Genomic DNA, 61,916 nt, shown 5'->3' with positions numbered 1-61,916 from the left:
GGAGAGGAGAGGAGAGGAGAGGAGAGGAGAGGAGAGGAGAGGAGAGGAGAGGAGAGGAGAGGAGAGGAGAGGAGAGGAGAGGAGAGGAGAGGAGAGGAGAGGAGAGGAGAGGAGAGGAGAGGAGAGGAGAGGAGAGGAGAGGAGAGGAGAGGAGAGGAGAGGAGAGGAGAGGAGAGGAGAGGAGAGGAGAGGAGAGGAGAGGAGAGGAGAATAATACTCAACTATAGCAGTCAACTCCAGAAAATGAGTTTATGAACAAGCTGTTCATAGTGAGTATAGACATAAGCTTATGGATGCTCTCAGTGTATATAACAAATAGCAAAGTGTTTACATAACATAGAAAATTCACATGAGACATTAAGGAGAAATAAAAAAGTCATAACACAGTGAAACACAGAAATATCTTGCCAGGGGAGCCTATGCACTTCCATAATTCAAAGTCCATCAGGTATGAAACAGATGTTCATCACACATCTTGAGGAAGAATGGTCTTGATAATTGGAGGTAGTCTGTATCTCTCATGCCTTTTCCTGGCTCCTCCTTCCTTCTACTAAAATGCTAGAAAATGGGACTAGAGAAAGTGTTTTGTATGGGATCAGTTGAGGAGAAAAAGTGGTAATTCTGAGAAAGTAAGGGAAAAGGTCTGCTGAGTTACAGCATCCTTCGTCATGAAAATCTATTGGGAGGCTTGTTGCAAATGTGTATATCCCATCAGAAACAAGAAGGATTGTTACGATTCAGAGAAACCTACCTTCTCAGGGTAAAGGAGAAAAATGAAGTCCAAGCAAGCCCAGAACCACTGAAAGCTGTTGTCTCCACCGTAATGTGAAGTACTAAGAAAACAGGGCCCAACTGCCCAAACAGCCTCCAAGATCCTAGCACCCAGGGACATGGCATAGCTTTCAATACTTGGGATAACTATATACTTTCCTTGATCATTTAGAAGATTAAAATCATAGTGTCCATAATTTCCTTTTTTGCATCCATTATGTACCAAGAGCATACTGACACATTCCCATGTGGGAGGTTACCCTTTGTAGAATACTAAGACCAAAATAGGGAATCAGAGAACTGGTGGAAACACAAGGGTTAAGAAACTCTTTTATGTTTGAAAAAGAAATGTTGAGGTACAAAACTGTAGAGTCTGAATCTAAGTTTTAGATCTCATCTAAAACTTATCCCAATACTAAAACTTGAATCAGGAACAGGTACCAGACACAATCTCTTTGCACTCTTTATTCCTTGTATAGGTGGGTATCTCTGTTACGTGAAATGACAGCTGGCATTCATGTGGAAGGAAGGAGATTCGTTTTTCACTATTACCTCATTGTATACACAAAATCGTTGTTCTGGGATATGATGTGACTTGACATAAAGTGAGGCAACAGTAAAAAGAATTTTTAAAGGTTTCTTTCAGCTTGGGTGATTCTTGTCAATTTATGAAACCACCACAGAGCAAAAGGTTTTATGAATAATTAGCAGGTTAATTACCCATAAGCAGTGAGTAATTTGTATTACCTATGTGGTTAGCTCGCCACACTGAAACCCATGCTGATCACACATCTGTGTTGCCTTACAAATTAAATGATAGGCTCTGCAAGGCACTGTCTGTCCTCAAATCCTACTGTTGCTCCAACAGTGCACAACATCTAATCCAAAAGATATTTCTAAGGGATGACAAATGTTTGATGGATTTCAGATTGGATGAGTTAGGACAATGTACTTTAGAAAATAAAACAGTAAAGTAAGTCAACGAAAAAAAAAAAAAAAAAAAAAAAAAAAAAAAAAGCAATTAAGCCTCACCAGAGCAAAATTAAATATCTGTTGTTATGCATGCCAGGAAGGGAGCGGGTGCTCAGCCTTGTCCCTGCTGCCCTTGACCAGGCAGGGTACAGAGGACAGAGTGCCTCCTGGGATGCTAGTTGTGGTAAACTCAAGGCCCGTTCTTATCATCCAGCTGCCTCCTCTCTCAGCTTGCTGTACAGCCCACCTATCATGCCATACATGAACCACTGCTATGTATATATTTCCTTTTAATTTAATAAAGCACTGAGGTGAGTTACAGGACAACCTTTCTCTGGGTTTTGTCTCAACTGGAAATTAAAATGTGAAAAAGAAAGTCAGTTACAATGACTCAGAAGTGTTTTTCCATTACTAAGTATCAGAATGCTGAGCAACCTAGGCTGCCAAGTCAGTCTGTCCAAATGAGGCAGGAGGAAGAAAAAGTATCCTGAACTACAGTTCAAAGGAAACATGGCTGGATGAATAATCACCTTTTATTATGAAAGAATGCATATTGTTTTAAAATAGGCATCAAATAATGCCAGCTCCTATTTTCTGCAAACTGTGCACAAATCTCTATTACTAGAAAGCTTTCTCACATTTATATATATATCAGTTAAAGGCTCAAAAGTGTTTGCTTTCACAAAGGCCCAGAAAATTGTTGGCAGGCAGAACTATGACTCTAGTGCTATGGAGCCTACATGAAAATTACTACATGCTAGACACATGTAAAATAAAAATTGCAAGCTATAGTATATTTTTAAAATAAACTCAGTCATTAGCTTAGTGGTTGTGTAAGACAGTTCTCCAAACAGTGAGCAAACTAATATACAGCATGCCACAATTATTTGATTCAACATTTACTTAAAGATGTTTTTTCAAGCCCGTTTCTGAAATGATTAGCTTCTGTGGGTTCAAACAAGACCTTTGAATGTTATTTGAACATAGATTTATGGGTGATTCATTTACCAGAAATTGTGTGATTTTTTCTTAGTTGCAAATTATCAATATGTTGAATAAATATGACTCCCTCTACTCAAAAGCTGTGCACAAAATGTTTTCAGGGATATGTGAAGCGTTCCTTGTAACGGCGATTTTGACCACAGGAATAACATTAGCACCACCTAGAGGCATACATTAAAACCACGCTTATCCAGAAAGATTGAATTTGAAAATGGTTTATACCTCTTTATTTCCCTTTAGCCTATGGTTTTGAGAGTTATTTCGAATAGAAAGTTGCACTCCAATGAGATAAAAATTTTTTATTTGCTTATATGCAGCCTCAAAGAAACCTAAGAAGAAAAAAGCAGGGGGGGGGGGGGGGGGGAAAGGGGAAATGAAAAAAAAAAAACCTTGTCCAAATTTGTGTGCAATTAAAATGGACAAAATTTCCTCTTCAGTGAAAGAACAGACCAACAGCACCATTTGCTGATGCTTTACTATTTAAAAGGAATTAATGAATTCCTATTAAAACTGTTATCTTAGTATTCCTGAGTTGGAACACAGCTAATCAGATCTCTCTGTGAAGTGAACTCTTTCCCTTGAGAATATCCTCACAAATAACCAGTATAAGGATCTCTTTGAGGCTTAGAAATACTTAGCTTTATTGTCTCTGCCTTTTTCTTGGCCTAAATCATGCCAGTGACTCCCATTCATCCTGTGTTTGTCTAGTATATTTAGGTCCTTTATTTCCTACAGATGACTTTCAATTTTTCAGACATTTTGCCGTTGATGCCCAATACATAACCTTTTTTTTTCATGCTATTGTATTTTTCCTCATTTCTTTCCTCCATTGTCAAGACTATCTAATCTTTCTAGTACAGTACTTCAACTCTTCGCCCTCTTGAAAAAGTTTTGAAACTTACTTTGTGAAAACTGTCACTAACAGGTTTACATTCTCCTCTCCAAACAGTTTGCTACCTTTCTCAAAACGTACCCATTTGAAGACAAGACACTTGGCTGTTTCTTATTATACTTTATGTTAGCCAAATAAATTCCTAGTTACTATATTCAGCTTTTCTATGGACTATAGTCACATAAGACAGGTATTACTCAAACCCCTCTGTCTCTGCCTACAAGCATCAGCGTTTTTCTGAATTGGCTGAGGCAGGTAGACACACGTGATAATTAAATATTTATTGCAGGTTCTGGGCAATATATATATTATTTAAATAAATATGGGAATGTGATAGCTGGGTTCCTGATCCTGAGAAAATTAATTCATAGCTGGATGGAGGTCATCTACACCTCTAACCTCTTCTTCACCATCACCATCATCATCACCGCATCTGCTGGCTCAGCTCTGTATATAGACAACAGGGTGCATCCCTATTTCTAGATAAGCTTAAGATAAACCTTAAGGATTTTAAGTCCTGATTGCTACATGCAGGTGACTTATTCTGCAATCTGGAAACGTTTAAATTTATGAAAATGGTGTCATTCAGCATATACAGTTTTCTCACTGGCTCGACTGGGTAATCCTTTTCTTAGCTCAGGGGTTATGACACCATCACTCACCAATGTTTAATTCTAAACACAGCCTCAACTAATAGTCACTATTAGCGGCACCACATGGCAGGACGAGGCAAGGTGACGGCACCGAGCCCATCTGTCCAATGCTGGGTGCAGCACAAGATGAAGGAAAGACAATACACTTCCCCACACCTCTCCTAGCATACACAGTGCCCTGAGCACTGGAGGCTGAGGCTCATCAGAAGCACCACTTGCCCCATCAGCAATGTGTGTCCCCGTGGGTGAGTGGTGGAGACCTTCTTCCACTGTGTCCGGCTGGCTGAGGACTCCCTCCATATGTTCACGTGCCTCAGGTCACCCCACGTTTCTGTGTCCATCAGTCAAGGCTGGGGCGCAGCTTCCAGCAGAAAATGCATGGGGAAACACTGTCTACATCTTGCAGTGGATTTCCCTGTGTTATTTACCAGAGCAACTGCAGGGATGTTTATGTTCACTGAGATGCTGGGGTGGCAAGAGCCACGCAGGTTGTGTGTATAGAAGGCAGAAACCAGAGCACAGGCTAAGAGGATAGTAAGGCTGCGAGGCCACAATCACAAAAGACGCACAGAAAAAGCACAGTATCCATTTAGAATAAACGGCAAGTGGGAGCAAAATAGTAGGGACTTCCTTAAAGAAATGGGATACCGAGAATATCTGAGCATGCACCTGGGAACAGGCACCGAAGGGCTAACACCCACGCTGGGAGCCGAGGGCACAGAAGCCCTCTTCCGCCATCTTGGTTAAGGGCAAAACCTTCCCTCCAGCATAGCGAGAGGAGGCCGGTGGCAGGGACTTCCGCCCCAACCCAAGATGTCTGCCACGCCCCGCCTTCCGCCTCCCCCCGTGAGGCGGAGATGGCGGCGCCGTGCTTTTGGCGGCGCCTCGACGGGGGTCGCGCAGTTGGCCGGGCTTCGGAGGGGGTGTGTGTGTCCCCGAGGGGCCGGCCTGCCGGAGGCTGGACCGTGTGTTTCCAAGCCGAGGAGGAGCCGCTTTGGGAGAAGGCTGTACGAGGGTACCGCGGTGCGGTGCTCGTAACGGCTGCCTTCAGGTAATAAAGCACACCTGCTGTGGCCCCGTGTCCCTGGCAAAGGCCTGGGGGTTCTGGGAGAGCCTCCCAGAAACCCTCCTGGCAAAGATGTGTGCTGTCAGTTCTCCGTGAGCTTATTCTGCTCTTAAAAGAAAGAAATGACTACTGTTCTTCCATGTATCATTGTATAAATCCAATACACATCTTTTAAGCTATCGGTTTCTATAGAGGTGTAGAGCTGTTGCTCACCTGTGGGTGAGATGCCAGTTTAACTAAGAATGCCATGTTTGACTAGTAGTATGGAAAACTGTTATGGCTTATCAGTCAGTTCTGCTGGCCTTCGTGGATCACAGCTGATCTGTAGTGGTCCTGCACCTTCATGAAGTCTTCATAATGTGCATTTTTACTTAAAGCTCACCTGGAAAGGGATGAGATCCTTCAAATCTTACAAAATTGGGGGTCCTGATGGAAGAGAGAGGCACAAGTTACTTGTAGCACCCCAGGGAAGAATTCAGCCTCTTAGGCATTGCAAGAGGCAGTACTCAGTTGGGTGGTCATGGCAAGCACCCTGGTCAGGCCTCCAGCATCAGAGCACCTTTGAGTCAGGTGCAGCACACCTTGACTGTAGCCCAGGTGCGTAGATAAGGGGAACTGGAGGTTGGGGGAGGACTTTTGGCAAAATAAAGGGGACAGAGGAAGAGTAGGAAGTGGCAGGGAAGTTCCTTGTAACAAGCTTCATCAAGAAAAGTGGGTTCAAGAGGCAGTGTGTGCTTGTCAGGCACAGTTCCTGCAGCGCACGGGACTCAAGCAGTGTGATAGAACTGGTGGCCTCAGCTGAGGTCCATTTGGGAAGGACAGCATCATTGAGAGAGTCTTATTTGCTTGAAGCCTGTGGCTTACAGCCTTATGTTCAGGCTGTTAAGTGATCAGCTGACAGCTGTGGCTGAGAGCAGCTCATTAATCCACATCTGGTGGGAATGTGACACATATATCAATAAATAGAACTCATGGTGGTTTATCACTGTTTTGTTAATTAAATGCATTACATTGGGTATATGCATTATTATTTCAGGGTAATACTGAATTTAGGGCTCACTGAGCAAGACTTCACACAGAGGACTTGCTGCTTATACTCCAAGGAGCTTGCTGGCTGATCATGAGATTTTTTTTTTTCATGCTTTAGACATTGTGGTTTGAGACTTGATTCTTCTATATAGGGGAAAAAAAAAAAAAAAAAAACCATACTGACAAGTATTATTTGGATGTCTCTGAGACAGAGTGAGGAGATGATCTTGGTTTATATGGTTTGACTATGTGGCTTTTATTTTATTTGCTAACTTTCAGGATTTCTGCTGAACTAGCAAGTCAGGCTGGCTAACTTTAGCCCTTGTTCTTTAGTTACTGACATCCTTTCTTATTTTTCTTTATAGGATTTTGTGTGCTAGCTGGGTGGAAGGAGTTAAGTCCTTCCCTGTTCCTCCTTTTCCCATGATGGCGTCTTCTCTGACCAAAGAACACTTCACTGAATGCTTCTGTAGAGTTAGTCTGATTCCAGAAACCACATCATGTGATGGTAAAAATATTGTGTAGGTTTGAGTAATATCAAGTGTTCATTAAATCAAGTGAAACCAGACATCTCAATTCCAAAAAAAAGTTGTGAAAAACAATTTGTTATTCATTACTAAAATGCTAGGGTTGTGAAATCCTGAAAGTCATTAAAAGATTTTAAGCTTTTAAAATGTTATTTTTGTGGCTTATTCTATAACTGAAATTTATTTGTGTTCCTCAGTGTGTCTTTTAAATAAGATGTCTGTTACGAATTAGTGGTGTTTACAAGCTCTTGTCTGATGTGGTGGTGTGGTAGTTCCAGTGCAGCATGTAAATATGCAGCTAATATGACAAGTATTGAACATTATGATCCGTAACAGATACGCTGGATAAATGTGAATCTGTTCTTTAAAGAGAACATGGTGAAGATGCCTAGAATGTCCTTTTTGTATTTACATCTATTGAGATCTTTGTTCATTCGCTCCCTCTCTTTCATGTGCGGATTGTCGTTTCTTGTTGGTTTTCCTTTCATTTTTTTATTTTCTTGAAGAACAACGTCTCCTCTAAATGACCTTTAGGAACCAGATATAACTTTCCTCTTCTCTGCTTGTGATGAGGATCAGTTTAAGCTTTGTCTCCTAACCTGCTTGGCTCCTCCTAGTGGCAGTATGAAAGCCTGAGAGCACGCTGACCTGCAGCAATTGCTGTTAATGAGCTGAGAAGTAGGCAGGTGAGCTGAATTGATGTATATCTTCCTGCCCCTGCACTGCCTCCCAGGGTGTGCCAGCTGTGCAGGGAAGTGGGGTCAGGGAAGAGATCTGGGTTAACGAGCACTCTTTGGTTGGGTTATCTTTCTTGAATTAAATATTCTGCTGTAAGAATGAGCTTTAAAACACAGAACAGTTTTTGTTTGTTTGTTTGTTTGTTTGTTTGTTTTTAATACTGATTGCAGTAAATGTTTCCATGAAGGTTTGTAACTGAGTTAAAGTCAAGATTTTTGTACTGAAGTTCATACAGAAGAAGCCTTGACTGGTAGGATTTATTGACTTGATTTGTTCTTAAAGTACATTCATCATGACTCTTGGTTTCATTAGTGATTAAGTTTAAAAGATAGGTCTTTCATTTCTTAAGCTCCCTACACTTTTTGTATAAGTTCATAGAACAGCTGAAGACTGACAATGTGCACTAGTATTTATTGACTGAGAGCACCATTTAGTACTGTTACTGTTAAGTTGTTCTGGTTGCAGATGTTATGTCTGCACCTTTTGTATTCCTAAATATTTGCAATGTAGTACAGCTTAATACAATATCATAAGTGTTTTGACATTTTTAACCAAAGAAGCACGCATTGTACTGCCTCAAAAGACACAGTTGCACATGATCCTGAAGTACTGACAATTCTTGCAAATCTAACATCTGTGTCTAAAGAGTTGTATAAATAACATTTTCAATTTGGAATTTAAGACTTTTGTCTCAGTTAATGTTTTGGAAGTGTATGGGATTGTTCTGGTTGTTCAGCCTCATTTTCCTATACATGCTTCTCTCCTTTTCATGAACCTTTTGAGAATGTGAGTAGGATGCTAAATGAAAAGACTTGGTTTTTCCTTCTATTTCTCACCGCTTTTATTCAGCATTCTATTTTGCTTGTTTTAGGTGCCTTTACATTGTATAAAAAATGTAACCTTGATCCATAGAAGGCTGACAAGGTGTTAGCAGTTCTTCATCCAGTGCAAGGAAGACGGGATGTAATGGACTCTGCGCTTGAATCATTAAAAAGGTATGCTGAATCCTTCTAAAGCTGGTATGCATCAAGACACTGAGTATGTCTTTTTTTTTTTTCCTTTTAGTTTGTGGTGGGAGGTTTCTTGTTTTGTTTCCTGTACCACCATCTCTAACAGTCAAAAATCTTTAAGCACAGTTGGTAAATTCAATTTTTTCTTATGATTATGGAAAATTGTTCTGTAATAAACCTGCACATCTGTCCATTGCTTCAGGGGCCTGCTCAATAGGATTAGATTTATCTGATGACAAAATGTGGTAGGAACAGCCTGCTATATACTGTATTCCCTATGTTCCACTGCATCCATGTTACATAAAGCGTTGTCACTTTTTAAAGTGTTGAACCACATTCACAAATGATGTCTTCGGGATCACAGTACTCACCAAATTAGTACCAATTGCCTCTGTGTTCACAGAATCACAAAATGGGTTGGAAGGGACCTCTGAAGATCATGTAGTCCACACCCCCACACCGAGCAGGGTCACCTAGAGCACATTGCACAGGATGGCATCCAGGTGGGTCTTGAATATCTCCAGAGAAGGAGACTCCACAGCCTCTCTGGGCAACCTGCTCTGTCACTCTCATGGTAAAGAAGTGTTCTTTGTACATTACTTATGGTCATGTATCTGCTATATTAGTGTCCAGCTGGGAGAGTTTTGTAGTTTTCCAGGTTCTTCTATTTCGTGGAAACAACTCTGGCAGGGTAGACAACTGAAGAAATAATCTATCTGCTAAACTGAGGAATGCTACTCTGAAAGTTGGATTTATTAAACCTAGTCACTTTCTTGTAGGACAGGATAAATTTCCCCTTTGGATGTGCTTGGCATCATGAATGTGGAGTTAATATCTTAAACTGTGTTTTTAGATGGCTGCAATGTAGCATGCCTAATGCTTGTTGAAAAGTGATGCCTGATACACACTTGTATTAGAACAATGTAACTTAAGCAGAGGCTTAAAACCTTTATTGTAAAAGAAATCTGGGAAACTTAAAATGCCTAACATGTTCTAGTATGACTTGAGGCTTTTCTGAGAGAGATCTTGGTAGTGAAAACCAATGAATCAATGTGTTTATTTAAAAAAAAAAATTACCTCATTGAGACTTTCATAGCATTTGAGTACTTCGCGAAGAGTTGACCTTTAAAGCTAATTTAACTCAGGGTGCTGACAAGATGACTACACTGAACTTGCATAATCTCTGTTTTTCCAAGTGAAGTATCATCTCTTTCCATCTTTTCAGAATGGACTGCTAATTTGTTTATGTTGGCTCTTTGTCTCTAAGCAAAATGTAACTCCTGTAATAGAGGAACCTCTTCTAATGAATACTACTGTGATAATTTTAGTTTTTTTGGTTTGTTTTCCCCGCTCTCATGAGTTGAATTTCTTCCTGCTGCCCTTCTCCTTAGCACTGCATTGCAGACTTTAAACAAGCAGGTAGTGTGCTGTTTCTTCGATCTAGGTAACGTTCTGAAGGTATTCTTGTACTATATGAGAGGACTTCTTGCTTGTTTGGCATAGCTTTGCTGCTGCTCGCAATATTTTGAGAAGCACTGCAACTGTTTTAAGAGATTGGATAGTATGATGAAAAGTGTTCACTGTACGTGACTCTTACTAAACCAGCACCCTGATCTTCACTATCATCTCTTTCCAGAGATTGCACGTGGTATAATAATACATATTAGGCAAGGTCTGTGGAGGGAGGTAATCTTCTTTTATTAGACCGGCTTATAATGGGATAGGGTGCCAGGCAAGCTTTAGGTCACACAGTGATCTCAAGAGCTTATGTGCCTAGATGCACATCAGGTCTTTTTTCCAGCTATATCAGTTAGTCTAATAAAAGGTATTGCATCACCATAGAAACATTGCCTGACGTGCAGTCATTGTGGTACAAGGCTGCAACAACATGGCAACTGTCATCAAAGCTGACCAATGTGTCATTCTGTGTACTGTTTGCAGTTCCCTTCCTCTTGCTTGTCATTTGCACTTTTTTCAGTTCTGGGGTTTTTATATTCAAGATGTGATGAAGTCCGCTTTAATCAATGTGATCTTTTCATTAAGTCAATTTGGAAACCAAATTTAATTTGACTGCATTGAAATGGGGACTCTCACTTCGGAATACCTGTGCTATGTTTCATCATCACTTTGGTGGATGTTTTAATAAATGAGACCCAGGTTAATAACTCTGGGAGCCTAAAGGTCACTCATGCTTTATGTATAAGCATGTATAATTCATCAGTATACTTGTCACACTTGTTTTGCTTTGCTTTAACTTGTGTTCACAAGCAGCAGAATGCTTCATGGGATCACCTTTATTGTTGCCCTTCATTTATGAAGTGAGGGATACTAGAAACTTGTTCATGATGGCTATTCTATGTAGGATGTATTTCCTGCTTGAGATATGTAACTAAGAACAGCTTAGCTGGTACGGTGTTAGGATGTGTCAATAATGATCCCTTAGCTTTCGGTGTTCTCTCTCTCTAGATCTTTTCTGTTTTGAGGAAAATATATTTTTCTTCACAGAAGTAAAGTTTTAAATCATCATTTTGAGGACATCAGTATTATTTACAAAACACTCTTTTCTGTCAACATTGGGCTGTTCTAAGAGCTACTGAAATATTTCCTTTAAGCTGTCAGGGAAAGAAAAAAAAAACCTTTGGAAGGAAGTTCTTGATAGTGAACAGAAGCAAATGAGGCATCAACAGGTCTGAGGCAGTGATTAACTGGAGCTGCTGAGCAATGCTAGAGGAAAACTTTAAAATGGTCTGATTATGTCTAGCTTCTTTGGCACTGAAGAAGTGTGATTATGATCACTGAATGGTGTGATTACGTCCAACATCTTTGAGACTGGTATCAGCTTACATTTGAGAACTGTATAGTCTTATAAGAAATATTCTGGCTTAAATGAATGAGAACATCAATTCTTATATGGAATTCCTTGCTAATACCTTTAATGTCTTTCTTCTTCCCATACATGAGTTTGTGCATCTTGTATCAATACGGCATCTGTCTAGGCAGCTAAAATGATCAAGAAGTTGAAGCCGGCAGAGCTTGTTTGCCGTGATGATTTTTAAACTGTTATTCCCTACAGTACATCTCTTTCATTAGCAATAGAAAGTTTTGTGCTAGCAATGTAATGGCTAATGGCTTTCTGGTACATAACTTGATTTTTATATTGACTGTGATCTAATTAGTGAGAAATTACTGAGAAAAATGCTGATTTTAAGAAAAGAAAACATAGCCATAGTGTCCCAAAATGTGTAAATTCTCCTAAGCTTTTTGCATTTACTGTTTTCTAAGAAAAGATACAACCGTTACCCAAGCCTTCTAATGATTACCTGAAGAAACAGTCAGACTTCTTTACACTTTCAATATTACCAAAGTTACTAAAGTGACTAATAGAAGATTGTGGAAAGTATTTCAAATTCCTTTAGCTGTGGCCTTCAAATTGTTTTTTCTGTATAACCTATGTATCACTTCTTACGATGCATCAAAAATACATTTTGGTCAGATTTGGTAGATTATTCTTACCTTCACTGGACATCGGTACTCTTATTCTTCTTCTACTTAGTAACATTTCCAAGGTAGTTTTGGGTTTTGAAAGCTAGAACATCTTTAATCTTATGACAGAAGGATTTCATACAGTTGGTGCCACATCAGGGTTCAGAGATTTTGTTCTATAATTTCTAAGATTTTTTTTGTTCTATAATTACTGACAATAACTCTGGCACGTTGCTGGCCTTGATTGTGATGAAGGAGATGTAGGAAGGATCATAGAATCATAGAATGGTTTGGGTTGGAAGGGACATCAAAGACCATCCAGTTCCAGCCCCCTGCAATGGGCCGGGACACCTCTCACCAGCCCAGGTTGCCCAAAGCCCCATCCAGCCTGGCCTGGAACACCTCCAGGGCATCCACAGCTTCTCTGGGCAACCTGTGCCAGGGCCTCACCACCCTCATAATGAAGAATTTCTTCCTAATATATTATCTAAATCGCCCCTCTTAAAGCCATTCCCTCGTGTCCTATCCCTACACTCCCTGACAAAGAGTCCCTCCCTAGCTTTCCGGCAGGCCCCCGTTAGGCACTGTAAGGCCCTCTGTAAGGTCCTTCTGGGAGCAGAAACTCCTATTACTCCTGTTTTCACTTTTAATTAAGAGAATGTTGTTCACCAGTACTGGAATATGCTTTTTTTTTTTTTAATCTTTAAACATCTGACGTTTTATTTTTAGTTTGTACCAGTCCCCTGAACTGTTTGGGTTTGGGTATCGGGTATCACAGAGGGAAAGATAAATAAATAAAATGAATGAAATGGGTATGATAGCAGTAAACTTAAAATTCTGCCAATGCAAGCAAATAACATATCCTCTCTAATGAACTCTAGGTATGTGTACCAAGAAAGGGAAGAAGATAGCAAAATTAGGAGTTCTGCTGTGAAAATCCTTGCACTCAAAGGAAAAGGAGTTTAATATTCTTTGTTTTAATATATAGCTTTGGGTAGATGCTGATCTCTTCTTGTGTGCCTGTGCTGTAGTTAAACAGTGTTTTTTTACCATCAGAAGGTAAAGGCAGATGTTAGTAAGCCAAAATATCAGGTGATCAGTAGAAAAATGAAGTTTCTACAAGTAGTTGTGGTTCTTCTAAAGATGATATTTCTTGTATTTTTGAGTATTAAGATTTATGTCACTCCTTGTAATGCTTTGTTACCTGACTTGTGAGAAAAGCTAGCATTGTAGATGCTTTCAATGATCTATTCTGAGCCCCAGATAGCATAGGAGACAGACTGCAGTCAACAGTATGCTCAAGAACTACTTGCAGTGAGTGAGCCAGTGTAAACCATTAACTCTTACTCATAGCTCTTCTCTAGAGTAACTGGTGTAGTTCAGCACATACTTACTGTCTTAGCTGGAGTTGCAATCAGTCTACACTTGAAATGATAGCTTATGTAAGTTGTTATGTGGCATGATAATGAGCACAGTAGTTAATTAGACAGTAGTGCTCAGCACTTCCCAAGGGAACTCTCTCTATGCGCTTAGATCTTTCATTTTCCCTTGAGCTCTCATTCTCGCTAGTTTTTACCTTAGTAATCATCACCACTTGCCATGGTCTTAAAACAATACTGCTGTAGATAATGAAGCTCCTAGTGTGTTTATTTTTCTTATTACCAATGTGAGATGTCAATAATCTTATATACAAACAGCAAGGAATGTATGCAGCTGACAAGTCTGTAATAACTTCTGGGACTTCACCGTAAGAGCGCTCTTGCCCTGTTGTGCATAGTACCAAGTTGCAGTTTTGAGGTATTCTTAACATTTAATAATAATAATAATTGATTACATGTATCGTATCTGTCATGTTCTGTTCTATTTTTCTGGGTCAAATAAACTGAAAATGTGTTCTTCATGGCATTCTCAAATTGTCTTGTTTGACAGTAACCGTTGCTACCTACATATGGTCACTTTAAGTTGATGTTCCTAAGAAATCTGTTTATTTTTAAGCACACAAGTTAATATCACAAGAAACAACTTTTATTTTTTTACAGTGAGAACGATCAATCAGAGGAGTGACTTCCCCAGGGATGTGATAGAATCTCCATCACTGGAGGCTTTCAAGACATGACTGGACAGGGTGCTGGATAATATCATCTAAGCTCCCATTTAGCCTGAAAAGTTGGTCTAAATGATCATTCAAGGTCTGTTTTGATCTGGACTATTTTATGACTCTATAATCATTCAGCATTGAAATGGTATTTCTTGAGACAAAGAACCTCTAAGTACTTGAAAAAATATTTTAGTGGTCACACTACACTATTAGCACAGTAATGTCAACACGTAGAGATTGTGGGGTTAGCTTTTTTTTTCGGAGTTCTGTGGGGAATATTCACTTCCTGAAATATGAAGTTGCATTAAGTTACATTGAGTTTAATCTTTTGTGTAATAGTTGCATGGGGCAGTAATTTAGCAAGCAAGGATAGAATGTACTTAAAGGAAAACTTGATTTTGATATTCTTGGGATTGCTTCCTGGACTCATTCATTTGTTTACTGAATTTTAAAGTGTTAGATCTGTTTTCTGGATTAATTTGTATATTATTTATTGAAAACTCATAGTACAATTAAAAAGTATTGATGGAAATGGTGCTTGGAGCTTTCAGTGAAAGGCTGATGGAGTTTCTGAGGGGCTATAGAAAAATAGTGTGCCTTGATATAGGAGTAGAAAAATAACTTGGTTGCCTTGTAGCTCTAGTCATCAGAGGACCATATTCCTTTCAGTGACAGAAATCAAGCTATTGTCTTCTGCTCAAGTTGTTGATAGTTTCCATACAAACGTTCCCATACAATTGTTAAACAGTTGAGGGCAAAAATTGATTTAATTGTAGTGATTATAATCAAAAAGTCAAAATATATCTTCTGAATTTATTCTCATAAATCCCATGTATTGAATTTCTCAATCCAAAAATACAGTATTTGGAGACCTGTTCTTATTAATGCTAATTGTTTTTGATGTTGACCAACAAGTTCTTTTTATCGGTGACTGAAGTACAAAATCCTCATGTACTGTATAATATTTACATTGAGAGCAAGCAAACTACAGATCCATCTATTACGTTGTCATGTTAACAATGTAGAAGCAAGGGCATGTTAGCACTTATTCTTTATTGCCATTAGGTATTCTCATTTCCCTGATTGTGCCTGTGGCAGTCTCCTCCTCACATTATTTGAATAACCAAAAATAACTTGGATATTTCTTGTATAATAAATCAAATATTGAACAAGTTGCAGAGTTGCTTTGTGTTGTTTTGTTTTCCAGACTTTGGAATAATCACTGTAATGGGACAGGACGCAGAAACATGAAGCTGGAGGCAGGGACCTTGATCATCGAAGACTTTGAGCAGACACATTTCAGACATGGGAGAGGATGGCTGAAGAGTAAGAACAGTGGGCCCAACTTTATGGGGAGAACAGTACCAGAACTCTTAAATCTGTCTAAGCAAGGAAAGACTGATGATCTATGGGAGTTGAGCATTGTTGGTCTCTGTAACAAGACACCTTTGCTACAGGCAAATTAAACTAATATCCTTAATTTTTACCTGTTTGCTTTCTCTCGTGACTGAAGTTGTTCTGGTTCATGGCAGATGGTTCAGCACATTCTAGCTCATGGTCATAACTAGTTTGTAGTAGCTGTTTTTGAACTAAAAAACGTGGGTAGGAGTATGTGCTGGGAAGGGTTAGTAGGTAATCTGTATGTTCAAATGTTGTAAAACAGGGATGAGAAGTCTTGAAAAAGTGTCAAAAAAAGAGAAGGGCATCCGTGTCCTTCCCTGTGTGGCCTACTCTGCTCTTGAGATAAAATAAATAGAGCTTCTAGGAAAAAGGGATATGTGAGAAGGCTGGGAAACAGTGCCCCTTTTTGAGGGGGAATAAGGATGAGAAAAGCATTGCTTTTTTTTCTACAGAGACTTCTTCCTTATGGACCTGTTGCTTCTCAGGGTATTCCTTTCGCTTGGCACATTAGGAGTTGAGAAGTGAGGTGGTAGGTGGCTCAGCACCATTCCTGACGGTCACTTCCCTCTTCAGAAGGAAGGGTGAAGAATATACTGCAGGGGAGGAAGCTCAAAGGCTGAGGTAAGGACAGGGAGATCACTCACCAGTTGCTGTCACAGGCTAAACAGAACTAGCATAAGGGAGATGAATATAATTTATTGCCTATCACTAGCAGACTAGAACAATGAGAGTTAAAGCAAACTAAAAATGCATTTGCCCTACCATCCACCCTGGAGCTGGCTCTGATCATCAGGTGGAGCTGGCTCTGATCTGACATGGGGCAGCTGCTGGGTTCTGCTCACAGAGGCCACCCCTGCAGCCCCCATCCTGCTACCAAAACCTTGCCACATAAACCCAACACAAACAGTGAGAGACACGATTTACTTTTTGCTGTTGAATGTAAGTGGAGTTCTGCTGTGTGTAAAAGGAAAGGCTTTGGAGTGATAGCTTGGGTTCAGCATTAGTCTGATGTGGAAATGTTCTTTCTGTTTCAGCACACTTTCTGGCTAGAGGGAAAATGCTAATTCTTAGTGCAGCTCCTCTGTTGCATTAGGAACAAGTGTTTCATGGCTAGTTATGTTTCTAAAAGGGAATTTAAATAGTATATAGCATATGGGTGTACCAGAATGAACATACTCTGTGGACTCTGAAACTTCCGTTTCAGATGCTTATGGAATTTATCTTCTAGAACAAAGACAGCCACACAGAGTTGTCGTTTGCTGCTTTGAATCAATGTTCAAACAGTCCATTAGAATTTGAGACCTGCCAGGTAAACTTTAACCAACCTAAACCACAGGTCTTTTTGTTTTAAATTTATCTTTCCACAATATAAGTCACAAATGAAAACATTCTTAAGAATGTTTTTGCGGACGTCAGGTCACCTCACAGGCTAAACTGTGGAATGGTGATTTACTGAAGCTTTTTAATATGGATTAAATCCATTGCATTTCCTTCCCTGTTTTCTATTGGGCTACAGTGGGAGCTGTTGAGCAAATGTGTCCTGCTTTTATTCCATGCTTCAGCTACTTTGCTACAAGGGAGAAGTCTAACTCTTTTGTTTTGACACCAAGAGAACAGAAGGAAAAGCTGTGGAAAATGTAGTTCTTACCTTCATGTATGTACTTCTGTAATTGGAGCTGGTTACCCTAGTGAGCTGGTTACCCCTAGTGAGCATGTAAGCAAGGTTGAGACTGAGAAGTTTGCTGTTAGTCCTGAGAATTTCAATCTGTGAGCAATTATGTGATTTTACATCTCTGCTGCAGCTATGTGAAGCTACAACTAGTTCATAAACTGGAAGTGAAAATTAGAACAGGTTAAGATTTGCCCAAGGGTGTGGTGTCATTAAATTATGAGTCCTTCACCCAGTGCTGTGTTACTGACTACTCTGTGGCAGTTCGAAGTGTTTTCTTTTGCCAGAAAGACTTACATCCTCTAAATCACTTTAGCCTTCTCCCTGGTCAGATTATTAACTGACACATTCTAAGAAATAATCTAGTTGTGATTGCTATCTTCAGTTTGAAAGCATGAAAAAAAAAAACTATTGGATGTTCACTGTGCGCACACAGGCTATTCTCTTACACCAATGTTGTTTGTAGTTTCCAAAATGTCAAAGTTACTTGAGCATTACCTGAGTTGAAATTACTTTTTGTGATACGATTTCACTTACAAGAAAATACTTCAGTGAAGGACTCCCTTTTTTTGCTGCTTTTCTTACATTGCTTGAAAGAGAACATATTAACACTACTATGCAGATGCACAGAGGTTAAAACAGAACTTACTGAATAGGAAGATAGTACAATTGTGGTGCAAGACAAGTCAGTCTTTTAAGTCATGGTCTGTGTTCAAGCCAAAATTTGTTTTACCAGTGGTATTTCAACTGTTTTCTGGCATGGCTAGTAACTTTGGTCACAAGGAAAACTCTTTAACTAGGCATATGTTATTCTAAAGTTTGTGTAAAATGAAACTAAATTATTAGTTATAAACAAACATGAATTTTTACAGTGACAAATAAGACTGTCAGAGGTGGCTGACTTAAGTCCCCTTTTTTCGTAGATCTGAATTTTGCTATCGTTAGCTTTGTTTTATTGGAACATTTCTAAATAATGTTATTAGCTGTTGTACAGCATATGGGGTGTTAATGCTTTCTTTTTATTTTTAGTTTGCCAGAACTATGCGTTCCTCCCTACAGCATGAGTTGGCTTTCCTTGTTCACATTCCTTGCAGTCCATCTGCCTATAAATGTTTTCAGGAGTACGTAGAATGATGATGCTACGGTACTGATGTGTTAAGTCATTAGCAATAAAAATCAAACAAATTTTGTGGTGTTTTTAGCCCAAGTGCATTACACCAGCTGGCCAAAATCAAGTAACTTCCAGTTTTTAGCTATTATCTTAATGAAAGCTTTTAACCTAAAGTGAGCATTTGTTGTACACATTGAAAGCATTTCTAAGAGCAAATCTGAAATGTTGTCCTGTAGAATGCATAATGTTTTGTGGAGAGAAAATACCAAAAGATTTTTTGAGATTAGGGCAGGCAGTGTAAAAGAAGTCCTCCCCAACTTGGGGAAAATCTGAGTGTTCTGTTTTGTTTCTACAAGTCACTGTGAAATGATGGAGCCTAAAAAATTATGTATGCCTGTTTTAACTTACTAGCTGAAATATGTCTATGTTCTGAGAGTAGGTGGCTTTCAGTATATAGTCCTGGACCAAAATGAAGCTATTATTTTGGGAGGCGGTGGAATAAAGCAGTCCATGTTCGGGAAGCAGCAGAGGTTGTGACCTTTTCTTGCTTTACCTCAGTGGTTACTGATCTAAAAATATTAACAAATGTAGAGGTAACTGTAGTTCTGTCTATGTCGTCATTGGTGAAGCCACACCTGCATGATTGTGTCCAGATCAAGGCCCCCCAATCCATGAGAGACATGGACATACTGGAGAGAGTCTGTTGCAGGGCCACCAAGATAATGAAGGGTCTGGAGTACCTTTCCTATGAGAAGAGGCTGTGAGAACTGGGACTGTTCAGCCTGGAGAAGGGGAGGCTCGGGGAGGAACTTACCAATGTCTATAAATACCTCAAGGGAGGGTGCAAAGAGGACAGAGCCATGCTATTTTCAGTGGTGCCCAGAGCCAGGACAAGAGGCAACTGGCACAAACTGGAACACGCGAGGTTCCAGCTGAACATCAGGAAGCACTTCTTTGCTGTGTGAGTGACAGCACTGGCACAGGCTGTCCAGTGAGGCTGTGGAGCATCCATCCTCTTCTTCAGAAGTTGGCAGGACATGATCCTAGGCAACCTGCTCATGGTGGCCTTGCTTGAGTAAAGCTGGAGAGGGGAGCGCAGAACAGATGACTTCTAGAGTCTGTAATGTAGATCCTTGTGCCTAACTGATCCGTCATGCATGTATGCAGCAACAATTTATTTCTTAGAAAAAAAGATTTTCTGTTGTCAGTATGTGGCATGCTTCATTTAATAATGTTGTTAACTTGGCAGACAACACTTACACATATAATTTAAAAAAAAAAAAAAAACTTGTGTAAACAATTGGCTCATAGTGATATCTCTGTAGTCTTTACCAGTTCCAGATTACTATCTAAATAGTAGACCAGCATACACCCATAATGTTTGATGTAGCAATACTTTTGTAGTTAATCTCTGCATTTTCTAAGGCAGCATTTTTCCCAGGGTAGAAAAGGTTTTGAGGTCAGAATTCTGTGCTGCATTTGTCAGTATCGACAGCCTTAAACTTGTAAATGGGCATTTTGTTCTCATCAACAGCTACTCAAGGATGAGCAGAAACTACCTTATCACTAGCACAAACCTGGATGCCACCAAGAAAGAAGAAATAGGCAGAACCAATACTGCTTCTAAATGGATCTGGATCACCACAGCAAGCCTTAGTCAGAACCCTTCAATGGTCAAATGAGCAATGTGTAAGGGTTTAGATCTTTGGTAGAATGCTCAGGAAAATAAGTCTTAAATATCTGTGAACATCATGTCATTCTGATGTATCCATATTGAAGTTTGGTTAATCTACCTTTTTTTTTTTTTTGTAAAAGCATGCATGTCTTACTCTCTTTTATACACCTTTCCTCTGTATTGCAGCCTTTTCTTCAAACCTTCGTGGTAGTCAATAAACATAGCACTGCCAAGCTTATGTGGGTTACCTCAATTCGCTATTTAAAAGGTTACGGTCTGATTAAAATCCCACCAGTTCTATGTTTTAGGGAGCAGGGTGACTCAAAATTTCTGTCTCAGATGTCTTTAACCTCTCCAGCTGTCCTGTTAGTGACCATGAGTCACAAGCTGGAGTTCTACCACTCTCAGTCACTAAATCTGGAAGGTTCAACTGTTAGGGTAACTGATTTAGCAACTTAGGGGTAGGATGTGGACTGGTGCATTACTGAGGTGACAGCAGCCTTTGTGCAATACTGCCTCATTTTTAGAGAAGGGAGAGTCTCTTTGTCCTTTTTTTTTTTTCTCCACACAGACTGAAAACACTTTCTGGGAGAACTGAGCTTACTGTTTAAAAAAAAAAAAGCGTTCATGGGAATTTCTCAGGCTGATTCTGTGTGTGAATATTTTGTATGCTTCCTATGCAAAAACAGTCAATCAGCACCTTCCCCTAAATGCCAGAACTTACAGCACCTAATACAGGAGGAGGGTAATTGGTCTGCAATACTCCTGAGTCTGGAAGAATGTAATTGATCTAGTCAGAAAGGTCAGATGTATAGCAAGGTGAAATTGTTCCTGCTCTGTGAAGGTGGGAGTGTGTTTTTTTAATAGATGATCACAGTGCCCACCTACAGAACATCATAGCAGACTGCCAAATCTGCTGTAAAAGCTCTTGAGAACTCTCTTGCCTTGAAGAAGCTTACGGGATGAGACTCCTTCAACTAGCTTTACTTCCAAAATCAGCCTACTATGGGGTTACAGCCATTTGACCAGCTCTCTGGTTCAAGGCTGTTCTGTAATGTTTCATATTGGAAAGGTGATTTTTTTAGTAAATGTAACAGAACATGTCCTTACCAGGGACCTTGTATTCGTCCTTGGATTTTTTTTTTTTCCATTGAACCTATGGTCAGCTGCTTGTTTCATCCCTTGCTGACCTTTCCAAGTTGTCCTTGGACTTTTCTGTTTAATCCAGTTCCTGATCTCTGCTGGAACTGATCTAGATACTTCCAGATGTGTCACAATGAAACAGATCTTTCCCTGAGGGAGATAAAACAGATTATCCTTTTGATTTAAAGAAATCTTACGTTCTTCAGCGCTTCCACAGGTTTAGAGTGAAGCACAGCTCCACCTATAGATTATTAAAATGGGTTTCACAGTATGAAATGTTGGGGGTGGGCAGGATCTTCTGGGTCATGTTTGGCCCACTCCATTGAGACCTGGGGATCCTTACAGTTCAGTGGAGATGTATACAGTGTATATAGGTAAACTGCATTCATGTGTTTAGTCGTGATGTTTCCACACCAGATGCTGGTTTTGGTACTGCTGTCCAGTAGATAAGTGGAAAGCCCCTTGTCACAATGAGGTTAAAAAAAGACTTTGCAGAACTAGTCCTCCTGTACAAACTGTAGTTAGAGCCTGTATGTTTGTTTGGGTTTTTCTTGCGGCCTTCCCTGCCTTTGAATGTTTGAAAGGAGAGCTCTGCACTTAGTGGTCACCTAGAGACAGCGTACACAACACAAGTGAGTGATTTTTCTCTTGAATTTCAAGCTATGACAACTTGGTTTATCCATAGTTACAAACAGCTATTAAGTGTCAGGTTAGATTAACTTTTTCCTTTTCCCAGAGAAGATCCACAGATCTAAAGCAAGCTTTGATAAATTTAAAACAAAATATCAATAGACATGACCTCTTGCAATTTTACATCTGTAGGCACAGGAGAAAAAAAAAAAAAAAAAAAATCTTTTCTCTATTTCATTGCTGGTTACCCTGGCTGCATTTGAGAGCATTTGTGTTTTGGTTTTAAGCATTGCGTAGTGTTAAAACTATTACATAAACAATGTTTTCATTTTACTTCCACGCTAACTCCTGCAGGCTTCAATAGAAATGCATACAAGAAGCTGGATTTAGTCCTAGCTTTACAACATGCTTAATTATCCTTTAAAACGTACAGCTTTTACAGTAGTAGCCAGGAGGTTTTCAACTTTTTTGGAAGATTTCTGAAGCTAGCAGGATTTGGAGTACTGCACTGAATAGTTGTGAAAAGAAATTGGTCCGTATAATCAAGTTATGAGGTCAGGGTGAGAATAAAACAAACTGCAATAAAAATGTACAGGTTCGTTAACTAAGAATTGTATCTTGACAAACCAAGCTTTTAGCGAGGTAAGGGAAGTTAGCAAGCTAAAAGAGTAGAAAATCTTGGAGTGTAAATGTTCTCTAAAGAGTTGATTTATGGGATTGGGTGAATCTCTTAAACTAATCTCCTTTTCTGGCCTCAAAACAGATTCAACTTCACTGGAAATGCTCAGGGGAGAGGCATGCCTCTCTTCACCAGATAGGCATGTCAGAAATTGAGTAAGGCAGCACACCAGTGGCATTTTAAGATTGGGCAAAGGTGCACGCTACAGAAAGTAGTCTTTGATGTTTTCTGCAACTTCGGGTGTTTTCTAACACCGGTGTGGTAGAGTTGCTGTGTGTTTGGATTTAATTATTGTTTGTTTCTAGTGTTGGAAAAAATCTATCTAAAATGGTCTAAAAGTGTTTTCTCTAAGACTGAAACTGTGTTGGTATCATGCACAACCTCCAGTTTACATTCTTTTTCTAAAATATATACATCCAATACAGAGTGAGTAGTCAGACATCATAATAGAGAACATCTAGTAAGAAACTGAGCTTCTGCCTGTTGTTCATTTACGTTAGGAGATTTCTTCTAACCCAAGCCTACATTGTTTCTAACAACTCTCTCTTGTTGACACAAATTTTGTTTTGATGCTTGTCTTCAGAAAGAAATTAAGCACCTGGAAAATCACTTAACCTAGCCTTCATCCTATGACTTTATACTTTAAGTAAGGGGGGGGGGAGGGGGGGTAAGAAATGTCTTGTTTTTTTTTTTTTTTTGTAGTCTGACAAGGTATAATTTGCCTTAACTCATGCTTCCTTAGCTGCTCACCTTCACTCCTGCACCTTTCTCTTGGTTGAGATGATGGAAGAGCTTTTGCATCTGAATTATCTGAACTGGCTTACAGAACTGATACAAGGTGTTTAAGGAATTGATTGTTTATATTTTGTATTCCAATTTGCCTTGACCTAACAGTTATTGCAGCATACTGCAGGAGATGGTATAGTGGAGTTGGTGGAAGGGATTGAATATCATGGCATTGTTGAAGGGATAGAGAGAACAAAATGCTTATCAGACCTACAGTCTTTTGTGTCCTGAGGTGGTTCAGTGTACTCTTCATATATTTTTGAAGGAGCAGCACCTAGCTCAAGAGAACTAGAGGACAGCTGTTTCTGAACAGGAACATGGGGAAATACTTTTCTTTTTGTTTTCCCCTAGGGGTGTGGGGAAAGATGATTATGTTTATATGCCTCTTTAGTAATATAGCTAGTAAATCTGCAAGTGGAATGTCCTTGTCATCTGTATGTGACTGGTTTGTTTGTTTTTTCTTAAAAAAGTACAGATTTTTCATTCCTTATATTTGTCACAAATACAGAGCACTACATCCTGAGATTTGTTCCTCAGCACTGAGTGGAGAACCTTAATGATCAATAGGGAAATTAATGAAATCTTTATGAATTGTTTGTAAAGTCCCTACAGAAGGAGGTGGCTGGGATCTGATTGTGTCTCCTATCTGATTGCAGGAAGAGGAGGAAGTGATGTGTTGCTGAGACTCCATTAAAGTTTCGGGATAAGGCACCAAATGCGCAAACCACAGACAGCACCTGCCAGAACTGTGAAGTCCAGATGCTCTGTGTATATTTACTTCTTACATCTGCAAAATACAGAAAACTACCAGTTGCTGGCTTTACCCTGTTTTTTAACATATAATCTCAACATAATAGCCAATTTGGGGGCAAGAAGAATGTGCAGCCTAGCAAGAAAACACATTGATAGCAAATTCAAAAATAACTTGATTACATTTTACTAACTAAACAAATATGATGACAGCTGCAGTTGCAGCATAGACGGCGTTTCAGTTTCATTTGAACAGTGGTGTGTGGTTGCTACAGCTGTCGTTTTAACCCAACTGGAGAGGAAATAGTAGAATCCTGTGGAAACTGCAGAAAGTCATTACTTTCTCTAGTGTCTCTCACAATACTAGTATTTGGGTCATGTTCTTGCACATCAAGTAATTTTTTTCCCTTAAAATTACAGGAACTTGAACAATGAGAAACAGTGGATTAGACACAGATGCAGAAGATTACTGTTCTACCTGTTCAGATTCAGGTAAATCAGACTGAGATTAACCAATTTGGTTTGTTACATTTTCAGTCTTGAGGGTTTCTCAGTTTAAACAGGGTGAAGAGGGTGGTTTAACAGTCATCAGCAGGGTGAGGTAGGAATGACATGACAGACTCTACAGTCACAGAGCAGGTGGGTATTGTGCATTCAGATTATCTCTGAATGACCTTTAAGAGGTGGACTAATTTAATGTTTTATTTCTGGGAATAAACTTAATTTTATAACTTAATAAGAACACTTATTTTTACAAGTCAAGTACATGGTTAAAATTGCTTGTTGATACTCTGTGAAGAGTTTCTGTTGTGCTTTGTGCTTTTGGTAAGAATAAACCAAATGGAAGGGATGTTCTCTGAAAGCTTCCAAAAGCTTCAATAAAAAATATTTTTGCAGAAAGCCCTATAGATCAGATAATCTGTCCTGATACTGGAACTTGTTCTTACGATGGCTTAAGAACTGGCTTTATGTTCATATTTTTGGTCTCATTTTTAAGCTTTCTTTAATGGCTTCAAGCATTTTGAGACTGGATGTTGTTTTTTAAAGAAGCTGATTGCATTTAATTGGTCACTATCTTAGCTTGTTTAAAACATCTTTTCCTGGTGTGCAACATTTCCTTGTAATAAAATCAAAATAGTCTTTTAAAGTGCATTGAGCATTTCCATAGACTTAGAAGATCTTGTCTAAGTGGGAAAGGCCTGAAACAAATATTCCTTTTATCTAGGCAAATAAAAAATCGATATAATTCCTGTGCCATTTTTATAGCAAGATATCTTGAAGAGATAGTAATAAATATGAATGTGAGTATGAATTTTCATTTTAAAAAAAGCCATGAATCATGATTGGAAATGGATTTCATACTTAGGTATCATAATTTAATTTTAAAACTTACTCCCAGTCTTTATTTTATCATTGACCACTAGATACCCTGTGTGCTGACAGTGCCATCTGCTTTTCTCGCAGGTTGTGTGGAGAAGGAAAGTGAATCAGCTATCCAAAAAAAATAACTGAAAAACTGAACACTATTTGAATCGTATGCACAAGGACGGCATGAAACAGAAAGGATACTCATTTTAGAAGAATAACCTCTTCAGAAAATCTGAAATTGTGTATTTGTCTACACTTACTAGTTGCATCATGAAGACACAAATTTCAAAGGCTCTCCCAAGTTCCAGGAAGTTTAACTCAAAGCTAGACCTCTTAGGGACACTTTTAAGGAGATGCTAATACAGGCAGTGTTTAGACTCCCAGGAGAACACACTTTAGTTACTTAAATGGCATAATATGTTTTTTTTGTTGTTGTTGTTTTTTTTAAGGGGGAAGGCTTGGATCAAATTTTGGTTGTGAAGTGCTATGCACAACATTTGATACTACAGGCATTCCAGAACAGTTTACTTGTGTCCTTGTGTCCTTGTTCCAGGGGCAGCATATGTGCAAGCTCAGTGACTGCTTTGTCTTTTGCCTTCACAGTGATCAATGTAGGCAAATCAATAAAAATAACTGGATCTGAAACACGCGTTGTAGTATGTCTGAGAGTTACAGGACCACTGCATCTGTGTCTATTGCCTTATCATAGCAATAACCTTAAAATGCTTTATACTGCAGTCAGGATAAATAGTGGTCACGAAAAGAAGAGAGCACTGCCTTGAAATGTCACCTTACCTTTGACTCCCTTGTAATTTTCAGTTGCTTGTTTTGCATCATGCTCTTTGTCTTAAGGAAAATCTGTAGACTGGTTTCCCTTGGGGATTTGACTTAGGCTTTACTCAGGGTCTGGCATAACAGGAATTTATACAGACTGCACTTCAGTCTCAAAAGAGCCATAGCAACAGCCTGTGAGAAAAGCTTGGCTGTTGACCCTTGCTGTGTATTCCACTGTGGTGGAAAAAATCAGAATTGAGAGAAGATAGATGAAGTCCATAATAGAAAAGCATTGTTACATAAGGGCTGTTCCTTGTGACCTCTCTTTGTAAGTATATCTGTAAGTACACTATAGCACAGAGTCCATTTCAAATAACTTAGCTTAAACCACATCAAAACAGGGCTATCTGTGGCCAAAGCTCATTTAAGTGAGAATGGGGCTGCTATGTGGCTTGTGTGCCGCTCTGCCATGTGTGGAAGAGATCAGTGGTGCTGTGTTTCTATGACAGTAAATAGGTAACAATATGAATAGATGCCTAGCTTTGTTCCATTGCCTTCCTGCACAGATTTACGATGCTGCTACTTACACAGGCTCTCTATGAAAGATGTAAGAGAGGGGTCTGGAAAGTAGGTGTTCCCTGTTGGCAGTGCGGTCTCAGTCCCCAAAACACAAGGTCTTAGGTTGGAACTTCCATGTGTGGGAACTCTGGGTCCCAGGGAGGGGACACGAGGTTGGGAAGGAATAGCAAAATATCCTGTCTGCTGGGGCCTGAGGGATATGGGAAGAATTAAGGGATAATGGGAGGATTTTTTTCTGAACTCCCAAAATTTCACAATACCTGTAAAGCTTTACAGTGTTTGAATGTCTTTATGATGAAGGGAAGGTGAGAATAGTACTGTGAAAGATTTAATTAACTTGACCTGTCTCAGAACTGACAATAATTACCACATTTCTGCAAGATGAATGGAGGAAAATTTTACTTCAGGGTGGAAAAAGAAGATTGATAGCACTGCTCACGAGGATACTGGGAAGTAGCCATGGGTTAAGCTGGTGAGTTCTACAGTCACTGACTCGTAAAGTAACAGGAAGTTTCACAAACATAAGCAAGAAATTACATTACTCGGAACTTGTAAGACAATAAAAAAATAATTGAAGGGTTACTTGAGCAGTACGTTAAGTATTAAATTAATAACTGTGAGTTCTTATGCCTTAAGGCCTCAGAAAAAAAAAAAATCTTTATTTTTTTCCCCTAAACTGAAGTTCAGCAAGAAAGGTTAGACTTCCCTCAACCCGAAGAGGTTAGAAACCAAACTATTTAAAAGTCTTTGTCACCAAGACGATGATGAAAACAGAAGACACAAGATGGAGAACAAAACTGTGTTCAGATCAAACCATAATTGTATTCGCTCTGCTTATCTGGCATTTCTAGCTAGGTAAATGGAACCTGGTAGGAGCTTGCTGCATGCATGTTAGGATGAAAGAATTGCTTGGACGATTATAAATTTGTTTTTTAATAGGTTTTAAGACATTTATTTTTAACTTTTCAGGATGTATTTGGATAATACGGATGTATTTGGAATAAGCCATAAACTCAGTAGTTGTGACTTCTCTCAGTCATGACGTAGAGAACATGAGTGAATGCTGTTAAAGGGTATTGTAGTCAGCTAACACTTTAAGAAAGGAGAAGTTAGGTGACATATAAAATATTTAAATTCATCTTCCTGCAAGCTATCAAGCTAAAAGTTCTTAATGTGTTTTTCTTTTCTATTACATTGTGCTGTTCCCACTGCAGATTGAAGCAGATCAAGTTGACCTTGGTTTTTTTGAGACTTTGAGATTTGATTTGCTGTTTTATGGTACCTCTTAACAAACTGAAACATCAGTAACGCTGTCAGTGGCTGAGGATTTGTTGTGAAGATAGTCGCGTTAGCGCCGTAGAGGGGCTTCTTAATCACAGACTTCACTGCAAATATTTTTTTTATCAGAATGGTTGGAGTTTGGAAGGAAATAAATTTTACTGCATTTTTACCATTCACTAGGCTGTTTTCTTCCAACTATGTTTTTGATTTAAATCAATTTCTTCTCAGAGGCTCTATAGTCAGTCAGTATGTCTTTAGTTTTAAATGCTTTGCCTTCTAAGGAAGTCTCCTTAGAAAATGAAAAGACATCTTTGCTAGAGTTAGCTTGGGTGTGTTGTGCGTATGCTTATTCTAAGTTCTTTTTCTCAGATCATCTATATAATAAATTAGCATGCTATGTATGCCTGTATTTTCTATCTGACTAGCTATTTCCTGACCATTCAACTAGTTTAAGGAGCTTTCTGAAAACTATGATTTGGGTAAAAAGAAGCATGTTATGCACCTCTCAGCTGTGGCTGAGCCCTGGCTGAACTTCTCTGCCCTCCTGGCTGTGGCAGCCAGGTGACACCAGAAGCGGTTGCTTCGACTAGCTTTGGAGAGGTGGACAGTTTTGTATGTGAGTTAGTGTGATCGGAAACTCTGAAAAAACAGCTTATTTATTTATTTATCCTTGCAAGCAGTAGGTAGAAGAAGCAGGCTGCCGCCGTTACACTGCCTATGTTTGGAGGTACTGTGCCAAAATGGCAGCCGAAGACTGGGGCGAGGCGGGTGCGCCTCCCCTGCCGCCGGGAGGGCCGGGACCACCGCTTCGCCGGCACCAACCGCGGGGTGCCCGGGCAGCAGCGGCCGGGGCCATCTTGCGGGGTTCAGGGCAGGGCCTGGCAGCAGCTCCCCCCCCCACACCGGCCGCGGGACCGCGGCCTCCTCGGCGCCCTGGCCCTGCCCCCCCGCGAGCAGGCACGCGCCCCTATTGGCCCCCGCCGCCTGCCACTTGCACGTGCGGGCGGCGCTGTTGTGGCACGTGAGGGCTGCGCACGTGGGCCCGTTATGTAAACGCAGCGCGCAGGCGCACGCATGCGCGGGCGGTGGCCGGGAGGGGTGGGACCGACCTCGGGGCCGCACCGCGCCGCCGCCGCTGCTCCTCCTCCTCCTTCTCCTGCTGCCCCTCCCCCGGCCGCACCGCGTCGCAGCGCCGCGGCTCCCGAGCACGATGAAGCAGCAGCACCCGCAGCAGCCCGCCCAGCAGCAGCACCAGCAGCCGCCGTCGGCCGGCGCGGGCGTGCCGGCCTTCCTCAGCAAGCTGTGGGCGCTGGTGGGCGAGGCGCCCAGCAACCAGCTCATCACCTGGAGCCAGGTGCGGCGCCGACCGTTGGGCCCGTCCGCCTCGGGGGGGCACCCGCGCTGGGGGGGGGGGGGGGGGGGGCGGGGGGGGGTTTAACGGTTAGAAGGGAAGGCGGGGGGGGGGCGCGAGGCCGGGCCGCAGGCGGCGGCCACGTGGGGATGGCGGTGCTGGAGCCCCCCCACACCGCCGCCACCCCCCCCATACACATCGCCGCCTTTGTTCGCGGCCGGCCCCGGGGCACCGCGGTGGATGCGGAGGCCCTCCCCCCGGGGGTATGGCGGGGGGTTTACGGGCACCGTGATCCCATCGGTCGCGTGTGACCGGGCTTCGTCCCTCAGAAATAAATATATAAGAAAAGGGAAATGGGCTCCGGGTGGCCCTCCTCTCGGGTCCTTTGTGGTAAAGTGCCAGGCTGCCGTAGCGAGCAGCGCGGAGCCATTGCCAGGCTGCGAAATCCGCGAGTGTCTGAAAATACCGTAAAGCAGGACGTGCCCGCCTTCTTGCAGCCCGGCGAGGTAATGCGGGAGGCACGGGGAGCGATCCTGCGCGGGGTTTGGAGGCAGGCAGCGGAGGCTGTCCTGTAGCGCCGCGCGGATTGTTTTACAATAACGTCATGCTTTTCTCTATCTTAAACGTATTCCCAACAGCTTGTTTTAAAGGCCTGTTCTCAAACGGCGTTGGCATCTTCGAGTGGTGCTGAGATGGCAGCTTTCTTTCAGCTCAGTTTATTTTAAATATTCAGGCAACCATTGAAGATTTCCTTAAGCATTGCACCGATAGTAGGTTACCGATAACTTCAGCCAGCACCTTTTGGAGAAGGAAACATGGATTCTGCCTAGACCACAGCAGCTTTCCATCTGCTTGTTTCCTTTGGAGGAGAGATGTTGAGGGCTGCAGGGAGTGATGCCTAGCTTACCTGCCATTTTTGGCACCTTATGGACACTTCTCAAATCTCCTGCTTGTTTTTATCTCCAGTAAATGCACCAAGGCTATCTTTGCATTATTTCGTTAATTAAAAATTTAGGCCAAATTGTTAGAGATTCCACAAGGCAATTTGTGGAAGGAAGATCTACTGATCATGGTTTGTGTTAGCAGCAATTAGTAGTTGGATAGAGGAGGGTATTGGCAGCCCTTGGTATGCAAGTGTTTGCCTGTTTTAAAAATACACTATGTCAGGTGTAATAGTGGAGAAACAGTGCTGTTACTGTAACATTTCACATTTTTCTATACAAATCCATGTCTCTACACTGGGTGGATAGAAATTGAAGCAGAATAACCACATTTTGTCCCTCCATGTGTGTATCTTAGTGGAGGCTGGGGTGACATTGAAACATTAACAGGGAGTAACAAATGAAATACTTGGACAATTCTACTATGCTGCTGTCAGCAACAATAAGACCTGAAAACTGTATTCAGCTATGTAGTAAGGCTTCACTGAGTTAAAGTCAGGCATTAACCTAACATCTGTTTACAACATCAGTGTAAATGATTGTCACAGCAACAAGGACTAGTAGAACCGTCTCCTGAATTGTTCTGCTGTAGGTCTGAAAATTTTCAATTCAGGCGCTGCATGAAAGCTATTGGTGTTACAGGTCACTGTAGCACCAGTTGAATACCTTCAGCTGGTGAGTTATGTTTATGTATTAGCTAAAGTCATCTGTTCCTGCTGTTTTGCTTCCCATTTTCCTTATGCTGACTGATTCTCCGCAGGAGATAGGTATACATTACTGGGAAGTTGGGAAGCTTTCATCTTCCTACTGTTCTCAGATTGGTGCTTGTAACTCATCTAATGGCATTTCGTTTATAAAACCTGCTTCTGATGAGCCTCGCTTGCTTGTCAGAAACAAGGTCTTAGGCAAAGGTCTTCACATGGTCTCGTGCTGGTTTTTCAAGCTGCTTGGGGAACAGAGCTGCTGGCATTTGGGGGTAAGAAAGAAGTGGGGCCCCTTGAACTAAAGAGCTTCTGAGAAGATGGGGTATCAGTGATGGCATTTGTCAAAGATGGTAGGCTTCTCCGTAGGTGCAGAGTGAGAGTACCATAGGTAGACCACAGAGAAACCTATACCATTTTGAAGCAGCTGATTTGGATCCTGCCAATTACTTGTCCTTTAGTTAATGGAGCAAGATCATTGAAGAACAAAGAGCAGAGTCTTCTTTCTATTTTAGTCTCAACCCGTGGATGAAATTCGAGGACCAGTTCAGTGGGGAAAAGATCAGTCCTCCCTCACAGTTGGCATCACAGGGAGGGAGGTATTGTCTTGAGTGCTGTTCAGTAACTGAAATCCGGTGGACACCCTCAGCTTTTGACAGCTTCATCTTCTCTACAGGTCTTACCAAACTAGTCATGCTTTTATGCTGAGAAGTAGAAGGGACTTAAGCTGTGTTTTGTTGTGTTGTGGCACCTTTTTTTTTTTTTTTTTTTTTTTTTTTTTTTTTTTTTACCTTGCACAGTCTCTTTGCTGTATTCCTTCCCAAGATTGTGAAGCTAAGTACAACGTTGATAGTATTCTGCTGTAGTGACACTGATAAGTGTTGGTAAACTGGTCGTTAATTCATTTCCCTCGAGGAAGTGAAGAGTAACAGTAGAAATGTTTCCCTTTAGATCTGGATAGCAGTGTAAATTAGGAATTCTCTGTTGCTTTGCAACTGTAGGGGTTGTACACTTTTGTTGTGGAAAACTGTAGGCAAGCACACTGCATGCACAAAGGAAGCATTCCTATGTGGTGATTAATTCTAAAAGCCCAGAGTGTTTTCTACAATAGTCTTTAAGAAGCTTAATGTCTCTCTCCTTTTAGAATGGCCAGAGTTTCTTGGTGTTGGATGAACAGAGATTTGCAAAAGAGATTCTTCCCAAATACTTCAAGCACAACAACATGGCAAGCTTTGTCAGACAGTTAAACATGTGTAAGTTCTTGGGGTTTCTTGGTTTCTGGCGTAGTTCACAATCCTGCATGTGTTTAGTTATAGATTATTTCCTTTGAGCAGTTCTGCTGTGTTCTCTGCTACTAGGTTGCTGTCTCATTCTCAAAACTGATAAAAAGATAGGGCGATATAGTTTGTTTTCCTTAATGTGGGCTTTGAGATAAGTTTTTTTTTTCCTTTTTTTTTTTTTTTTTATATTAAAGATGGTTTCCGTAAAGTTGTCCATGTTGATTCTGGGATTGTAAAACTGGAGCGAGATGGTCCGGTAGAGTTTCAGCACCCGTACTTTAAGCAGGGTCGGGAGGACTTGTTGGAACACATTAAAAGGAAGGTTAGTGAAAACTCAGTATGTAAAAAAGCTGTACCAGTAAGTGTAAATGAATAGCAAATTATATGTCATGTTTAATTGCAAGATTGTGCGTGCAAATGAGCTTGGAGTCTGGGGAAGCAAATAAACTGTGCTGCTCTCATTCATATATATGTATATAATTATATATATCAGATTTATTTAAAGGTATTTTGGGGAATTTGGCTGTTTGACTAGTCTCCTCTAAGTATTCCCCTGTCATAGTGAGTTTGACAGGCAGCAAAAATGAGGTGCGTAAATAGAACATTTGGCAAATGTGCATTAGGAGTGCAGCACATACTTCAACTTTACCATCATTAATGTAACAGTCTGTTTATGTAGCTTGTTTCAGAGTGCAGCTAACACAAGTAGTAAAGTTTCCACCAAGGAGAAGGAGGAGCAAACATAAACATACATGTTTCTGAAATTTGCTCTGTTGTTACTCTGAATAGAGTGGATAAGAAAATTGTTACGAAACAAATAAAAATTAAACTGTGGTGGGAGATGATTTTTAGCATGGGTTAGCTTGAAGCAGTTACGATACAGAGCCTGAAAAATGTGAATGAATACAGATGTTTGTAATAACTAAAACTAATATGGTGACTGTTGTAAGGAGTTTCTGTATTTTAGTATTTGATGCTTGTTTTTTTTACTAACTCATAGTATCAACAATAGACAAAATATACTCAATTACAAAATAAAATAAATAGCAATTAGTAAAGGAAAGTGTTGCTTCTGGATTCTCATCTTTTAAAGGTTTCTTCTTCAAGACCTGAAGAAAACAAGATACGCCAGGAAGATCTCTCCAAAATAATTAGTAGTGCTCAAAAGGTGCAAATTAAACAAGAGACTATTGAATCTCGATTGTCTGCTCTGAAAAGGTAAGTGCCCCATCAGCAACTCATCTCTGAAATTGAGTAATTCTGACAACAGATATTGGAGAACAAATCTGACTTAAGTGTGAGACACAGTTTTAAGGGTCTCTTGATTTCTGAGTGTCCAACTGTAACTATTGGTTTGGGAAGAGAAATTTCAGTAAAAGAATTGCATTTTTAAATGGAACACTTTGATATGACTAAAAGTAATTGGCAAAGTTGATGTTTGAAAAACTAGTAGTAGGCAATTAGACACGATTAATTTTACTTCCATGATGGTGCTGAGACTGAATATTCAACTAAGTTCTTAGCGTAGAGTATACTGAGTATGTGTGACTTCAAATTTGAAATAGTTACTGTGTGTAGTCTGAGGCAGAGTTTGGTTTGTGGAAATTGCGTATGTTACTTTCATACTATAATTAATGCTTTGCTCATTGCTTTTTTATTTTCCTCTTACTGTCTTCATTCCCTCACTGCTGAAATCACAGAACAATTAATGCTTATAAAAATCTGTTTAGAAATCTAATTTGGAAATTCATTAGTTACCTCAGCCACTGAGATACAGAATCTAAAATCCAAATATAAATAGAGTATTTTTAGAATAGTATTGCTTGTGTAGTTATTATGATTTATTCTTAACAATATGAGTGATGTGTGTCACAAATGTATGAATATGTAGATGCAAATGGGATAATAAGGCATAAGCTCCTGCACTATAAGTCAGAGCACCTCCATGATAACTGTCTCAGGACACACTGAATTGACAAAATAAACAACTGCTTGTCTCTGCAGCAGAGGTAAGCAGTATGTTCAAGTTTTGAGAATTACATTATGTCATTCAGTTGGTGTTTTCAGTTTTAATTACTTGTGTGTTAGAATATTTAAATGCTCAAATGTGAACATTTTGTCCAGGAAGGGTCTTTATTAGAAACTGGTCAGTCTAAATTAAAAACGCTCACATTCATACTTTTGAATCATAGATGAATTTGGGTTGGAAGGCACCTCAGGAGGCCATAAGGTTCAAAGCCCTGCTCAGAGCAGGGCTGACTTTGGCTGAAATGACATCTGGTTGCTAATGACCTGACAGTTTGTAGAGATAAGAAGATAGAATGGTCGGTGTTTGATACCCATCTTGTTCCACAAGTTTGAAATGATTTAAGTACTGGAGCTAAATCGTAATACCTAGTCCTACAAAACATATTCATAAAGCTGGTGGAAAGGTTGAGAAAGTTCAGAATCCCTGACTGCAGTTGTTAAATTTGTGATGGAACTGTGCCTTTAAATTGTGTTAGACATTAATCCTCAGACTGCTGCTAAGCTTCATCATACTGCCTATCAGCAGCTGTTTATGAAAATTAAGCTTAAGGTTTCCTAAAAACACGAAACACCAATGGAGAGATTTTCTTCCTATTTTGGCATTCATCTATGTTGAAAACTAAACTATGAAACAGAGGAGGGTGGTATGTTGTCCTATGCACTGAAGCTTTTGGTATTCATTATCTACTGATTAATATGCTTTATGCTGTTGGAAGCCAGAAGGTTCATGGATATGATAACAAGGGTCAATTTACCGCACTTTTTATACTATCTCAGTTCTGGACTCTTGTGAGAACTGGAACAACCAAGGTTTGTGAAATGGCAGTGTTCCCTTAAAGCTGCTAGCTCTGCTGTGCTCCTGTTTTTCAGCACCTAATATATGGCCCTTTACTGAAGCTAATAAAGGCAACTGTTATAACCTACAGCTGCTTGTAAGGCTTGAACTTGTTCTGTAAAGGTGCTTTCAAGGTGGATGTAGTTTCTGATAAATGTCTTGCATCTAGCAAAAGGTGTGTGAGGAAGGGCATTCAGGCTTGATATAGATGAAGAAATGCAATATTTACTGGTGAAAGGGCTGTTCCCAAGGGATATTCCTTGCCTGTTTAGTCCTTTGCTGCTGCCAGAAACCAGATGTATGTTTGTTTAATTTTATTTATTTATTTACTAGAATGAAGAGAAGGTAACTTTATGTGAAAGGAAACAAAATACTTAATTTTGAAGTGCTGAATGTGTGTGTAAATAACGTGTGTTTTTTCCCTCTATTGGGAAAAAAAATGTTTTAAGGAGGCTGGAAGTTCTCTTCAAGCTATTTGTTGTGTTTGGTTCTCCATTTTGTAGTTAGTTATATGTGAGGGTATTTGACTTTGTGATTTTTTTTTTTTCCCTGAAACCTAAAAAAAAATTTCAAAGAGCTATAATTAAACTAACTAATCTTTAACAAAAATTATTCCTGTAAATATTTTAAACCTTATTTTGATTTTTAAATTATCCTTTTCAAACAGAGAGAATGAATCTCTTTGGAGAGAAGTTGCAGAACTGAGAGCAAAACACTTGCAACAACAGCAAGTTATTAGGAAGGTAAGACTTCGTTCAAACATCAGTGTGAGTGCTTCTAAGCTAGGAATACTCTGTCACGTTACCTTTCTTTGCCCTCACTCTTTTATCATAGCATGGGAAATAAAAAAAACAACTGGGTGGTGCATGGTGAGCAAACCTTTGTGAAACAAACGTTCAGTATATTTTACCCCATAAGCAGAAGTTAAGGCCAAAACCCTTGTAAACATTTTTAAAGGAAGAATTCCAGGAACATTGTAAATCATTCATTAACATAGCCTTAAAATGGTCCATTGGTTTTTGATTTCTTCAGGAATCAGATGACTAATAGACTGTACTGATAGTTCTCTGGAAAAACTGTAACTTATTACAAGAATTGCAAAGTATTGGAGATTAATTCCACTTAAAACTGTATATATCCAATGTTGTCAGAATAATAGGTTATTGAATGGAACCCACTGCTAATATATCAGCTTAGCTTAACAGTCAGATTTATGATCTACCAAAACCAATGTAAATACAAAGAGTTTACAGATTCTTACTTTGTTTATGTATCGGAAATAGCAATACTATAAGCAGCCTTGTAGCAGAGCCTTTTGCTGTTTAATTTTTTTTCAGTTTGTTCAAGCCAGAGACTTTCATTTAGACCTTAAATTTAAAACATATGTGGAAATAGGCTGAGATTTCAGAGGGAAAGGCAGCTGATGAATACTGTCAACTGTATGTCTTTTTTTTTAATCTATCAAAAAAGCCTTTCATCAGGCTCAGTATTTATAGTTACAGGTTATATATACAGTCAACGCCCTTACATGCCTTCTGTCATTAGAATTAGAATTCTTCTGATAGTCTGTGTTACTGGATTTCTTAATATATACAGAGTGACGTGTAAAAAATTATTATTTGCTATGTGGAAAAAAAAGCCTCTCTCAAACAACTGATTAACTCTCTTCTTTTATGATATTACCAGCCCTGTTTTCTGATCTACCTTGATTTTTAATTCTGAACAGTTCTATATAAAAATTGCTACACTCAGTAAGTGATGTGCTATTTTGGTATAGATTTGATTAACAAAGTCTTATGCTATGAGGTATGTTGGTGCTCAGAGAGAAGGGATTACAGGGTAGATTGACTAATTATAGTATTCTTTTCTTCATAGATTGTGCAATTCATTGTTACCTTGGTGCAGAATAACCAACTAGTAAGCCTAAAGCGCAAGAGGTAAATATGGCCTTGAAAACTTGCTATCCAGTAAGTACACTTACATGTTTTGTTAAATAAAATGGAAGAATTAGTTCTGAGATGGCTTTCTTCCTTTACTGTGGTTTAGGCCTCTACTTCTGAATACTAACGGACCTACAAAGTCAAATGTATTTCAGCAAATTGTGAAAGAACCAGCTGACAGTAACCATCATGTAAGTTTTCTTTTATGCATGCTATTTTTTCTGATGAAGGAAGGAGTACAGGGGGAGCAGACAGATGAAGTAACGTGTCGTATTGGGGGTAGAAACATAACTGTTTACTGAGAGCTTTCAGCTTCTAGAAGCAGTATGCCGTGTATCCTTCAGAAGCCAAGTGTGTTGATAATTACCATTCACTTGTCAGTATGAGCATGTGTAAGCCACTTACCTGTGTATTAAATACAGCTACATGTGATCCTACTGAAAGCAGTTGCTTTTAATAATAGTGCCTTTAAGCATGTATACATTCTCCTGTTGTCTCCTGGAGCTGAAGGCCCCATGCAGGGACAAAGATACATGCTGTTCTGCAAGGCAGCGCCCAACCCAACAAAATCCTGTCAAGTTTTTGTACTGCTTGAATGTGTCACAGCTCCAAAAGTTATTTCTCTTGCTCAAGTAATTGTGGGTGGAGAAATCATCAGAATGAGTGCTCTAGCAAGTACTACTTAAATGGCAGGTCAAGACTAGTAGTCACTTTTTTAGTATTTTTACTTCTTGTGTAGTCCTGTCTTTATATCTTTTTGTTGCTTTTGTTAGTATATTTTTATTTCTATGCCTGTATTACTTGCCAGGCTTTTTTTTTTCTCTAGCTACTTTTCTCCAGCTAGTTCATTTATTTATTCATGTCTTTCTCAATTAAACTTAGAACCATACAAACCCCTTGTATGGGGTTGTTGGAAAACTTTTCTGCTGTTTTAGAATTGCCACATTGTAAGATGCAGTGATAACTGTCAGAATGATGAAGCTAATTGTCCTTTTGTCCCCTGACTCAAAAATAATTCTCAGGTACCTCTAAACAGAACTGAGGGGTTAAAACAAAGGGACCAAATTTCAGATGACATCATTATTTATGATGTTACTGAGGATGTGGCTGATGAGGACAATACCATGGTTGATGAAAATCCTCCTGTTACACCAGAAGCAAATGAAGATACCACTTCAGATTCTTCCAAGTAAGAAGCCTCTAGAATTCTGGATAGGTAGTTGGCTGTCACTACTGTATATTGTGCTGTAATTCAGATGTCTTATATACTGTTTTAATAAAGTGGTAAGAAGACTCCTCCATGTATAGGAATATCATCTGTGAATTCATTCTAGGTTTCCTCTGGATTCCAAATAATTAACTGGCTGTCAGAGTTTTAATATGTTGAAGGTAGAAACTAGCGTGAAGTAACCTGTACTATTGCACTCTTGTTCAGTATACTACCTGTCAAAAGACAGAATAATTGATGTCTTCTTTTGGTTGTGAATACAGACAGGAATGGCATCCCTTGTTTTTAAAGTTTTTTTGTGGAGATTAACTTGCATGTGCTGTTTACCAAGTGTTGGTGTGGTCTTTGAACATTACTATGCTAGTCAATTTGGGCAATTCTAGTGTTGTTGTTTTTTTCTAGTCCCAAGTGGTTTGGGACTGCATCTCTTCTTTCTGTACTTAGCACTAGAAGTAGTTCGTCATTTGCATGGTACTGATAGGGCCTGTATTATGCCCCAAGGAATAAAATTTAGAGATTAGTAGTTTATGCTTGAACTAGTACTGTTATGTTTGTTGAACTGATGTCTGTAAATGCATTCTTTGATAGAAACGTTTAATGAAGGTAAGACAGAACAACTACTTAAAGGTTAAGAAAACCACCAGCATACAGAGTAAAGCAAGTTGAGACTGTTTTTTTCCTGGTTGTTCTGGTTGCCTTCCTGGTGTACAAACCAAGCTTAATTAACTGTAACACAGTTGACTGAGATCCTTCATGTTACAGCTAATCCAGAGTTTAATTTTGTTCCACCGGAAAGATGCAAGGTACACATAGTCTGTCTTGTTTGGCAGCCTCATATGCTTTGGCCTACTTCATAGCTACTTCACATTTATATGAAAGTTTTTGCTTGTTCTAACACAAAAACATCAGTGTTCCTCTGTGCTCCTAATAGTTGCTAATGTGGTCTAGCACAACAGTGTCTACTAGCTGAGCTGCATTAAAAAAGTAACTAGGTGTATGGAATATTGTACCAATTTGTGTGGAACACTTTAATTCATTTGTCTTGTTTTACAGCTGCAGTCATTCTCCTGATATAGTAATTGTGGAGGATGATAATGAGGAAGAATATGCCCCTGTAATTCAAGGGGATAAAAGCACAGAATCAGTTGCTGTCCCAGCTAATGATCCCCTCAGCCCTGTCAGTGACAGTACAAGTCCACTCATGTCAAGTGCTGTACAGCTGAACAGCCAGTCAACTTTAACTGCAGAAGATCCGGTCTCAATGATGGATTCCATACTCAATGAGAGCGGAGTAATTTCACAGAATATAAACCTTCTTGGAAAGTGAGTAGCCTGATGTTTTTAAGTAGTAGAACTGATTGTTTGAAATTCAAAGGACTGAACAGTAGCTTAAGAACATAAATGTATAGGTTACCTTTATGCTGGTAGTGTTATAGTTCTAAAGATCCTTCCATTTTAAGTATTTTACCATGGGACCCTCTCTGATTTTCATCATGAAGAGAGTGAATTGGGGTACATAATAGGGCAGTGTAATGTTGTAAATAACACTGTTTAAACCGATGATGCTGTCAGGATTTATATGCAGGATTCTTGAAGGCAGATTGGACTCCATTGAGACTGTTGAGATGCAGGAGTTCTCTCTCTGCTGATGATAATCATAGTCTAATGTTGATGTGATTTGTCTTTCGGAGCACCTGTCTGCTTTACTTGGCTTCTCCTCTAAAGAGTAAGATTAAAAGTTTTCAGTCTTTTCCAGAAGTTATGTTTAATGAAGAAGTCAAAATAGTGCTCATGAAGATTTTTAGATGACGTAGAGCATCTGTGTAAAACTTGTGATTTTTTTTTTTCTTCCTCCTGTTAGTGGATACAGTAATACAATACTGGTTTTGTCTTCTAGAGTTGAACTTCTGGATTATCTTGACAGTATCGACTGCAGTTTAGAGGACTTCCAGGCCATGTTATCAGGACGACAGTTCAGCATAGATCCAGATCTACTGGTTGATGTAATTTTCTGTTTATTTCAATATTCCTAGTACTTTAGTAATATACTCAAGAAAATATTAGTGTGGACTGTTACTGTTTAAAGTGCTCAAGATTATATTTTGCTCTTCATTTCAAAAAGGACAGTTACAAATATTTGTGAACATGTTTTTCTGGGGCACTGGTATAACTGTATTACACCACTGCCCAAGTGCATGCTGTGGTGATGACAGTGATGGAAATTTTTGATGAAAGAATGGCTTTTAGTGAAATAACGTTTTTATTTGTTGCTACATGAACTCAGACAGCAATTAGATTCATATTTTTGCTCTGAAATGGCCCAGCACAGAATCTGTCATCATCTCAATGAACTCGGGTTAAAAAAGCTCTTGGCACTTATTTCAGGTTTTCTGATGTTTCAGGTTATTTCTTGGGAGTATGTGTATGTTCTCAATTTCTCTTCAGGTTCATGTCTAGCAGAGTGATCTAGGTTGGAAGGGGTCTGTGCAGGCCATCTAGTCTAACCTCCTCGCTCAAGGGCCAACTTAAAAGTTAGATCGTGTTGCTTAGGCCTTGTCAACTTAAATTCTGCAGTCTCCAAAGGGAGATTCCACAGCCTCCCTGAGTGCCTGCTTCAGTGCTTTGCTCTCTGTGAAGAACTTCCTTATGTCAGTCCAAATTCTCCCTACTGCAGCATGTCACTCTTGTATCTTGTCCTCTATCCACCTCTGTGGCTTTTGTCTTCTCTGTAACACCTCTCTACCAGTAGTGGAAGGGTGCAGTTAGCGCCCCTGTCTGCCCTCTACAGACAAGATAAGCCTTGTTTTCTCAGCCCATTGTATGTCTGATGCCCCCTAACCATCTATGGCCCTTTGGACTCTTGTAGTTTGAAAGTTCTCATACTGGGAAGCCTAAAACCATTCACTCCCTGTAGCACGGTCATACTGCTGGTTTATGTGGGGTGTTGTCTAGCGGGATTCCCAGGCCCATCTCTGAGGAGCTGTTCCCTGTCCGTTTGGTCACTAACCTAGGCTGGTGCATGAGGTGGTTGTGTCCTAGATACATTTGTCTGTTGACCTTGATGGAATACTTATTGGCCCTCTTTTCCAGCTTGCTAAGACTCCTCTTAACAGCTCTGCTCCCTATATATTGTTGACTCCTTCCAGTTTGGTGTCACTTGAAAACTTGTTCAGGGTTTGTTCCTCCTTATTGTACACGCAATTCTCCGTGGAGCAAAGAAAGAATGAATTGGTAATTCTCAGACTGCAGCGAACCACGTCATTCCAAGTTAGACGTGCTTACAGTTGTTTCCTTTGTGAGTGAAGTTCATGCGATGCCGAAGTACGCTCCAAAGACTTTCTTTGCAGAAGTGGTAACTACCTGTAAATAAACTCTAGTCCTAACTGAGGGTGAAAACACAGTGCAGGGATTATTCTCACACATGCAGATGAGACGTACTTGTATTCTTAATAGGAACATCGAGATGCTTAAAGCTTGATGTGTTTTGTCTTATTCAGCTTTTTACAAGCTCCGTGCAGATGAATCCCACAGATCATATCACTAATACCAAAGTAAGTCTCAAACCCATCATTGCTCAATGTACACAGTAGTGAGAGATTCAAACTTTTTTCATCCTTTCCTGTTTTCTTTCCTGGTATAATAGCACTTTTTTCATGCTCTTGTTTTCAAGGCTTCCATGAGTATAGGAAGGCTGCAGTTGAATTCATCCTATTAGGCTTTAAATAGGAAGGGGGAAAACACTCTAATTAACAACATATAATGTCATTTGAAACTGAAACTAGAATTTGTACTTGTTACCAGCCTCTTTTGTAGACATTTTTATATATTCCGTACCCAAGGTTTAGTACTTACAGACGTACTTTGTCAAAATGTTTTCATCTGTGCTGTCTGGTGGGAAAGGAAACATTAGAATAAGCAGTAGAGCAACATACTAGCTCTTTGAGTTTGTCCTGTTTGTTTATGAGCATTAATTTTTGTTCTTGCTTGAATAAATCTGTTTCCATTTCACGTTTTCTCAGCCATGATCCGTTAGTGTAACTGATACCAGTGCATCCCTTCACAAATATTTTTTTTAAATGGTTGGTCAACTAAGTTCTAGTATCGTTGCCATTGTGTTGAAAGAAGCTTTGAGGGTATGTATTTTAGATTTTACTTTATTTTCCAGATGGAGACAAAGGGAATAGAAACTACCAAAAATAATGCAGGTCCAGCTGCTTCACAGGAAACGCAAGTTTTTAAGCCCAAATCAGGTTAGTTGTAGTAAGTGTTATGTTGACATGGTTTAAGAGTTGAGCAAGCATTGTTCTAAAAACTATCTCAAATATTTGCTTGTCTGTTTGTATGATGCTGATAAGCAAATAACCAAAACAAAATATTTGTTATATCTGCTTTTTAGGTTTTTGGCACTGTACCAGCCATAGAGAATCTGATGTTTTGCAGGGGAATCTGGAAAAATAACTTTATGTAGGGATGTATTAACTCTTTTTAATCATTTAAAACAAGCACATAGAACTTTTCATTATTAACTGTTTTTTAAAATAAGTTAGATGGGGGGTTGTTTTTTTTCTTCTTCTTTCTACATGTAGGATGGCATGTGAACTGATGTTTTGGGAATTTTTTTCCCTTAGATAAGCAACTCATACAGTATACTGCATTTCCACTGCTTGCATTCCTTGATGGGAACCCAGGTTCCAATGTTGAGAGTGGGAGCTCTACCACTGAAACTCCTTCCTCTGTGGACAAACCTCTGGAAGTGGACGAGCTCCTGGAGAGCAGCCTGGATCCTGAACCAACTCAGAGCAAGCTGGTGCGGCTGGAGCCGCTGACAGAGGCAGAAGCAAGTGAAGCCACGCTGTTCTATTTATGTGAACTTGCCCCAGCACCCATGGACACAGACATGTCGTTCTTGGATAACTAATGTGATGGGGACTCTGTATATAGTCATGAAGATGAACTATTTATTTAGAATATTGTTTGGTATATGAGTTTTTTGTAAATCGCTGTTCTATGTAACCAGATAATGTGGAATCTAAAATATCTTTCCTATCTTCCTTCAAGCAATTGTTTAACTACACTGTATAGTACTGTGTACGCAGTGTACTATTAGACACCGTTGGCAATACCAAGTCAGACTGTTACTATACCACTGTCAAACACTTGGTATACTACACATATCTCTAAATATCCAAGGTAACTGAACACTTGTTAAGAATAAGCTTTGATTTATGGTTTCTTCCACTTCTGGTCTTACATATGATAACGTAAAATAGTAGTGTATCGTTAGGGAGCACTGACTTTCTGTATCTTGGGTTTTTTCTATTTTTTACATTTTGTTTAATAAACATGAAGCTTTTTTGGGGTGGGGGGGAACCAGGACCTGATGTAGGCTTTTTTTTTCCCCGCTTGAACTGGGAACAAAGTGCCTGTACCTTGCTAAATCTTGGTTCTGCCTTACTTTCACTTCAGTGGAAGTGCTTATACATAGCACAAACTGGGGAAAAGTTCTTTACAGCCACCAGGCCCCTTGACTGCATGAGTACTTTTAACTTGGACCATCTACTCTGATAAAATAAATGTTACTTAAGTGTGATACATGGTAAGAGTTGGTCTCTTATTCTGTGTGCCACCAAGTGGATATTAACAGCCTGTGTGCTTAATGCCTTAATTATTCAAAATGTGCCTTCCTATGCATAGTTGTTGGAAAGTGGTTTCATTATCTACAGATGTTGAGATTCACATATGATCCCCCAACAGTAGTAAAAAAAAGTAGTAGTTAATACAGCAAATTCATTTCAGTAGTACACAAAAGTTTACTTTTTTCTCTTACTGATAAACTGCTGTAGAATCCACTAGCTGCTTCCAGGGGAAAAGTTCTACCCTTACTCCAAAGACGCATGCATTTACTGCCAGTCAGCCTTCCGTGCTCATTCAAGTGAAGTTACTGCATTTGCATTATACAGCTGACTGGCAGAGGGGTTGTACAGGCTGTGGTAGGTGACGTGTCTGTAACCAAATTATATCACTCTGAACACCTGATTTAGTGTATGCTAAATCCGTAAACATAGAGCTTCTTTGTCCTCAAAGCTGTAGCTACAGTGCTTTGTAAGAAAGTTCACGGTATGATGTTCCAGTAATCAGAGAAACTGGAATTTAGTACATTTCTGACATGTAACAGGAAAACTGTCTTCTACAATAGTGGAAGTGTATTAAAAGTTACTGTTGACAGAGGGGTTTTCTGTTTGATTTTGAAGGCATAGTTTAGCCAGTTACGTATCTGATTACGCACCTTCCTCTTTCAGGGAAGGACCAGTTACTTGTTACAGGACTCAGGAACTACTATAGTAACATGGGCATTCAGTTGTCTTACCTAAGCTTAACAAAGTACAATATAATGCAGCCCAAGTTATTTCATGCCCTAACTGCAGGGCATGCAGTTAAAACACTAACAAGCTTTCCACATGTGGGAGAGATGACTCCAAAGGGCAGAGACAACTCAGAAAGCCTCACACAGACTTTAACAAGATCTAAAGGGCAACAAACTGTCAAAAGTGTACTCTTTTAAGAGAAGTGAAGTGTGCACAGAACATAAGATTAGAATACAATGCAAAACCAGGTACCATCTGCATGTTCAGCAGTAGTATGAGACATGAGTCACTACACAGTTTCATCCAAATTTATTTATTAATAATGTAACCACATATTCCAAATTACTACAAGCCTTACTAATCCTTTCATTACCATCTCAAGCTTGACTGACATGTCATTTCTGCAATAAAAGTGTCAGTGTCTGGGAATAAATTTAAAATAAAAGCTTAGAGAAGAATTAGCAACAGGCAGTAACTATAATCACCACAGTAACACATAATTGTGACATCTGCTAAAGGCTTTAGGGTAATCCCCAATCAGACTGCTCAAATCTCAGCTTGTAGCAAGTAACAGAAATATATAAATAATGCAGCTTATGTACTCCAATTATAAAGCAGCAAGCACAAAAGCATTTAAGGTTTCATAACTGCACAATACTATACAGTATTTTAACCAAACATCTAATGTTTTACCTTTTGTTTAGAACTACTTGGTAGGCTCAAGTCCATCTCCAGCAATGGACAGCAAAAAAAAAACATTAGAAGAGATCAAAATTTAGAGCCCCAAATGTATTAAGAAACATCTGTTGAAGTCTCATTTAATGCAAGCCTCCACTAGTTACTGAAATCTCAGTGCTCCTTTTCCTCTGCTTCTATTTTAATCACCATGCCACAGAAATTCCTCTGAAGGGCCTACGGTTTTCATCACTTGACTCCCTGCAAACCCTCTGATTGTAACTTAGCCAAGAAAGATGGCACACACAACAGCAATAAATTACAGCACAGCTATTCAGTTTAAACTACTTTTTAAAAATATGTAGATGCATATTGTAAACAGGTGCCTCAAAAACATGCATCTGAGCATCTGCTACCAAGATGTTTTTTCCCCCCAGTCTGTCCGTTCTCCTGTCTGCAATGGATCCAATCATTCCCAGGAAGATGTTAGCCTCTCCACAACCTCAGGTGCAAGTTCCCCCAATTAATATTTGTGCTAAAGGTATTGCTGCTTTTACAAGAAAAGGTCAGGCTTTTATTGCCAACATGATGCAACGTGTCCCATAAGCTCTAACGTGCAGTTTTGAGTCTAACAATACTTACTCAAGACTTATTTTGGATTCAAGGCAACATGGATTATCAAAGGCAGCCCCCCCTTTTCTTGCAAAGCCTGATCTAATACAGTTTTGTTACTCTAACACTTGCACATCTTTTCCCTAAAATTGTTTAATGTAATTGAGGAGTGGGGAGAAAGACCTCCTTCCCCAAGGCTTTGATCTATCTAATGCTTCCAACGCACTAGATCTAGAGTAATCCTAAGAAAACCATCATTGTAGCAATTGTCACTGAGCTCAGTCGGAAAAAGTCATTTGGTGAAATGACAAAAATACACGATTGAAGGTGATCATGCAGAATAAAGCAGGGTATACTACATGGATAGCACATGTGCACACATATTTACAGCTACATTTTAACCTGGAATACTGTTTGTTTCAAAGACACGATGAAGCTAATGCAATGCTTGCTTAGTCAAAGTCACGGTTTGTGAGAACCAGAGGAGCAACCAGAGTCCACACATACAACACGATGCCGATCCAGCTGGAAGATATCTTCACCCAGACAGACGGCCATTTGCTGGTCATTGTCTCATAAGAAGAATCAGGACTGTGAAAGAAATAAACATTTGTTTTTCTGTTTTAATGACACAGCAGTATAGTAAGCTACTCTTCAACATTTTCAAAGGACACCTTTTCTACCCTTCTTCCAGTCAGTTCACACCAATCTGTATGAAAATGCCATTTCTGAGTTGATGTCACGTGAGACTGGAAAGCAACAGCAGCTCAGAATGTACTTAATAAAAGAATCTGTCAAGCAGCAGAAATAATTACTACGCAAATCTGTGAAGAGGAATTGGATAGTATTTACACATACTAGTAATGCAATTTACCTTGTGCAAATACAACCCCTGAGACTTAATAATCTTCTTGTAATATTGACCCAAGAAGGGCCACAAATCAAATCCAGAACAGAACTATCTATTAAGAGTTACTCTAGAAGAAAACCTTTCTAGTTCTGTTACTTTGGCACAGAGTCCATTAACAAATTATTACAGACCTTTAATTTTTGTTTTGAATTCTCAATAACATCTGCTCAAGCTGTTACACAACTATTTGTATATTAGCAAACGTACATAGTGGAAAGACTCCCCAGTAACTCACTGAATTCATATCTAGGAAGATGTTTCAGCAAGCAGGCGATTTAATTTGCTTCCACTACAGACCCCAACACAGAACAGCTGAGGTTAGAAGGGACTTGTGGAGGTCATCTGCTCCAACCTCCCTCCTCAAGCAGAGACATCTAGAGCAGGTTGCTTAGTACCATGTCAAGGCAGCTTTTGTGTATCTCCAAGGAGGGAGACTTCACAACCTTTCTTGGGCGATCTGTGTTAGTGTCCTTGATAACCCTTGCTGTGAAAAAAGTGTTTACTGATGTTCAGATAAGCTCTTGTGTTCCAGTTTGCGTCCACTGCCTTTCGTCCTGTCACTAGACACCACTGGAAGAGCCTGACTGTCCTCTTTGCACCCTCCCTTGAGGTATCTATACACACAGATGAGGTTCCACCTGAGTCTTCTCTTCTTCAGGTTGAAGAGTCCCAACTCTCTCAGCCTCTCCTTACAGGAGATGCTCTAGTCACTTCATCTTTGTGGGACTCTATCCATTACATCCAGGTCTCTCTTACACTGGGGAGACTAGAACTACCAGAACTAGATCCAACATTCCAACTGTGGTTTCACCAGTGCTGAGTGGTTGTTTCACCTGCTCAGCGCTCAAGGAATATCTCCCTCGACCTGCTGGCATTTACTATGTTCTACCTCTTTTTTCTAGCTCTCTGTCAGTAAACACCTGGTCCGTCCTTGTTATTTTTAGTTGTTATAAGACTTAATCCTTTTCCCTTCAACAGGGCATATTTCAGCAGTCCAGTAAATCATGAGAATTACTCTAGAAAACATGATTGGTGCTTGTGAGCAAGGTTGACTACTGCCATTTTTAAATACAATTCATTTAATATGGATCAAACAGCAAACTTCCCTCAAGAAGTCCCAATCAGGGCCCACATTCCTCACAGCACACCAGTTGTGACCCCCTGACCAGCTAAACGTAGTTTCTTGTATGCAGATTATTAGCATACTGTATTATCAAATGTAGATACCTGTACCAGTTGGTAAGTGTCATCATGATATACAGTGATGCCAGGAAAAGCATGAAATGAAAGAAGGAGTAACTGTAAGTAACTCCATCCCTTTCATTATCTATGGCTCGGTGAACATCATCTCCATCATCAAGAGAGCCATCATTCCTGGGCATTCCATCCTCGATCAGTGTTGATTCATCGCTGGTCAGCATGAGCTTGTTAACTTGGCTGTTATTGGATGTTCGGATGCTGTATTTGACAGGAAAGGATGCAGTACCGTTACCCAAATGAATAAAATCTAGTATCTAACAAACAGAAGTGATACAAGCTAATAGGATTTTTTTTTAAAGCAATCTTACCTTGAATAGAGGACACACAGCAAAAACAAAATCAGTCCTACAATTCCTTGTGCATCCCACCACTGCACTACTTGACCTTGGGTTGGAATGGTGGTGGTATTGTAACCAATGATGCTCAGCAAACTTGGATTACAGCGCCTATCTGTGAAGGAAATTGTGTTAGAACTTATATAGACGTTTAAATATTTGTTCTGTTCTTCTTTATTTCTACAGTGAATGCAGGGTAATACAAAAAAACTCTGTGACTGTCAAAGTCCTGGATGATGAAAGCTCCAAATCTAATTGTAGCCTATGGAATCTCTAAAGCAGGCAAATGACAGTATGGTACGTAAAACCCTAGTACTGGTTTTGCTCTGCATATTAAATGTAAGAAATTCTACTGCTAAAAACCAAGTTTGACAACCATATAGCCTATAGATTGGTTATTAGAATCATCTCAAAGTTAGAAAAGAATGCTATAACTCTCAGCATCCACAGATAATACAGAAGAAACAGAAGAAAGTATCAGATAAGATTGTTTTCCCATAACACTTCAGTAGTTACACGGCCTCAGGCCAATGCTGTTACACAGAAGCATACAATATTGTCCATGATTAAGATTAAAGGGCCATTTCAACACCAGAGGCAATTAAAAGCCCCAAAATTAGTATTTGGCAGTTTATGTTCATCAACAGAATTGTTGATTTATTTATTATTAAAGATATGTTCAGTTGTTTTCAGACAAGATAAAATATCTTCCACTAGGAAAAATACAATCGGTAGCATCTCAGTCACCAGACAAGAAGCTTCAAACCTGGTATGGAGATGAGCCTTGTACCCATTTTAGACTACTGCAACCTTGTCAACAACATGTAGAAATTCTATACAATAAACATAAGAGCAAGTCAAAAACATGATATTTGAAAGAACTGTTTTGTCACTGTTATTACAGAAAGTTGGGGGCTGTGGGAGAAACCACAAACTATGCCTGCCTCTAACTTGCATAGATTTTAACACCTCATTCCAATACTGCCTCGCAAATAGGTGGAAATAGAGTTTACTGCTACCCTGGCACCCAAAAAGCCATATACTGCTGCTACACCTACCTGGTTCATTGGTCATGGCTGACCAAGTCAAATACATGGTATAAATTGTGATCACAGAAGACTGCAGCAAACCAGACCTTGGCTGAGATTCCTGTATGAAGTAGTCACAAAAAAGCAAAGTTAAGCATTTAAAAGGTATCAGGTATGATTGCATAAGAGGTTTCTAACACTGAAAAAATAATACAGAAAAACAAAAGATAACAGAAGATAACATACCTGAATCTTCGGCAGAATTGACATTACAGAAGCACCGATGCACAGCAACATGTTAACACTGATGAATGTCTTGTTTTCAGAACAACCTTCTGGATGAGTGTAATAAACATAAAACAAGACAATAGCTACTAGAGACAGCAGATAATTGACAGCTGTGGCTGACAGCAGAGCTGTGAAGAGAAACAAAAACAGTAAAAATTTATTATTAATAAACTAGTAAAACTGAAATAATATTGGGTGATGATCATGTTTTGGGTATTTTATATGAAGACAGAATTGGAGAGCAGCTCTTGGCTCTGAAATGTAAATGAAACAGATTTCTCTAAATAACCTTAGATGTTAAAAAAAAGTGAGCCCAAAGCCATATTTCATTTCCCAGTGCTCTAAGAGTAACCAAGACCACCAAGAATGAATATAGTTCTACTACAAATAATTTGGATAAAGGCTTAAAAAAGAAAGAACTACTTCTCCAATAGAAAGAAATACAAAACCTATTTCCAAATTCCATCTTACTAAGCATATTAAAGAACAAACTGAAGCAGCCACTACACAGACAGGCTGAGCTTTCTTTTGAAAAAAAAAAAAAAAACACATCTGAAACTGCTTTATTAAAACTAACATATTTCTCCAGTGAAATGACTTGTACTTTCCTTCACTATCTCAGCTGTTCCCTCAGTAAATGCCCGCACTGGGTTTACATAGTAAGATTCTGGTATCAGGGGGCTGCAGGGGTGGCCTCTGTGAGCAGAGTTCAGAAGCTGCCCCATGTCAGAGCAAAGCCAGCTCCAGCCGGGTCCAAAAGGGACCTGCTACTGGCCAGAGCTGAGCCAGGGAGCAACACTGGGTGGGCCTCTCGGAGAGCAGATTGAAAACGGGGGGAAAAACTGCTGTGCAATTGCAGCTGGGGGAAAGGAGTGTTAACCAGCCCTGCAGCACCCCAGGTAAGTGCGTAAGTAGGGCATGAGGTGCTCCAGGCTGCTGCGCCTCATGGAGAGCCCACGCAGGAGCAGGCCCCAGGCCGGAGCTGCAGCCTGTGGAGAGGAGCCCACACAGGAGCAGGGGTCTGGGGGGAGCTGCCACCCGTGGGGGACCCGTGCTGGAGCAGTTTGCTCCTGGGGGATGGACCCCGTGGTACAGAGCCGTGTGAGAGCAGTTCCTGAAGAGCTGCCTGCAGGCAGCCCCCACAGGCTCAGTTCAGGAAGGACAGCATCCCGTGGGAGGGACCCTGCGTAGAGCAGGGGCAGAGTGACCATGAAGGAGCAGCAGAGATAAAGCATTAGGGACTGACCACAACCCCCATTCCACCCTGCTACTCAGAGGGGAGGACACAGAAGAGGGTGGTTTGGGCAAAGGTTCTCTTAGTTCTCACTGCTCTAGTCTGTTAGTTATAGGCAATAAATTCTATTAATCTCCCTATGCTGAGTCTGTTTGGTCCATGAAATTAACAGGCAAGTGATGTCCCCCTGTACCTTTGAGGAGAGGGAATGAAAGAGTGGTTTTGGTGGAGTTTAGCTTCCCAGCAGGGTGAAACCACCACAGTATCTCAGAAGAATGACAGACAAACGTTTTGAGCTTATGCCTAACATGAACAGTAGTAGGCTATTTTATTTTTAATCGGTGCTAAGGTATAACAAAGCCTATGGCTGGGTGGAAGAAACACACTATAATAGCCACTTCTCTGCTCTCATAAATTGATACCATGTGCCTAGAGATTAGATCCCATTAGTCAGCAGGAGCTGCTCTTCTCCCACTCCCCACCCTCCACCCTCTATCTCCATTTTTAACTTGGTACCAAAAGGACAGCTTGACAACTGAGCTGAACTACACCATTGGATAAAGTGATATTTATGCTCAAAGTAGATCTTCTGCACTCTTATAAAATACACTATCGTGGTGAATGATATATTCAACATAGTATACAAGGAAATTAATTTATTTTTCAGTTGTAATACAATACCTGCATACCAGCATCTTGAGTTTCCTTCCTCCATTTTTTCAACCCAAGATTCATTCCAGGAGTGGGCAAAGTCAATAAGCAAGACCAGCTGAATAAGAATAAAGCAGAATGCTCCAGCCATACCTACGTAAAACCACACTGTAAAGAGAAATAAAACCAGTTTATAGAGCCTGTCTCTCAAACATAGAAAAGGCCTATAGCTATGCAGCTACAGGGAAAAAAAAAGCTATTAGGCTATCAGTACATGCTTAATTTAGTTTTAAAACCAGTACGATTCACCGTGATCCAGTAGAAGGCAATATTCTCTTACCAGTAGTAAAAGGTCCCTCTGGGATGAAGAAGGCTCCAACACTAATTGCAAGTGCTGTTGCGAATTTAAAGAACCAGAACCTAAAAGGAAAAAAAAAGGAAGTCAGGCAAGTACTGCAACATGATCAGCTTCACAAAGACTCAGACACTCAGACAACACAAAATGCATTCTTAGCAGGCTTTTTTATTTCATTCATTAACTCAGATTTTTCAAGATAAAAATCTTACTCTATCTACCCAAGTCATCTCCCCCCCCCCCAAAAAAAAAAATGATGCTTAAACCATGCTAGACTCAGTTCAATACTTATTTCCTATAAATCTCTCCCAGATGTACAAAACCAGGATGATACATAGTTGTAAGCTTTTTTTTTTTTACCCCCAAAGGTTTTTAACTAGAGTAATGAGGTTATTGAACTCCATGTATACCTAAGTCATGGGGAAAAAAAAAATCTTCACCTGTTCTTAATATTAAAACTAAAAAGATAAAGGATTTGGTTGGTGCCTACAATGAGAAAAAGTTTATGCCGGAGTTCCCTACCAGTCTCAAATCATTTCTTACACAGAGATGTATAAAAGCCTAGATTCTTCCCATATAACTTCAGACTTTAGGCTGATACCTGATGAGGATTTATCACAGCAGCAAAAACAATGGATTTATCCTTGTCAGAAATCAAAAAATTGCACATAAAGCCCTTGTTCAAAACCAGCAGCATTGCACTTTTTCCAGTAAAACATATGTGCTCCTGGACAAGCAACAGTTCAGGTGTCTCTTACATAGGAGACAGGGAAGTCTTTTAGTATTTTCCAAAGACTCACCACACACACCCCAAATGCAGACTGTTCAAATACCCTGCATAGGGAACTTGAAATTGAAAAATTACCCTCAACATAAGATGGTAAAGACTTCCTGATCAGAATGACACATAGCTCCAAATATAGGCACGATACCATCTACATGTACTTCAAAACTCAATATAGCTCGAAGACATGTACCATACCCTCACAAGGTCAAACAGCTACACGGCCTTCAAGTTTTCTAACCCTTCCCATATTTTTCCATATTTCAGTCACCATCTCCTGATCATAACAGCCCAAAGATGAGATTAAACTTCTTCAGAGAAGAACTCTTGAAAGAACTTCAACTGTTAGAAAAGAACTACGTAAGATTAAAGAAGCGCAGAATACGGAAAAAATTGAATTCACTGTGATATGAAGTGACCAAACCCAATATTAAAGCTGAATTAACTTTGGAAAAATATGGTATAATATATGTAAAAAATTACCACCAAAACCCACCAAAAAAACACCACCAAAACCCTAACCCCTAACCACTACCCACAAAAACTAGTTATTGAAACCACATGTGGTTTTTTAAGCAAATGTCATTATCAGATAAAGAAATAAGAATGGTTTCAATTTTGTGTAATTATTCTCTAATTCCAGATCTTTTAAAAGGATTTTAATGCTTTATCCACATACAGCTTGTGTGACAGCTGAAAAGGCAACTTCTCTGAAATAACACCTACAGCTGCCATGCATTCTGTGCAAGTCAGCAACAATCCTCTGTGGTTTTTTTTCCCTATTATTTTTATTACCCTGAGGCAAGAAGCCATCCTGGCTGCTGTTACAAAAACAAAGAAAGTGAACACTGGCACTGGATCAAATCAGCTGTGTTTGATTTACAAGTGTGAAGAAGTACATATGCATGGGAAACCTTAATACTCTGAATATTTCAAATGAATGACAAAGTTTACATTGTGTGTATCTTCAGTAATAGTTTGCTATTTCAAAATCAAAACCCACGGTTTCATAAAGCTACCTGTAGTAACTACCTGTTACAGAGATGTTGGAACTAACATCATTAAATATTTTACTGGTACTGTCAAAGAACATTTTTCCTTTTATCCTACTGTTCACACTAGATTGGCTAAGAGTAAACTGCTGTAGGTTGTATAAGAAGTACTGAAATTTGCATTGAAGCTCTAGGTAAGTGTATCAAGAAGATTCCAAACACCTGAGAAGTCATCTTCAGTAAAAGATCTTGTATCATGTAAAATGTTTTTTATTGTTAAAAAAAATACCTCACACACCCACTCCTCCAAGTGTTTGTAACAGAACATACTCTATCCATTTCCTTTTTGCTTTTAACAAGTATGTTTTCAGACAGTTACCTGTGGTAGTACTGGGAAGATTTAGGGGATACTCTCATGAACAAAAGTAAGGGGAGAAAAAAAGAATCTGAATTGAGTCCCGCACTGCTAATGCATCTTACCAATACCATATCCAGATTTTTTTTCTTTAGACCTAAACAAAGAAAAAGAACTAAAGCAATATTCTGTTCAGTCCTAATTATTTTCTTCCCCCCTACAGATTTAAGAAGTTACATTACACGTAGGTTGACCTTGGAAGAAAAGTATCACTTGAGTCAACCTGCAAGCTGAAATTCCATTAATATCTTCAGTCTCATAAAAGCAAATATTGGGACACTCAAAAACTACACACAACTTATTTTTCCTTATTTACAGAAGACTGAAGATAGCAAGGAGATGAGATGTTACTTATCTACATATAGAGAGAACCTCAATAAACAAAGTTAAACAGAATGCAACTCCTACAGGACAGATGAGGCTTTTTAAACTTTCTACTTGTGAAAAAAAGCTCAGTAGAATGAAACCTGGTACTGTTCATTTTTAAATTTTGTTGTCTTTGGACAAAAGCAGAAACTCATTTTGGGAAACATCTGGACAGATTACTCACTGTCACAGTTAAGGCTCTGACAACTGACACCATGCATATCTTTTTCTTTTACAGAAATTGATCTGTTCTAAGAATTCTAACTTTGAATGCCCTCTACTGCAACAATACTCCTGTCACTTTCCAAAATTCTTTGTTTGTGGAACAGTACACTTGACCAGCGTGCTTAACTGAAGGCTTCATTTTCCCAGTAGCTTTATCACACACACCGCCCACCTCACTTCTAATTTCTGTATCTTACCCATTGTGCACAGCTGCTCTTGGGTCATTGCTGCTCTTCACTTTGATCATCAGTAAGGAGAAGAGAAGAAAGAACATGGCCATACCAAAGCACACACGGTACACTGCTTTGTAACCAACTAATACATCGCAATTCACATGGCCGTGCACACCAGGAATGGCTGTTCCAATCCCTCCGTCACAAAATCCAGGAATCTGTGATAAACACAAGATACTTCAGTGATCTGTAAAAGGCATCCTGTGAGTAAATAGCTGTTAGCATTTTGTTAATTACAATTCATTACTATTGTAACTTTAACAACTACAGACTTTGCAGAAAGTGATATTGCACGGCTGTACAGTTAAACTCTAAACCAGAACATTAAATGCACTGAATTAAGAATTAAATGGAAAAACAAAAGGTTGCCTAACGGAAGTTACTATCTACCAAAAGTAGATATAACCTTGTATAACTAAAACTGTAAAGATCACCTAAGCGCTTCCTACTTCCCTGCATGAAAAAAATCCTACTGTCCTTAGTGAAAAATATTTTTGCTACACATTTCCAGACTTAAAATTTTAAGTTTTACAGCACAATGAAAACAAGACAAAGTTAGATTGTGGTTCTTTTACTCTTTTGTACTCTTATTAAGATCAAACAAAATCAATTAAGTGCAACAAACACAAGCATCTCAATAATAAACAATTTAAACCTCTACAAATATTAATCACATTTTCCTGTTTGAGGAAAGACTTTTCTTATTTAAGCTATTAAAGAAGTGATACAATTTTATTTCTAAATAGTGCTTTTCATCTATGCAATGATGCTCCTAGGAGTTCATCATTTATTTGATGTATAATCAAAGTAATAGCGATTGTGAAGCACAGGTGACAGCAAAACATTGTATTTCCAAATAAAACCCATGCTTTTGGGATATCGTTTACAGTTATCTGCAACATTTGTTCTACCAAACATGTTAGCAAAGAAGTAACCTGACCTTCTTCAGCTGCTCTTCCATTCCTGGTATTAACATCACACAGGCAACGCTCACACCGAGCAGTAAGAAGAACGCATAAATCAGCCTTGTGATGGTGGAGTTGTTTCCACTGGGGCAGCATCGGCACAGCAGACACGGGGCACTTCCACACAAACATGGTATCTGACAGGGACGCAGAAGGTAAAAACAAGTTATTTAGAAAGCTTTGCATTCCTTGGTTGCAATCAGGCTTTATGGATCTCCTGAAGTTAGATGGAAAATGACTCATCCTATGCATCTCATCACCAGCATAGACTGAGTGACTGCAACATGTTACAGAGCCTCCTAACAGCCTTGGCAGCGGTTCCTAATGTACCACTGTACAGTACAGTTACTGCCACATCAGAAGTAATCATTTATCCATTCAAAGGAATGGAAGACTGGGTTCCGGCTTACTTGTTCTGGTTTTTATATTTTAATTAATCTAATTAAGATTCAAGGATTACTTCTGCTTTGCAAATACATCCTCCCATCCACAGCTGCAGAGAGATGAAACATATCCCACAGAAAAAGTCCTAGTGTAAGCGCCATCTAGGTGTGCCTTCAGCATCTACTGGAGCTCGGCCAAAATCCTTACTGGGGCAGAGTCATGCATCACAGACAACAGGTAAAACTGCCTACAGATGGGGTTGCAATATGTTGCATTTTTGACAGCTACTCACATTTAGGTATCATGTAAGTCTCTGCTAGCTGGCAATGCATGCATTATCAGCTCTACCAAATATCAACAGCAAGAGTTGGACAGGAATGCTCTACAGCTGTAGATGCTAAGAGGGTTAACTGAGGACAAATTACTTGCATTCCGTGAAGTCTATTCTTAATCAGAAAGCTGGGGGAAGAAGGGAGCAGATTCACTGAAAACACATGTGCCTCAGCCCTTACCAATTCTCTGTCACTTGCTGCATGACAATTCAGGCAGCAAAAGAAAGGCAAGTGCCCACAACTAAATGTAAGCCAGAAGAGGGAAGATTCAATCAAAATGCCTTTTTTTCTTGTTTACCAATAAGTTATTTTATGTAAAAAAAAAAAAAAAAAGGAGAGATGGGAAATCCCAGTGAGTGGTTAATATCTAATGTTTTGGAGACCACATATTATTCAGTTTGAGTAAAATCTACCAATGTGAGAATCAAATGCATCCCCTGCTACAGTTGCCACCAGGTTCGTTAAGCAAGTACTGTTCCAAGTACTGTTCCATGTGATCTACAAGATAACCTGCAACCCACGCAGCCTCCACACCGCTGCAATCCTCACCACTCCCCCGGCACATGCTCAGGTACACCTCTGTCTGGCAACAAAAGCCACCACCAAAAAGCCACCCAAACACAGGAGAATAGGAATAGCAACAGGACCACATGACCAGTGCACATCAACCATCCAGGGTGAAGGCGTGTGCCAGAGAGTTCCTACAAATTGAGTCACTCAGCAAATAGGACACCGGCAGCCCGGCAGCACTGCCAAGGCCCCGGGGCCAGCAGAAGGCTGCCAGGATGCTGCTGGCAGGCTCCTGAAAGGCCCTCGGGAAGAGGGACACATCTTCTCTTCTGACAGGTTCAACCAGACCCACATGCTGCAGCCACAACCCAGGGCTTTTAAATGATTGCCTTATATTCCTCTCACTGCTCTTTCTTAAGGACACAAGAGCCAGGAATTTCCACTCTGCTATGGTACACCATCATTTTTAAATTAACAAACATCACAATTAAAATCACTTCGCTAAAAAAAAAAAAAAAAGTGAAATTAAGTAGATTTTCACTGTACCTATTCTAGTGTGCTCTTTTTGACCTCCTCCTCCTCTATTCAGAGAGACTGCAACACAAAGTGTAGGAAGATGATGATTACCAGCAGCTACATTAGGGGTGTCTGTGCTTAGTAAGCAGGAAACGTATGGCAAATATTGGCCAGATGCATCAGGACTTTTTAGAGCACTGATGTATTTATGGTATTTCCTCCCTCTGAATAAATAACCTCTCTACTGAAGGATATTCCTATTTTCTGCTCAAAACATTAATTTCTTGAACTAATTCTGTTTGCATTCTTACTTTTAAAGATATTGCCAAAAAAAGGTTGAATTGAGCAGAGCAGGATACGAGACTAGGTTCGCCTGCTGTAGAAAAGTTCGTGCGAGGACTGATGGGCACAAAAATAACTCCTCTGGGTTATACCAGTGTTAAACTGCTTGTTAAATGCCTAAGTAATCAATGCAGCTTCCTTCTGAGTGTATCAAAAGGAACACATGGGACTACACCTAACCTGGATGTTTCTAGAGGCTCACCGGAGCTGAAAGAAAGATGACTGTCCATCTCACTGGGAAACACGTGCACTAACTGAAGCAACGTGTCTCACTTGATTTTACATGTCTGAGCAACATCAGCTTTTAAAACACGTGGCCCCAGACAGCTCATTCTTACAGGCTGTGATCATGCACATCTCTGAGCAAGAGATACCTACCAATACTATTCATGCATGCTGGCTCCTGCAGGAAGCCACGTTACAGTCCCTCTTTCTTCCAAGAAGATACATAAATATACACCACTCCTACAATATTATTATACTACCAAATTATATTATTATACTATCATCAAAACCACTGCTAATGAGTAGTAGCCTTCAAATAGAAGAAGGAACAAAGAGGAATCTACCCACAGAATGCAGTTTATAGGAGATAAGGACAGTCTCTGTCAATTTCTTTCCTCCCAAATTCAGAGCTCTGGTCCTACAGAAAATACCACAGTACAAAGAGCAAGCTACTATTACACACATCAAAGCTTAAAATTAACTCCTCAGGTGAAATTCAGCTTAGTCACAGATGCAGACAAAGAGCTACTCTGCAATTAGTTTTTAGCTCGTTTTCATAAGGAAGCTAGGACAATAATGGGCAAATCATGACAACAAAAATTCACTGCCATCCAATAACTCTTGAACCTACTGACCAACATATATTCCTGCACATTTTTTAGAAAAGAAGCAGCTCAGTGGTGTTCATGGATGAACAATAAGAACACGCCTATTCTAGGAGCAGCCAGCCTGACAGACAAGCTAACTCATGCTTGCTAAACTCGTCACTTCCTTCTCTAGGACAGTGGAAATTACAGGAGGATCGCACAAGATGAATGTCACAGGACACAGGAGAAAGAAAACCCCATAAGCGTACTGAAAGTCAAGCGTTACTACTACTGATGCGCACAGAATAAGCTCTTGATATCAAATGTAATCTTCTTAGTGGGATAAAGTCTAAATGATTATACACTGCATTCAGTGTCTGCCCAAACACTAAGCCCCCACTGGGCCTAGTTTGGTTTTAGCTACATCATCCCTACCCATACGCTTAAAGCGACCAATTCAATCAAGATGCTTGCTTTGACAGAGAATATTAAAGCACATGAAGCAGCAGACGAGCTGTTTCAGAGAGCACTGCAAAATAAGCAAGCCCCAGCAAAACCATCAGGACTGACTGATCAATCCAGGCCAACGGGATCAGAAACCTGTTGGTGAGATGACAATGGTCTTTAAGGCTTCTGTCCACCCCGTCTCTCACAGTCTCTTCTTTGCTCTTACAGACTGCCAGATCAGCACAGCCCCGCAGAGTGCAGTCACAACCGGGAGTATCACCACACAAAAAAAAACGCAGAAGAAATGAAGGCACGAGGTTGAATGCCGAGGTCAGTTACTCAGCACTGCTCTGAGTGACACAATGCACGGCCCCACAAAGCAATGCCAGCGGCAGCGTCTTCCTAGAGAGAGCAGTAACCCCATTCGTGGCACAGCCTGCCCCAACACAAACCCCACATCTGGCTCCCCCACGCCCCCCCCCATAGCTGGTTCCTCTTTCAGAGCCATGAGTTGTTTACACTGACACACCCTTAGGGACCACAGCCACTTTCGACTCCTATGCTGTGTAGGCTTTAAGTGCCGATTAGCTGTGGTTTTAACTGTGGAAAGAAAGTCAACGCTTTAAAGCCATCAGGAAAATAAAAAAACTGTTTGCCTAAACACTTTAAAGGAAGGGATGGGAGTTACCCACAGTAAATCTAATTTAGTCAAGATTATATGACTACATAAGTCATTTTACTTAGAAGACCATTAGCGGAACATGAAAGCATTTCTCTCTAGAGAAAACAATACTCAAAAGCAAGAGCAACTACACGGGGATTCTTCATGCACTGCAAACACCAGTCAGTCACCAAAACGGCTGTTTGTGCCCTGAAAATGCAGTGTGTATTAACTTGAGCATTTTCATTACAACTAGCTATACTGTCACCCACTATTTGACAACAATTAAAGATGTTAAGGTATTCAGCTAGCAATTAAAGCCTAACTAGCTTAATCCATTAAGTGGAGTTTAAAATGTTGATTAAAGCAAAATGAACACTGATTGTACCTCTTTAGCAGGATATTATCAGCACTCTGGTAGCTTATTTACATGCCTATCAGCCTGGAAACTTACTTCATACTCAGTAATTTACCATCTCTATGATCCTGAATTTGCACAGTTGATTAAGGAGTTATGTTATCATCACTGTCAATACCATCCTCCTAGGAAAAAATAAAGTTATATCCATTGGTGTATTATAGTATCAAGATAGGACCTTGAATCTATATGAAGCTTTGTTAGACTACTAAGTTGGCAATATGAGCACCTGTTTAAATAGATATAACTTTACCTAAGCACAGTGAAATATTTTTGGTATGGAAAATTTAGGTTTTCACAATCCCATTGATATTTTCATCCCAAATATCTGAAGATTCACCATCCACGTGACTGTGAATTGTTCACACAGGGCCTAGATTTCGAAAGACATAGCATCATCCCTTAAAGATAAGGCAGTAATGCCTCGACGGGGAAGATACCTGCCGGGAAGGACCTTCACCGATTTTTACGTTCCTCTGCGCGGCGCTAACAGATGTAACCCCCCTTGGAGCACTGTTTCCAAGCGCTCAGAGGCGGCTGGCAGCGCGGGGCAGGGCGCTGACACCACGGGAGCACGGCGCAGAGACGCCCCGACAAGACAAAGCTGTCACAGAGGGCGGAGCTGCCCCAGACAAAGCCGCAAGGAAGAAGCCCTGAACACAGCGGCCGGTAGTGGGGCATTACACGGACGCTGCTTCCCCAAACCCAACACCGAACTCCGCAAACACCGAGTTAGGGACGGGGGAGCTTGGACGCCTCCCACTCGGTAACGCGGCCTCGGAAGCGCCCGGCGGGGCAGCGGGGAGACGCCCGGCGGGACACCGGGAGGGGAGAGCCCGTGAGCGGCCTTACCCAGCTGGCGACGGAGCAGAGCCCCAGCACGCTGCCCATGGTCCGCGCCGGGCGGGGCTGCACAAGATGGACGCGGCGCCGCCGCGGGCTCCGGTGGGGGCTGTTTACGGCTCGCACAGCGCTTCCGGCTCCTGGGATGGCGGCGGCGGCGTCACGTCCGGGGGCGGGGCCAGTGCGGCAGGGGGCGGGGCAAGGCGAGAGGCTCCCTGTGGCTGCTGCTTCCCCGCCCGCTGCTGGTGCGGTCCCGGAAGCAGCAGCGGTTCATAAAGCAGTGCTTCGTAGTCCCGAACCAAAAGCGGTTTATACAGTAATGGGATGACCAAGGAATAGAAAATGTACATTTTAATAATTAGGCAATATGAAAGATATTTTTTCACCTACAAAAACATGACCATCTTACTTGTCCAATGTAGTTTAATGTTGAAAAGCTTTTATTTGATAAGTCAGAAGGATAAATAATTAATTTTAAAATGAAGTACTTAGCGGTAGGACAGTTCATCTCATAAGGAGTAGACAATACATGGCTTCATCTTACAAATTAAGAAAAAAGATTTATGA

The 61,916-nt window shown here is 40.0% G+C and overlaps 2 protein-coding genes across 3 annotated transcripts; one reads left to right on the top strand and one right to left on the bottom strand.

Moving 5' to 3' along the window:
* The first annotated feature begins 29,226 nt into the window (after positions 1-29,226).
* Positions 29,227-43,983, top strand: HSF2 (heat shock transcription factor 2). 2 transcript variants are annotated; one of them, XM_035321990.1, is made up of 13 exons: positions 29,227-29,441; positions 32,225-32,333; positions 32,555-32,682; positions 33,454-33,578; positions 35,891-35,966; positions 37,099-37,160; positions 37,270-37,354; positions 38,186-38,352; positions 39,445-39,714; positions 40,289-40,394; positions 41,889-41,942; positions 42,557-42,641; positions 43,020-43,983. In XM_035321990.1, the coding sequence occupies exons 1-13, from the start codon at positions 29,298-29,300 to the stop codon at positions 43,307-43,309; spliced, it is 1,701 nt and encodes a 566-aa protein (XP_035177881.1). In that variant the 5' UTR covers positions 29,227-29,297; the 3' UTR covers positions 43,310-43,983. The 2 variants fall into 2 exon arrangements, with proteins under 2 accessions (XP_035177881.1, XP_035177882.1); XM_035321991.1 differs by lacking the exon at positions 41,889-41,942.
* A 1,063-nt stretch (positions 43,984-45,046) lies between these two features.
* On the bottom strand, positions 45,047-61,519 carry SERINC1 (serine incorporator 1). The gene is made up of 10 exons (XM_035321333.1): positions 61,359-61,519; positions 56,060-56,221; positions 55,084-55,277; positions 52,090-52,169; positions 51,780-51,917; positions 49,823-49,992; positions 49,607-49,697; positions 48,522-48,663; positions 48,181-48,411; positions 45,047-46,634 (listed from the first exon to the last, which is right to left on the bottom strand). Exons 1-10 carry the CDS (start codon positions 61,395-61,397, stop codon positions 46,496-46,498), a joined length of 1,386 nt encoding a protein of 461 aa, XP_035177224.1. The 5' UTR covers positions 61,398-61,519; the 3' UTR covers positions 45,047-46,495.
* Between the last annotated feature and the right edge of the window lie 397 nt (positions 61,520-61,916).

The sequence above is a fragment of the Oxyura jamaicensis genome, chromosome 3, assembly GCF_011077185.1.
Source record: "Oxyura jamaicensis isolate SHBP4307 breed ruddy duck chromosome 3, BPBGC_Ojam_1.0, whole genome shotgun sequence".
Classification (NCBI taxonomy): Eukaryota; Metazoa; Chordata; class Aves; order Anseriformes; family Anatidae; genus Oxyura; species Oxyura jamaicensis.
This window is presented reverse-complemented; position numbering and strand designations above follow the sequence as displayed.

Coding starts and splice junctions, on each gene's coding strand:
- SERINC1 (XM_035321333.1), bottom strand. CDS start 61,397: ATGGGCAGCGTGCTGGGGCTCTGCTCCGTCGCCAGCTGG. Junction 55,278..56,059: donor TGGAAGAGCAGCTGAAGAAG/GTCAGGTTACTT, acceptor TGTTTATCACAG/ATTCCTGGATTTTGTGACGG. Junction 52,170..55,083: donor AGAGCAGCTGTGCACAATGG/GTAAGATACAGA, acceptor TTTTCCTTTTAG/GTTCTGGTTCTTTAAATTCG.
- HSF2 (XM_035321990.1), top strand. CDS start 29,298: ATGAAGCAGCAGCACCCGCAGCAGCCCGCCCAGCAGCAGCACCAGCAG. Junction 29,442..32,224: donor AGCTCATCACCTGGAGCCAG/GTGCGGCGCCGA, acceptor CTCTCCTTTTAG/AATGGCCAGAGTTTCTTGGT. Junction 40,395..41,888: donor ATCCAGATCTACTGGTTGAT/GTAATTTTCTGT, acceptor TGTCTTATTCAG/CTTTTTACAAGCTCCGTGCA.